This window comes from Strongylocentrotus purpuratus, unplaced genomic scaffold, assembly GCF_000002235.5.
Source record: "Strongylocentrotus purpuratus isolate Spur 01 unplaced genomic scaffold, Spur_5.0 spur5_scaffold_20, whole genome shotgun sequence".
NCBI classification, from domain to species: Eukaryota; Metazoa; Echinodermata; class Echinoidea; order Camarodonta; family Strongylocentrotidae; genus Strongylocentrotus; species Strongylocentrotus purpuratus.
Window position 1 is genome coordinate 45,596,374 of NW_022145606.1, and position 60,948 is coordinate 45,657,321.

Consider the following 60,948-nt stretch of genomic DNA (forward strand, 5'->3'; position numbering starts at 1 on the left):
TGTCTACCAAATAAATAGCGAAACTATTTTTGAGGAAAAGCATTATACTGAACTGAATAAAGAATAATAACTTTATATTGGCTCATACTCATAGGCGCCAGAAGTGGGAGGACAGGAGGGGGGGGGGGGGCAAAACGCATTTTTGTCCCCCCCAAAACGCCCCCCCCCCCCTCAAAAAAAAAAAAAAAGCAGTAAAGGAGTAAAGATGGTTTGTAATTTTAACCCAAAAGAGCATAACAATAATAAACACCTGAATTGAATGACGTATAAAATTCCATTCAAAGAAAAGGAAAGTTAACAGGAATTAAATTTCCTAAACATTTCGCATGCTACCTATATTTATCAATGGGGTTTTGTATAATAGCAATACGCACATATCGTGGACATATTGTGAGAGAATGGGAAAGCGTGTCTGTTTTTTGTTATAGGGGTGAGAAGCTCATGAGCCCCTGAACGCTGGCGTACTGATGGGGGGTGGGGTTATTTTTTATTCGATACCAGTGATTTACAAATGTTGCTGAAATGACATGACATGGGGCCCTGGATGCTCATCTGACCGTAATTAAATGCCTTAAAACCCCTGAGCTTACGGGGGCTCTGCCCCCGGACCATACCAAGGGCCTAAGGCGATCCCCTGTATGCTCATCTGACCGTTATTAAATACCTAAAAAACCCTGAGCCTCCGGGGGCTCTGCCTGGACCCCACTAAGGGCCTTCAGGCGGTCCCCTGTATGCTCATCTGACCGTTATTAAATACCTAAAAAAAAAACGAGCTTCCGGGGGCTCTGCTCCCCGGACTCTCCGCCAATTAGTGGCCTGCCAGTATCAAAAATAAGGTATCTAAATATGCCTAAAAACCCTGAGCTTTTGGGGCTCAGCCCCTTGACCCCCTGCCTGGCTCAGGCCTTCGACCCCACGCCAATTTACGCTCTACCTGATCGTAAAAATCCACTTTGAAAAACGTTCCGCGGGGGCTGCATGTAACGTCTAAGAGTGGTGGTGATGCAAATTTTTCTTCTGCCCACCCCCCTTCCAAACGTTTTTGCTCGTTACGTCACTGCCCCTGGAAGTTGAGCCCCCCTGGAATATTTGCCTGCATTATTATACAGTTATTGACTGGCAGGGGGTGTAATATAACATTATTTGGACCGCTCAAGGGAGTTATATTTCCCAAGTGGTTATATTTTCCCGAAGCGCGCAGCGCTGAGGGAAAATATGGTCACGAGGGGAAATATAACTCCCTTCAGGTCCAAAGAGTGTTATATACCCCCTGCCAGTCAATAACTGTTATATTAGATAGCCCTTTTTTGTGGGGGGGGGGGTCCAAAAAGTGTTTGCCCCAAAAAAAAATTCCCCTTTTTTTTTTTGGAAATTACAGAAAAATAATCTGTCGAGATAGTTCAAGAAAAAGAAAAAACCTTACAAAAAAAAAATTATGAAACAATTTTGGGGAAAAAAAAAAAAAAATCGAAAAAAAAAAATCTTACCCCCAAAAAAGCATTTTTCGGGAAAAAAAAAATAACCCAAAAAAGCATTTTTTTGGGGAAAAAAAAAATGTGGAAAAAATAATTTCAAGGGAAAAAAAAAAATCATGAAAAAAAATATTGAAAAAATGAAATGACCCTCGGTAATGGTGTAATGTGTATAATTGGTGACATACAGTCCTCAAGAGGGCGACATGCATTGATTAAAAATATATTCATTTCACCAGCTGGTTAATATAACACCGAAAAGTGACCGGCCAGGAAAATATAACAATTTGGATCCTCACAATTGATATCACGTGACGAGCTCTGGACCAATCACATCTCGGTATCTGTCTAAGCTATCTAATATATTCATATATGTGTGAATTGGGGCGGGTCGTCGTGACAGAGCCCCCATGTTATATATAATGTAAGATCACATTGGTTTGTGGTTAAACGACCGCCTGTATTTGGTACAGGGCTCTCTTAGGACATACTGAACGATATTAAGGAAGGAGCCCCTGGAAAAACATTCACATAAGTGTGAAGGGAGCAGGGGCGTTGTACCCCAGCCCCCATATAATCACGTTAATTTGTTTTACCTGAATAGTTTGCATACTCTGGGGGTAGACTGTTGTGAATTTCCAGTAAATAGTCCTATCCCAAATAACAACAGAACTCGGTCATACAGTAAATTAAGGTAAAGGGGGTGTAGCCTCGCGAAGTGATCTACATGGCAATGCCACTTTTTTTTACATTTTAAACATTGGAATGTAATACTAAATCAGTACCTTTTCTATTTAATATAGATTTAAGAAAAGAAGAAATAATTCATAATTCATGATGCATGCGGAAGGATTGGTTTATACAGCTATAAAAGCCCTCCTAACACACTCTTTGCACCATTTAATGTCGAACCAATCGAAGGCATGAACCCCTCATGACCCCTCGCCTGTAATTCAACAATTTGCAGCAAGAGGTTTTCATGCCAAATACAGGCCCCAAGGATGAACGATCAGCCAAGGAGTGGAGAGATCACATGCTGAAGAAGAGCCCTACTTTCAGGTTCTCGGACCAGATCATGGCATATGAAGCCCTCATATTCATCTTCATCAGAGCTCACAGAGAGAAAAACTTCCCACTGTATGTGAAGGTCCTTCGCCTTGGACCATGTGAACTATTCCAGGTGGACGCCTGTCCACATTGGAGATATGAAATCTTTACCAGCCACTGTCAAGAAGAAGTTTGATCAACACTCACACTGGGTTTTTTCCAAAACATCAAACGAGCTTTCTTCGATTCACTTTGAAAGGCACATGAGCAAGAGAACAAGATTGTGAAGGTGCAGGTGGCGCTATTGGACTCCTGGAAAACCCTGCTGCTCTCTGGACCAGAAATGGCTAGAATGCTGAAAGAGTTTGAGGAAGAATACTTCACAGAAGATGATATGGAGAATCCTAAGATCTTCCAGCACCATGAGCAAGGTCTCTTATCACAGAAATCGTTCCAGAAACAATCAATGCCCTCCTACAGGCATCAGGCAAACGGGTAGTCCATTTGCGGATGAGTTTAATGATCTGGTAACGCTTGACAATTGCAAATGCACAGACAGAGCCGTTGCTACCACAGTCCACACTCTGGAGGATACTAGAAGGAAAGAGTACCAAGAGTTTTTTAAGACTGTGCTTGATGAGCGCACCCACTCAATCCACGAGCCAATCAAGAAAAAATCACTGGCTCTCTTCAGAAATTCCCACTGCAAGATAGTTTAGAAGAAAGACAAGAAGATCAAAGTGCTTCATAACAATGTAGCATTATTTGGCCTACTCTACATCGCTCTTCTCTCTCAGACTTCAGTTCTGATCTTCATCTACCAGGTACAAAGTCTGACCTGCTGCATTGCCTTGAGCAGCCTGACCAACCAGAGCCACCATCAGCATATTGCTGTAAAGTCTTCGATGGAGCTGTCATCGTCCACTGTCTGCCTGTTATCGGCATCAGTACTTTGGTGGGTACGCCAACGAAGTCTTCCTTCCATACCTAGAGAAGCAACTGCAGACTACCAAGAGATAAGATCTTGTGGGGGACACTTAATACATTCTAGACAGTTAGAAAGTCAGAGTCTACCCATAAAAAAAGAGAGAGGAACTGGCATCCATAGGAAAGTGTCTTGATGTTGTAGTCATCCGTGTCGGCAAATTCTATGATCTCCTCAAGACTCAACCATTAACTGACATCTGGGTGGCATAAGGTATGGGGAAGAAATACAGATACTTCCACATCAACGCCATCTGTAGGAGTTTGGGAGAGCCAATGTCACAAGCACTTCCAGTGTTACACTCATATTCGGGTTGCGACACGACACCAGCATTTCATGGCATGGGAAAGAAGTTAGTCTGGCAGGCTTGAAAAGTGTACGATGATGACACAGAGACATTTTGCTTATCTAGCCAAGCATCCCTTTTAGAAGATTACCGTTGACTCTGAGCCTTTCTAGGTTCTTGAAAGACAAACCGAGTCCATCAATCTCCACCAATGAGACAAGGAGAAAGCCTCCAGTACGACGCCCCGCCCCAAAATCACACATTATATGAATATATTGTTGGAGACTCCAACCCTATAATATCCTTCAGTAATTCCTTAAAAGCAATGTACCAAATATGGCATGTGTACAACACCAAATCCATGTAATGAATTTCTTTTCAGTAGTATTCAGTATTCAGGTAGAAAAAAAATAAATGGGATTATGCACTGTTTATGATGTGGGGGTTCCGGAACAACGCCCCTGCCCCTTCACTCTTAAGTGAATGTTTTTTAGGGTCTCCTTCCTTAATGTCGTTCAGTAGGTCCTAACCTAAGAGAGCCCTTAACCAAAAACAGACGGTCGTATAAACACATACCCATGTGATCTTACATTATATATAACGTGGGGGCTCTGGCACGACGACCCGCCCCCATTCACACATATATGAATATAATGCAGGGGGCTCCTAGCCTCACATCGTTCAGAAGGTCATAAGGAATCCCTGTACCCAACATTGCATTTTTACAACAACAAATCAATGTTATTTTACTTTATTTCTTATTTGGGGGCTTTGGGACGACGCCCCCGCCCCAAATCGCACCTTTATAAATATTTTGGTGGAGCTCCAACCCTCACAATGTTCAGAAGGTCCTAAGGAAGCCCTGTACCAAAAATTGCATTCGTACAACAACAAATCAATGTTATTTTACCTTACTTCTTATTTGGGGGCTGTGGAACGACGCCCCCACCCACCACGCCCTAACATGCAATTTTTGCAGGGGGCTTCCATCCTAATATTGTTTTGTATGTCCTTAGGAAGCCCTGTACCAAAAATTACATTTGTACAAAAACAAATTAATGTTATTTCACCTTATTTCTTATTTGGGGGCTCTGGGCGACGCCCCGCCCACCACACCCCTATTTGAAATTGTTGCCGGGGGCTCCTACCCTAATATCATTCAGTAGGTCCTAAGGAAGCCCTGTACCAAAAATGGCGCTTGTATCCGGCCGGTAACGATAATTTCACTAAGCCACCTGACTAGTAGGCGGGAGGGGGGTCGCATGACCCCGAATATTTGTAGAAAAACATTTATTGAAAACATATTGAAAGCATTTCTGAACAAAAAAAGAAAAAGGCGTGCCGCCCCCCCCCCCTCCCCCCCCCCCCCCCCCCCCCCCACATCAGTCCGACCATTCGGCCTATTCTCCCTCCAGTATTTCCGTAGTAAAAGTATAACCGACAATTCTCGTCCAAGTAGTTCATAGATGGCGTAGTCTGTTTGTGGAAAGGAAGGAAGCGACAAAAAGGGGGTTGTAGGCAGGAGCGTCGCTAGAGCTTTTTCAGTGGGGGGTGTAGAGGCCACCGAGTACCGACAAAAAAAAGCCACCAATTACCGACGAATATATTAATGCCAATGTCCCAATGTGTACAAATTTATTCCTATAAATCCGGGGCCAGGAGCTAAATTATTTTCCAGCCCCCCCCCCCCCTCCCGCGCAAAGCGCGGAAGCTTTGCCGTTTCATTAAGAAGAAGATTCGTTGTACCGACTCTTAATCATTGTCTGAATTTTCAAAAATGTTTCTTTATCCGATAAAAAGTCACACTTCGTAGGGAAAAAAAAATTGCCGGCTGACCGACATAATACATCTCACCGACTTCAAACTTCTACATAAATATAGTATACGAGGATCGAGCAAGAATACCGACACAGTCACACAGCAACATATTATCTATGCGTATCTTTATTGCTTCCTCGACGTGGCGACTCCACCAAACATACCCTTTCTCTTACTCCCACCCTCTTCTCTCAGGCTCTTACCCTCTCTCTCTCTCTCTCCTTTTCTCTCTCTCTCTTTCATCCCCTGCTTTTTTTTTTTCCCTTTTCTCTTTTTTTTTCTTTTTCTGTTGCTCCTTTTCTTTCTTTTCTTTCTTTTCCTTTCTTTCCTCTCCTTCCTCTTTTTCTTTTTTCTCTTTCTTTCTCCTCTTCTCTTTCCTTTCTTTCCTTCCTTTTCCTTTCCTTTTCTTTCCCTTTCCCTTTCCCTTTTCCCTTTAGTGACGCCCCTGGCTGTAGGGAGTTAGATTATATACAATATTCAAGCTTTTCGTAAATTTACAATATTACACGATTTTTTTTTCATCTCCTCATAAGTAAGGAAGTAAGATTTTCAAGATTTTAAGTCAAATAAGATACGATTTTGCGACCGTAAGGCATTATGCAAACGGTGGCGTCCCCTATATTATGTCTTTTTAAAAGTAGGCCTATATTTTCTTTTTAGTTTTGATAATTATATAAATACATCCCCATAATCTAGCTAATATATTTCCCCCGCTCCAGTGGTGACAAAAAATGGGAAACATAACACACACATCATCCTATCGTAATTTGTCCCCTTGTGCGAAATCCCCCCCCCCCCCCCCCCCCTCAACTGATAGTCAAACTTCAGAAAATTGACAAGTCTTATGGCCCGGTCCCACTGGCCGATGGACACAAAACGTATGCATAAAGGACACAGCGGACGAGAAAAATTTCGAGGGTGGCTCCATTCGTTTTCATCCGCTCCAGAAATGGACAAAATTTGCGAAAATTTGCGAAAACAAAACGGAAAATAACGGACGTGGGTAGTATGTAGCGGGGATGTTAAAGGAATGTTCATTAGAAGCCTAGCGGATGAAAGCGGATGGAAGTGGATGACAGCTTTGAATACTTTATATAGAGATGCATACGCTTAATCCTTTCTATTTCCGTGCTACTAACGATATATAGACGTCCCATGTACGTTATCTTTCCTCCCTCTTTCCGTTTTCAGCTGCAGCGGATGTGAGTTGCGAGGATGCCCAGAGGATGCAGAGAGGATACAGCGAACGTTTAACGGATGAAAACGGACATATAACGTTTGTTGCTCGTATCCGTTCTAAAAGTTTTGTGCAGCTCAAAACTTTTTGCGCGGATGAAATCACAGTGGACGGATGCTCGATGGATAGAGCGTATGAAACACGTATGCAATGAGTACACAACGGATGCATAGCGTTTTTCCAACGGATGGCAAGATTTTTTTACGTTTTACATCCTCTTTGCATCCGTTAGTGCAGTGGGACCGGGCCTTTAGAGTCTAGTAAATACATGAAAGTTAAATAACTTACTAGACTTGTCTATTCTGGTTGAAACCGAGGCTCTAATCGACCACGATGTATTCACTGATTAAATGTCTAGATTAATCACTTCACCAATAGATTTTTTTTTTAAACGCTTTTCGCCGGAATAGCCCTGTATAACAATAGGCCATTTTCGTAATGTAACCAAATTTAAAACACAAGTCTTTGTGAAGTGCCTCAATACAAATAATTTAATTCACCTGATCAGAATAACAGTATTTCAATAGTCAGAATGCAAACTGCATATATTAAGTGTTGCTAGGTAGGGCAAGCAATAACTAATGAATGCAGTTCGGATTCTGTCTTTTGAAATACAATTATTCTCATCAGATGAATGAAATTTTTTATTGAGGCATTCACAAAGACGTATGCATTAAATTCGTTGCATTACGAAAATGGCCTATTTCTTTGTGACCCGCATTCTAACTATTGAATAGAAAAGGACATAACACGTGTATATCATTAATCATCAGCACGTTTAAAGTAGCTCCTGTAACTGTAAATAGATGAATTACTGGCATTATTCGTATTTAAGTTATTCTATTAAAAGAACGCAGATTGTGTAACACTATGAACATGACTGACAAAGAAAGCGGACAAAATATACAGTTCCTCAGGTAGACAAAGGAACATCCCTTCACTGCTATTATGTAAAAATATGTAGAACAGGTGAATATGCATGTGACACCTGTTCTACACATTTTTACATAATAGCAGTGAAGGGATGTTCCTTTGTCTACCTGAGGAACTGTATATTTTGTCCGCTTTCTTTGTCAGTCATATTCATAGTGTATAGTACTAGAGATACTGCTGTGCTGGGTCATCCTCAGTTAAGCACCGGGTTTCAAGCATTCTTTCTTGAATGTGAATGAATTATGCAAACACTCCGCTATACGCACATAAAGATGACATCACGTGGTACCACCTCGTTAGCCAATCACCGTGCGTCAAATGTCACCTGCGGCTGACACCAGCGGGTGTGTTCTTTGCAACCCATATTCATTCTAGAGATTCAACGCGGCTTAGATTGTTGGGGCTCTTGATGATCTTCAAGACTTCTGTTCGGTGAGTTTCAGGAACATGTACCGCTTTAGGATCGGTCTTCAAATAAATGTCTACTTTTAGTGTCACGCCTATATATTAAAAGAGTATCGTTAGATGTTTTGTACATGTTTGTACTCAAATTTTGAGGAAATACTTGGCAACTCGGGAAAATGTGTCATCAAGTCTTTGAATGTTATTTCTATCCCCCTTTCAGGTTAACGGTAAGCCGGCAGCTAAAAGAGCAATTCTTTGCTAAGTACCCATCATTTATCGGCTGCAGGAAAATGTTGGAATTAATTTCTTATGTATAATCTACATAGAGTTTTCTTTAATTGGTACAATGTTTCTTGAACATAATTGTGTAATATTGATTGTACTGTTTGCCAGATCACCAGTGAACTTTTGAACGTGAAAAGAACAAGAGAGAGGTTGGCTAGATAACATGGATGCCACAAGAGTTGTGAGGCGGTCGCGTGTACTTGGTAGGATCAGGGATAAACTCTCATATCCCTGATACTTGGTACAGGATATCCAAATGCGAGCAGGACAAGAAGAGCATAGGAAGACGGCCAGCTTTGAGGAAAAGCATGGTGAGCAACACATCTTGCAGCACAAGAACACTATCTACCCTACATCGCAGACAGTCGGTCGATGAGGGTCCTCGTGGGCACATCGGCCCCTGACAATACGCCCACAGATGGAGCACCGTCAGGTATGGATGGCATGATATTCAATTACAATATTGTTTAACAAGAGTACACTTCTACTGTGATGTTTTCATATGAGTTCTATACGGGGATCAACTTCTCTTTAATAACAATGAAAAATAACGCTTATGTTGAGAGATTACAGACAAGTGACCCAGTCATTTTGTAAATCAGTATAATAGTAGAAACGAATGAATGTGATTCTGTTTCTTAACTCTAGAACATGTAAAGTTTGCACATTTATCTGAGATGTAAAGGTCAAGAAATGACTTAAATGAATTTGTACTTGATTTGCGAAGAGTTAAAAAAAAATGAATGTTAAAAAATTGCGCATGGCGAGGAAGCCTGTTTCATAAGATTCTGAAGAAAGAAAAAAAACAATTGAAAAACAAATGGACAACAACATTTAGTGTGATTGCCCTTGAGGCTAAGGCAAAAGTAATTCGAGTCCTTTAAGAAATATTTCCGTCTCCCAAAGACATAAATGAAATTAAGAAATTCTGACATCAAAGTAAGGGGACGGGATGAGACTAATTATTATAGTTACATAACATAATCAAAGCTATATAAAGAAAACATACAAATATGAATCCACACTTGGTATGGATTGCAATGGCCAAACACTTCCTCTTCTGTATATTATTTAATTTTTATTAATAACACAAAATTTAATAATATCCATAAGATTTGTACTTTATACTTTTTTAGCATGTCAAATCTCCGAGGACGACATGATATTCCTGATGCGAAAGGTCAACTTCAACGATTTCTTTGACGTATCCATGGAAACTGATTCATCATTGATTTCCCGTGATGGATACCAGGGTGATATTCTGTTTTATCTAACGGTAAGAAGCACGGGGCGTAGTCGAAGTGAAGGGCGGGGGCGATGAGGCAGGTGCCCCCACAGTGCCCTCGATAACCCAATATTTTTTTCTTCAAAATAAAAATATCCGTGATGGAGGAGGGGGGGGGGTCACTTAAAATTAAAAGATTGCAATTTCGAAAAGCGTATAAAATGTTATACATGCGACGTTCAAACACTTTCATGATTAAAGAATGCAAGATTATTAAATGGGAATGATTATTTACAAATGATATGAATCGTGTTCCTAATTATTGCAACACAAAGTTCTAAGACCTGTTGAAAAATACATTCGCGTTGCATCCGTCATTATCTATTGATTTATAATGCGATAGAGTTGTGATTGGTTGGGTGTAATACTTTGTGAAATTGTTACTTTGTGAAATGGAAAGTTTTTCTCTTTTTTCCGTCTGAACCAAATATTCCAGGAAAGAGAAAGTGTTGTTGCTACGAGGAGTGCATCGATCCCACCTACTGTGGATCCATTACATCGTGAAATACTGGTCGACTGGCTTATAGATGTACAAGTAAGCATATTGCGAATGTCATTTAACTGGTGAATGTAGTTGCTGTTTTTAAAAGTTATGTTCAGGTTTTATTAGAAGATCTCGCCATGATGGCAAGTCCAGGATTTTTGTCAGTTGGAGTCCATGTTCGAGAATACCAAAGTTCATAATATTAACTTTATAATCATTATATAATATTAATATTTGTCTGATACAAGCTCCAGTATTGCTATTAACTTCATACAATAATCAGATATAATGAATATTAAATGTTACATGTGCAGGTCGGAAGAGCCGGGACATAAAAGCTTGAACTTGCTCAATTATCGAATAAGATCGAAGATAACGAGAAATAGAAACATATCAACATATTTTTGCATTGAATATTAAAGCATTTAATTATAGTAAGTAATCCATTTAAAAAAGAGATCATTTTATGGTACATGCATTCACTTTAATTTGAGGGGAACGAGAAATGGCATATGAACTATGAACTAAATGCAAAACAACATATTTCTAAGAAACATTTGCAGTATTTATGACAGTTTGACAGATACAGAAAGTTGTGATAGAGTTCTAACCGGAGATCTAAATACCATTTAATTTGTATTCTTTGTTTCAATTTCAGGTTCATCTCACCCTTCAGAAGGCGACTTTGCATTTAGCCGTCGCCATGATTGATGCTTACCTGTTGAAGCGGTCTATCTCCTCGCACTACCAGGCGCGGATCTACGGGGGGGGGGGGTTTAGGGGGTTTAAACCCCCCCCCCTTGAGCGCCCCCCCCCCCCCAACAAAAAAAAGGAAAAAAAGAAAAAAAAGAACGCACGCTGGAGAGAAACCCTTTCAAGTGCAAATATTGTGAAAAGATATTCAACTCATCTGGTAACTTAACCAAACACATGATAACTCTGGATTTAACTGTGTATTTAACTGTTACTTGATTTAAAAAGACGTTATCATGCACTGCTTTTTATGGTCTCCATTGTGTTAATAGATGCCAGGAAAACATCACTTACGGGGTTCAAATAAACACCCCAACCAAAATCGGCTCGCCGCTTCGCGGCTCGTGGATGATGCTCTGCATCGTCATTATTTTGGTCAAACCCCCCCCCCCCTTAGCAAAAAGCTAGATCCGCCCCTGACTACCTTCAGCTTTTAGGACTAACCTGTCTCTCTCTCTCGCCTCAAAGTATGAGGAGGTCTACGTTCCAAATATTAGTATTCATATCTAGGGGCGTCAAACTATTTTTGTTGGAAGGGGGGGGGGGGGGGTGGTTGGCGGGACGGCGTGCAGGACGGAATTTCCCTTGAATTTTTAACAACAGAAATAAAGGTCTCTGCTTTTATTTGCCGATAAAGGAGCTAAACAAAAAATAGTTATGAGATAAAGCAATCCTGGATAGCTCTCTTTCGGTCTTTGAACAGAAGGGCAAATTAAAATTATATTCGCTTATATATTATTACGATCATACACTAGTTTTTAAATGTAGACGAAAATATATGCATATCGATATATTATACCACACATGACTGCACAGATTTCGAGAATTTCAAAATCATCTTGTCTATCTCATGGACATCATGTTTGGATTACGTATGTTCGCACGTTTCAATGGGTGATAGACAAAGGTATTGAAATTGCTTTGGGTTGATATTTTCCCGATTTTTTTTGCGATTTGACATAATTTCCATTTACATGTATTATTTTTTCATAGTTGGATATTCTTTCTAAGCTGTGTCCCGATTGCTACAAAGAGGAAGAGTTTTTGATTATGGAATGACGGATCCTTCGTGCTCTGTTTCTCGCCCCATCTGAAGTTGAAGATGAAAGGGTAATAATCGATTAAAACTTTTGCATCACGATTTAACCTTTAATTTGGCCAGCCGCTTGACGGTTAATTCGTCTTGCTCTTTATTCGCACTCCCTTTCAGTTTTCGCGTACTTAATATTTTTCCGCTTCAATTCCATATGTTTGACAGCGATCTTCTTTTGCTTATTTGACACCTTTTGGTAATTTCTTCTTTCCTATAATTATGACGCAATAGGAATTGTTCAATCTTAAAGGTATGAAACATCGACCCAAATTGTCAGTTCACGAGAGAAAGGTGAATAGCAGTGCACGGACTCTAGTTGCCGCGGGGGGGGGGGGGGGGGGGAGGTACTCACATATTAGCACTCCAATGGGTGACTTTTTCACAAAAGGTCCCACTTTTGAAAATGGGTCCGTTTTTTCAAAATTTCCAAATATCGGTTGTTTGCAGAAACACACCCGAAAATTGTGGAAATATCTTTTTTTTAGAGAACAATGCCCCCAAATGACCCCTAATAATGGGTAGGGGTTTCGAGGCTTGAGTGGCACACCCCCGTCCAAACCAAATCTGATTCGTTGGAAGTACTCTCTTTAAAAAGAAAAGAGTGAATGTTCACTCTATTTTCACTACATTTTCACTCTCCAGAGGAGTGACGCCCGTGATTTTGAAAATTCACTCTTTTTTTACGAGAGTATGATAAACCATAATGTAGTTGTATTTGTTTGTTCAGATAAAATGAAATACAATAAGATATTCCAGTTAATAGTAAAATATCATTCATTGAACATAGCCCAAAGTTGATGTAGATGAAAACTATAAACTATAAAATGTCTTTTTTTTTCTTCTCTAATTCAGCTGGTTTTCATGTGTAACTATCTGGTTGATCTCACCCTACCAAACTCCCATTCCAAGCACTCCTGCCCGTCGATTTGGGCGGCTGCCGCCATTTTCTTGGTTCTTACAATCCGAAGATCGGAAACCCGTCACAAGTCTGACAACAACAACGATCTCCTAAAGGATCCTTTAAAGGTAAAAATTCAAAGATTGACAACACCTGTTATTGGGTAAACACCCGAACGGTGTCGAATTCCCCATAAGAGCTGACTACTGAGTGTCTTTAAACATTTTTAATTGTATGGTAAGTATTATGAATCATTGTCTAGATATCATTATTAGTTGTTACTTTGGCTTTGTCACCCCCCCCCCCCTCGGCCCCCTCCCTCAGTGTTGACAATGACCTGTCAATAGTTGAATTGACCCTTTTTCTTGGGGGGGGTGGGGGGAAGTGACGCATTTAACATTTTAAATCGTATGGTGGGTGGGTAGTATGAATGTGTGTCTAGATATTATTATGAAGTTGTTACTTTGTCATTGTCACTCCCCTTCCCCTAGTGTTGACAATGACCTGTCAATAGTTGAATTGACCCTTTTTCTGGGGGGAGGGGGAGGTGGGTGACACCATAAGCCTAAGGGTGAGAGAGAAACATAAGTTCATTTCCTGTTCATAAAGTGCGCCCTCTATTGAGAAATCTTAGTGGTTGTTTGGCCCTTTGGACGCCATATTGGATTTTGTGGTTTCCTAAACCACTGCTTAAGGTTCTAACTTATCCTAATGGATTCTATGACCCCGAAAACCGTAGCATAGACACCTCACTTATGTCTCTCGGATGGATAATAAGTGACTTATGGCCATTTTTATGTTATGGCGGCCATTTTGGACGCCATATTGCATTTTGGGGTTTCGTAGACCATCACAAAACATTCTTACTTGTCTCAATGGATTCTCTGACCCCAGAAACCATGGGATAGACACCAAAATTATGTCTCTAGGATGAATAATAAGTGATTTATGGTCATTTTAAGGTATCGGCGGCCATCTTGGACGCCATCTTGAAAAAAAACAGCTTTCTGAACCTTCGATTTTGGTCTACTTTTAGTATGTTATTCCTGAGGTCGAATTCTACTAGAAACCATTGAAAAATCCTTTGTTGCAATTTTTTTGGGGTTGGGGTGTTTTTTACCGTATATTGACCTGACTATAAGGAGTAAAAGCATAATTTGTTGATTAACGTTCTATTAGATCTACTTTGATATTGCATAAAACAAATAATGAATGTTTTTCATTCGTTCAATAGTGCAAATATTTACATTCGTTGAAAGATTAAAGGTAAAGACCAGTATTGGAAACGCCCCAATTTCAAAAAATGAAATGGAAGCTCTTATTACAAATCATGTGAAAGAATATGTTTTTACTAATACATGATGATAAAACATTTGCCGGGAAACCGCCTACTAATTGATATATATTTGGTAAATTAGTTTATCTATTGGACTGTGAGAGATAAACGCACGTGTCGCGCACGTGTGTGTAGTCCCATATACATCTTTCTGTGTACAGTGCTTGTAACTTTACGAAGACTGGGCCAAATTTCTTATCATTTTGATGATTCCAGAACCTTGCAGTACACACCAATACTTATATGCTAGATGATCAACCTTTTCTGATCGATTCCACAACGTTTCTTTCACAATGCAATCGCATGACCATAACTGGTCTTTATCTCTAACGTTAATTCTATTCAACTCGGCTGACGCCTCGTTGGATAGAACGTTAATCTTTCAACTCATGAAAATATTCGCACTATTGAACTCTTAACCATTCATTATTTGTATATCATGACATAATTATCAAGGCTCGGGGTATACGTCTAGCACAGATAAAAAGGCCCATAAACTGGGTAAGGGGGTGGGTACCGGGTTCATTCAGGGGCAATGTTTTGTTTTTGTTCATCAACAAAAAGAAGAAATGCAAATTTATTAGGGAAAAATTAGGGTAAAATACGTACGGGAAGGGATTTCACTTTCTTTTTACATTCTGATTCCCCTTTACCCCCCCCCCCCCTTTTTTTGGGGGGGGGGGGCGGGGCAATCGGATGTAACCTATTTTACATCCCACATAGAGATCACGTACAAGGCATAATGCTAAAAGATATGGTTATAGAAATGTTTCTTTGAAATACTTATAAGCATAACGTTTATTTAAACGTACTAAGAATCTATAGAGAAGCAGGCAAATGTCTGAAATTCCATTTTCCCAATCTCTTTATTTCGTATAATAACATTTTCACCGATCAAATATTATCATAATTGTTGACAAGAAAATAGTAGAAATATAGCATACAGAGTCCTTTATAATTTTGTTTATTCAATTTGGAATACCTCACTTAAATGTAATGCCCAATAATGTATATAAATCAAGTCTTAAAGTAGCCACACGAAGAATCAGAAGTGTTTTGAATTGATGCAAAACTCATATCATTGCGAAGGGGAAGCCTTGCCGATCAAATACAACAACTCTTCTCTCCAAAATATGTTTGTGAGCCCTCAGTAATCAACTCTCAAAAATGTTAGTTTTGAGATCCAGATTTTCTGCCTTCAGCGGTCCTTTGTAGAGCGTCAATATTTGTGACGTCACATACGGGACACGGCTGGCTAGCTGCATACTGCTACACGGCACTGAGCTGTTCGTCCAGTGTGTGACGTCACAATTCACAGCTCGCTACGCTTGTGTGTTTGACTTACGTTCAGGGGCGTTCGGGGGTCTAAGGAGGGTCTTGAAAAATTGCATTTTACGCCTTTCCATGATATCTATATGATTTCTCAGCAAATTGTTCGTGTTTTTCAAGAGAAAATCTTTCCATCCATATGTAATTTGTTCTAATTATGAGTTGTTAGTGAATTTTCTTTGTGTAGCTCCTTTAACAATACATTCACGTTGCGATATAATAATATATTCATCACAACAATAGACAGCTCTCTTCCCACATACCCAGAACATCCCAATTGACAGATGACAATGCTTTTCAATCATTATATCACTATGAAAAGAAAGAGGACAAAATATACAGTTCCTCATTCTACCGTCAACAATTGCCATGGTAGACAAAGGAACATCCCTTCACTGCTATTATGTAAACATGTGTAGAACAGGTGTCACATGCATATTCACCTGTTCTACACATTCTTACATAACAGCAGTGAAGGGATGTTCCTTTGTCTACCACAGCAATTGTTGAGGGTAGAATGAGGAAGTGTATATTTTGTCCTCTTTCTTTGTCCGTCATGTTCAGAGTGTATGCACCCCGCCTATTAAATCAACTGCCCCGGAACATCATCCATACAGTACACACACTAGACACCTTTACGAAGCACTTGAAGACGTATTTTTTAAACTGAGTTTTCAACCCTTAACCATATAAAGCGCTATGAGACTTATTGTGTGAGAGTGCCATATAGTTGAACATATCATTTATAATAATTATTATAAAAACAGGTAAATCAAAGTTACAACATTTTACAAAAACTATCACCAAAATTAACAGGAGAATAATTCGAAAGCAAAGATTACAAAATAAAGCCATCTCACGGATACGACAAAACATATAATAAAAACATATTTTAATGCATCTCTCAAATGATAAAGAAAAGTGAGAGACGCTGAAGGAAAATGACGTCAACAAAATGGCGTCATATGCATGTCTGCAGTCACGTGATAAACGCTTTCCTCCAATCAGAAGTGGCCTAATAGCCGATACAAAGCTCAGTATAATCCCGCCCTGGGATATGGCCTATAAAAGGAGAGAAAAAATGTAAAAATGTATTTTTACTGCATTATAATTCAAGGCATAATCATCATACATAAAGGAGTCCATGTATTCATTATTGGATATAAACTTTAGAGATTGATAATGCTAGCTTTTCTTACGTATTAGAAAAGATACTTTCTTTCGAAATGAACAAACATTATTTGTTACCTGAACATGTACCATGAAGCCCAACTTTAGGCATACACTGTGTTTCTTAAGCGTAAATAGTTGATTTGTTCCTCCTCGATCTCTAGTCCCCCCCCCCCTCCCTTTTTCTCTCTCACTCATTCTCTCCCTATCTCTCTCTCTCTCTCTCTCAGTCTCTCTCTCTCTCTCTGACTCTCCCCAACCCTTTCCATTTTCTCTTTCTGTTTCTCTTCCCCTCTTCTATCTCTCCCGACGGTCGTGACATTTTTTTCGCATCTCTTAGTTCTATCTTCTTTTTTTATAAATCTTTAAAATCTTAGTTCTATCTTACCATGCCTGTCAGAGACTGTTTTACAGATTTCATCATAGCGCCCTCTCTGGACAAGGCGATCGAACGCGTCGTTCCACCAGTTGACGAAATCGCGGTTATTGTGACGTGTCATGACAGAATTCCCTCCTTTCAGACACTTATTCTCGAAGTCTGAGGGCGTGATTCTCATCAAGGCGCTGTCGTACTGAGAGAGGGCTGAGACAAAAATGACATCGATCTACAGAAATAATGAAACAAGAAAGTAAGTAAAGGACCATTTACTTAGGCCTATATAATCATAGATTTCGAAAGTTTGGCGGCGTGATTCTTATCAAAGCGCTGGTTTACTGCGTGGGGACTGAAACAAAGATGACATATAGCCCAAGGAAATATAGAAAAAAGGAGGCCTTGTATTATTTTATCATCATTAATAATAATAACTAAATTAATAATATCAATAGTAATAACAATGATAATAATAACGATTATTATTATACTAATAAAATAATAATTCTAATAATAATAATAATAAAAAAAGTTATTTTAGATACAAAAAATAATAATGATAATAACTATATCAACAGCAATGATAATAACTTTGTTTACCCATGGAATCCTAATCCAAAAAAAATATTGAACATCGTGTCATCTTAGTAAGACTACGAGCCCTTGAGATCAGCTAGGCCCCATTTCAGGGCTTCATTTCACAAAACAAATCCACTGAAATCATTGCTTCTGATCAGCAGATTTGTCTCTATTTTTTGTCATTTGTCATTGAAAAAAGGCCTTAGGAAACGAGTCCCTGGCCGACTGGTAAATCCTTTAAAAAAAGGAACTTCTGATCAGAAGTCCGTCGACATTTCGGTCTCATTGCATCTCATACACCTTTTTAAAATGCCCGCTAGGGTGGCTAGACCGAGAGGAGTCGGTCTCGTGAGCTTTATTTGCTGTCACTGTATTATCATGTGTTAAAGAGCTACATGTACTTCAAGCTTACTTTCCAGTTCTTCTGCATTAGCCATGCCAATCAATAGTTCCCAACATTTTGTTTCATAAATTGTGTTATTCATTGTGATTTGAAAACATATTACCACTATGTACAAAATGCTCATATTGTTATACAAATAATACACATCAGTAAGGGCATTAGTAAGACAAATAATGTGTATTATTTGTTTTGTAAGATTATGTTTTATTTGTTTTATAAAATGATGTTTTCTAACATGATTTTGATAATGACCAGTCATTATCATTGGATAATGACCGGTCATCACCCGAATTACGCGCGATTACGCGTTAGGCAAAATAAATGCCTGGTCACGTGTACCCTTTCAACCAATCATTTGATTAGGATCCACGTCATCATCTTATAATACTGATTATCATTGTATGAAGAAATCATAAAACAATACATCAAATCAAATCAAATTATTCAAGTCAGCTGTAATTACAAACTGACCTCTCCAGAGTTGAGTGCTTCAATTAGTCTTTCTGTTGAGGCGAAATGTGTGATTTGGCCTTGACGCAGACTCGAACCCTGCAAAGAGAGAAACAGCCATCAGGAGCCTGTTTCATAAAACTTGTTATCTATATGCAAATGCTAAATTTCTATGACAAATTTGCTCTCAGCCAATCAGATGCCATGATTTCAGTAGCTTATAACAGTAGCTTGTAACTTGTTATTGATATCAAGTTTTATGAAACCGCCCCCAGATTTCGGATGATTTTGTATTGATTCATATCCGGAAAAGGGTAACTTAGCCTCCACTATACAGCATTTTCCTATTGGCATTACAGTTGAACTAGGTTTTTGATTTTGATTCTATTTTATTTCTGCATTTTTTCCATATAAAATATAACTGAATAACAAAGAACATACAAATGTAAGGTATAATACAACATAAACAAACAATAATTTCTTCATGTCAAAATGTTTTTTTACATAATATATTATGTACATAATAACGAAACTTAATATTGACATAACATATAATCATAAATTTAAAGTATTGTCTGAACTATTCTGTTGGAAAAGTGTAGGAGACCGCAATCATAAGCAAAGCTTGACAAGGATGGCGGCCTCAAAAAAGGTTAAGGGTATATGATTATTTTGCAAACGAGTACTCGTTTGTGCCACGTCTATTATTGCTGTGTTATATCTTTCTAAATATACTATGAAATTTTATTTTAAATGTTCTGTATAAACGTTATGCTTTTTAATGTAAATATGTTCATATTTCTTTAGGCCCACATGGGAGACCACTACTTATTGGTTAATGGGCTACCCTGGCAAAAGATTAAAAATAAATAAAATAAACAAATAAATAACAAAACGAGGGTAGGCCTACACGATAGTTATAGAACTAAAGTTTGCTCGGATATGGCGCGGCCATTCAAACCACGGCGGTTTTTATGACTACAAGGTTAAGTAATACGCAACACTTTCCAGGGCCCGGGCCAATGAAAAAAACTTTATGGTAACTATGACCATTAATGGTAACTACAAAGAAATCTTGATTCCATTGACTGTTGAGTGAGGTTGGTAAACGAGACCCTGAATAAGTATTATATTCCTCTTTTTTTTAGAAATCTAGCCATCTGATTGGTCGAAATTGTAGTCGTGATTTTAGCCATTCCCGGAAAGAAACGAACTTGTTCATGAGTGGGATTCCCTAAAGATTCCGGGTACCGGGAAAATAGTAAACTTTTGATGAGATCCCCATTGGTTTACGTATTAAAAGTTAGTTTGTGCGAGTGCGGATACCATACATTGCTTTTTGTCTGCGATTCCAAAATGATTGTAACATTCAGTCATCTTTCCAGCAAATATTAACAGACAGTGTCCCAGATTTTCTGTAATGTTTTAACCAGCCTTTACTCAAGAAAAGGCTAAGGTAAAAAATTCTTTGTAGATTTTGTGTGTGAATTCGGTATATAAAAGATATACAGACTGCTTTAATATTCGAGGCATGTTTGTTTTTACAGGCTCTCAGGGACGTTACATCCTGCCATCACCCCCTCGGCACGCCTCGAGGTGATAACAGGATGTAACGTCCCCTTGACCCTATAAAAACAACTATCCCTCATATAGCAGTCATTATATTTTATAATGCAGAGCTCAGTGAAAACTACGCACAGGACCTTTGTTGCGCCATTCATTTACAAATGAAAAAGTGCAGAGAGGGGAAGTTGGAGAAATTAGAGTGAGAGAGGGAGAGAGAGAGAGATGGGAGTGGGAGCCAAAATTATAACAACTGAATCATATCGGCAATTTGAATGAGTTAGAGTTATAGAGCAGTTCTTGGATTATCCTGACAGGATATTCATTTCAATATCATAATTTACACAAAGAGGGTGTTTTTGTGTTTGTTTCTTTGCCCCGTTCTGGCTTTCTCCTTTTTCTTCTTTCCCTTTTGCGGCCGGGCCGGGGAGGGGGCACATGCTCGTTATGCCCTATTTTCCTGGACACGCCATTGAAACCAAATCGGATCAAATCGAATCGAATCAAATCAAATCAAACCTATCGAGCGGCGTCATCTTCGCCCTGGACTTCGCTCATCTGGCCTTACTCTCCAAATGCCCATTACTCATCTCAAGGGATATGGAGACAGGGCATTTCCCTCTATTGCTCCTCGCCCGTGGAATTCCCTCCCATCATCTATTCGCGAAATTGACAACCTGGATCACTTCAAAGCTTCACTCAAACCTGACATCTTCCTTCAAACATTTAAATGCTAATTCTATTGGAGGAGCTCGCGCCTTTGAATATTTTTTTTAACAGATATATGGCGCCATACAAATGCTGTTCATCATCATCATCATCATCTATCCAAATCAAAGCAAATCAAAATCTAATTAAATTAAACAAATTTATCAAAAATAAAATAAAATAAAATCCAACTATACCGCAATATCAGTATATCTTGCAAGACAGAACTCATCGTAGGCCCACCCATCGGAGAACCCGACCTTCAGGTTTGTCAAATCACTGTATGAGAGTGTGCTGCCGCTCTTTGCATACATTCCAACTTTGTTAGCTTCCATGAAAGGTTTTGTGAAGGAGAATGTTAGCAGACGGTCAAATGATTGGACCCAACCTGAAAGGTAATACAAAGTGTTGGTATGGGGTCGTGAATTTGGTTCAAATTAACATATTGGAAGCATATGCGATTTTACAATATTCAATGATCGTTGTCGCGGTTGAAATCGAGTCAAAAGTGATGAAATTGTAAATAATAAACTCTAAATGTTGTATTGCTCCCTCTCAAGATTGAAATTACTTTAGCTTTAAAACAATATTTCTTGACTATACAATCGACAAATTGGCTGTTCACGTTTGGAAATTATATAGTAGAACTGCATATTCTGAAATGTTCATGGTCGCAGCTAGACCATGGGGTGGCCTTAGGCGCTATTCTAAATATTTTGTATTCACCGGGAACACCAGTAAATTTTTGATTATTAAATATCTCGAAAGCAGAAGTGTTCTACGGGCTTACTTTTCTGGTTCTTATAGTACATCCACAGGGGTTTCCAAATATATCAAAAACTTTAAAGAATTACTATCTATCCAATTTTCAAAGTTTCTTATAACTCTACCTTTACGATGACGGAGGAGTCAAAGGTCAAATAAATCAGGGTTTCTTCTTCAAATCGGCAACACTCATTTATCACATCATCATTATTATTATTATTGGTATGATCATGATGATCATGATTATCATTATCATTATCGTTATTATTATTATTAATATGTACACTGTGGATTGCAACCACATTGTACATTAACTGTGTGTATGTGTGTATAGCATGTAGCATTGAGTCAATGTATAAGATCACATATTACAATATCATTATTTTTATTATTATTATCACTATAATAAGCAAATAATTACCGTTGGTGAAGGTGATGGCACAAACTATCACTTCCGAGGCGATCTGGATGTAGCTATCTTTCCGAAGCGAAGCTGAGGAAAGATAGCGTATACATTCTGATCGACGAGGAAGTGATAGTTTGCCATCGCCTGAAACCAAAAGGTGATTAATTGCTTTATATTCCACATCTAAAACAATTTAACTACAACAAGAAAAGGACGTGTATGCATTTACATAAAAGACACCTAGGCCCAAATTCACACCAAAAAAGGTTTAAGTTTAACCCAACCCCTTGAGGGTACGGTGCGCGCATGTGTTTTATTTCATTGCGCTCAATGGTACTGCGCGCTTAATTACGCCTGTTTTAGTGCGCTTTTGGATAATCTTCAGTGAAAGTGCGTTGTTCTGTGTAGATAGTACCTCTATCTTGAGTGAAAGTGCGTTGAACTTTGTAGATAGTACCTCTATCTTCAGTGAAAGTGCGTTGCACTGTGTAGATAGTAGTACTATCTACACAGTGTAACAAACTTTTTGCTTCTCCCATCAAAAATGGGCGAACTATCTTTCATCACGTGATTTACTTTTGACCAATCATAGAGCAAAATTCTTAGTATGTGGAATATAATAATAATTATCATGATTATTATCATTATTATTAAAATTATCATGTTCTCTATTTTGAATATGATCAGTATCACTAACATTATCATGTCACATGATGAATAAATTAGTATAGTGCTATTAGTACCGTTAGTAGTAGTATACAGTACTTATTCAAAGTAAAAGTAGGAGTAGTAGTAGTAGTAGTAGTAGAGGTAGTAGTAGCACATGAAGAAGTACTACTATTAGTAGTAATAGTTATAATAATAATAACATAATCATAAATAGTAGTTCTGAATATAACTACTAACAGTATAGTACTAGTACCAGTACTATTAGCAGATGTAGTGTATAGTAACACTAAACCCAAGTACTTATCCTACTAGTAGCAGATGTAATAGTAGTAATAATAATAGTAATATTGATTGTGATAGTACATGTAGTTAAGTAGTATAGTACAAGAACCAGACGTGTTAGTAGTATACCACCACTCCTACTTCTAAAAGCTGATGTAATACTAGAAACAGATGTAGTAGTACTAGTATACTACCACTACTACTACTATACTAATAGAAGTAGTGGTAGCAGTAGTATTATTATTAGTAGACTAGTTTTACTGCTACTACTACTAGGCTACTACTACTAGTAGTAGTAGAAGAAGTAGTAGTAGTAGTAGAAGTATTAGCAGTAGTAGTAATGGTAGTAGTAGTAGTAGTAGTAGTAGTAGTAGTAATAGTAGTAGTAGTAGTAGTAGTAGTAGTAGTAGTAGTAGTAGAAGCAGAAGTAAACAATGTACACAATATCTACGATCCTGCACTCTTCTCTACTCGGTGCACTATTTACAGGCCTGCACATGCCAATCTAATAACAGTGGCATTCACATCCTGGCGGGAACCCATTCACAACCTGGGTGGAGAGGAGCAATTTTAGAAAAAATGCCCTTTGCAATTACGACTTTATTATGATTATATGGTATATACTCACCCGAGCAACCGTCATACCAGCCTCCCATTAGACCCTGGCCGCCCCTGGGCCGCTGGCCTGCGTTGCTGTCCCAACAATTGCCATAGACGTCGTATACCAATTTGCAGTTCTTGTTAGCGATGGAGCAAACTTGTGATATTGAAATAGAAGTAAAGAAACTGATACAGGTTATGAAACGTTGATTCACTTGCCTGTGTAAATAGTAAGAACCGTTTACAGATAAAAGGATAAAAATCAATATTTTGTGAACCTGTTCAGAAAGTTTATGTTGTGTAGGTGGATGCACTGCTTAGAACAGAGAGTTAAATCATGAACTTCTCAATACGATAGCAGATGTTCGCTCAATTAAATATATACATATAGCAATGAAGCAAAACCGCTTTAGTATTGTGTTACAAAAACGCGGTTACGTTCATTATTAGACTTATTCAAAATCTTAAAATTCTATATATATATTTTTTTTTTTCGAGGAGGGACATGGAGGGGGGGGGGCGGATGTAAGAATTTCACAATTTCACGGTTTTATGGGATCAGATTTAAAATTGTGGCAATCAAGGAAGCAAGCAAGCAAAAAGAAAGAAAGAAAAAGACAACACTTGCAGACAATTAAAGACTTAGAATTTGCCTAGAGAAAAATTGATGGTTGAGGCATTGAGGTTGGAATTCAGGCCCTCCAATTAAAAAAAAAAAAAGCCCCTCCCCCTATTTAGCGACGCTGCTAGTTGATAATGCCCAACTAAAAAACCGAGTGATGCTAAATATATTACTCATTGCAGATAATATCGCTAGTGATATTCGTTTGTCTCGCAATACCCGTATTCCGTATAGTATATAAGAGACGCTTGCTTACAATATATTTTATCACCTGACGAATTGTTGCAGCGGCGCACAAAACGTCGTGATCTATTGATCCCTTGTTGACTATACATTGCGAGACAAACGAATATCACTAGCGATATTATTTTTCAAAAAAAAACGAGTGTTTTTTTATTCTTACCCGCATCCACTATATCCGGATTAAATCCTCGGATGGTGTAAGTCTCTTCATCCCTGCGTCAAAGATCAAAGGTCAAGGTCAAGAAAGGTCAATGAGAAAGCGAAGATTACATGTTGATATAAATCTTAGGAGTGGCCGGCATATCCAGATGAGAATGCAACGTAAAACTTTAAAGCGATACTTAACTGAAATCTCTCTGCCCTAGCGTACTGTTTCTTAAACAACGCCTTACGTCAGACTTACGGCCATCTTACGCATTGTTGTTCTCGCAAGATGCTCGTACGTGAAACTGACGGCATTCTCAAGTCATTCGTAAGAAGATGTTACGATTTTTGGGACATTTGTCGGGTTGCAAAAAAGCGCAACACCTTACGAACTCTAGGAGTCGTTCGTACGAAGGCCATACGAATATCCGTCTGTAAGAGCCTTCTATGAACAACTTAAGGCGTTCTTACGATCATCGTAAGAATGTTAAGGCTTCTAGAATTGTCTCTCGACCCTACGAAATGTACAAATATCTTGCGTGGTTCTTACGATGTTATTACGACGTCCGTACGGCTGCCTTACGAAGAGAGAGAGAGTTTCGTGCGAGGTTGAAAAAATCTTGGACAAGACCATCGACAAATCTTCGAACTTACGAATGGTCTACGAACGCTTGTTTCGTACGGCCTTCTTCAGTAGATCTTACGAAATGGTCTGAAAATCGTTCGTAAGGCGTTCGTAACAGCCCGTAACGGTATTTGTGACCGAGGCTTTGAACAACGCCTTAATAGCTTCTCAGTGTCAACTTGCCAACAGTGCGTAACCCAATTCCTAATTCCCACTATATAGTTCAATACTTTCAAAGATAGGAAGCGTGCGGAATTTCGAGAGATCTTTTGAGAATCTGCATTATTTTGCTACATATGCTGCATTGGTAGACAGACGACATATAATTATACTAAAGTAGGCCTACACCGACGACTCCAATAATGTTCACTTCATACCTCCACTGCCATATAATTATTCATGCAAAGCTGCCACTCCTCAGACAGTAAACTTCCAGTGACCTTTAATGGCATGCTTCAAATAATTTCGTATACTATTCATAAATACCCTGGCCACCCGAACTTCCACAAAATAATGTGCGTTTGAATAACCCCAAAACAGCCAAGGACCCGTTTCGCAAAGATTTTTTTTCAATGACAAAAAGCAGTCACAAATTCAATTCAATTCAATTCAAGGTTTATTAAAAACATGCGTCGCAGCCCAATGGCTGAATTGGTCATGAGTACAAGTAAAAGACTCATTGTATATTTCAGACATAAAATGCAGTTACAATTATTGATCTGCTATATTGAAATATATAGTTGATATCTTAAGATTGCTTGGGCAGCAAAAAATAAGAAAACAGAAGATAACATGAAGTCGGAGAAACGGAGAGGAGAAACATGAAGTAAAGAAGTAAGAAGTAAATGAGGAAGTTGTTAAAGTACATATGTACATCAAAAAATATATATTGCATAAATGTACTTTTAAAGAGTCATTAAGAGAATATACGAATATAAAAATAGAAATGAACACATTCTTTTCATAACATTGTTGACGTTTGCTATTGCAAGTATTTGTATTATAGCTTTAATAGAAGAATATTTATTATTATTATTATTAATTGAAGAATGATATTTAAAAAAAATGCAATTAAGGCACTCTATCATTCCTTTTCCTTGAGTTATAAAGTGGTTATTGAAGGTAAAGGGAACATAATTTTGTTTTTTGGTTTGTTATTATCTTATGGAGAGTAAAAATCAGGGAACTTCAACAGTGATTTGTGAAAAGAGTATATAATACAAATAAAAATTGTATATTAATTCATCTATTTTGATTAATTGGGCTTGGCTTTATTGAAAAGATCGACAAAGTAAGGTAAGGGGCTATTTCGGAAACGATTGGTTTTGCATTTGCATTGATGATTATCTAGATGCATGGAGTAAGGAGATGGGTATGTTTTTCCGAAGAGGTAACCAGGTACTACATGTTGGTAGTTTAGCTAAAGATATAGCAAAATCCACACAAAGCTTTTCCCTTCTGGATTCAAACGTTGCCATATCACACATTTGGCAAGCATTGGTATAATGTGTGTGTCGTGGACCCAACATGATTCTACAGTACATACTCTTTTTTGAACTTGCTCCAAGCTTCTTATTTGTTTCTGCGTAAGCCCACCATTAAAACTGGGGTACAGCGCGTTCCATGACAGTACGAATATAGCCCGTATATACCAGTTTTAAATCAGCTAAAGACAGCTAGTCCATATCGTTCATGCAGAAGCCTAAACATATACAACTTTCTATTCCATTTTTGGAGGATTTCAGTGACATGTAGATCCCATTTCAGATTGGATTGCACAATGACGCCAAGAATTTTAACAGATTGGAAGTTTTGCAGGGGTGAGTCATAAATATAACAAGTTAGTTCGGCAGGAGGATTTTCGGAGAATGTCACACTAAGTGAAAAAAACACTTTGAAATCTGTTGATAACTAATCAGAAGCAAGGATTTCACTAGCTTATAACAAAAACTGTCATTCATCACTGATGACATTTTTTTTTTTACTGGGGCCCTGTCACGTAGATCGATATGACACACGTTCAAGCCCGACGAAGATAATAATTATATTCACGGGTGCATCTTTGGGCCTACATTGAACTTGGGGAAGAAGTGGGCTGTTGCGTGGGATGCGCCTGAGTACACAAAGGGGCGTATACAGCGGAAGCTATATACAACAACGTCAAAATAAATTGTAATAATAATCCTTATAATAGATTATGCTTTGTTTATCCAGGGTAGCCTCACCGGTATCAATACCATTCTTCCTGCAATCATATGATTACCCCGGCTAATATACACAATGCGTCCCAGAAAAAAAACGAAACAGAGAATCCGTTCCACTAGCTGTCTGCTAGCTGCCCTAACACCAAAGAACTTGAAGATGAAAGACTTCATGCATGGCTGATCACGGGGCTGCTCGTCAGTCGTTGTTACTACGACAGGCAGCCAGTGAAAACTAATTGGTTTAATAACATTATGGAAATGCAAACATTTCTTTAAAGAAACAGAACCTTATTATTCCTGGCTCATTTTTCCTGATTGAGGTGTCATAATTATGAAAGAGCAGAAAATGAACCTTCTGGAATAGTGTTTTTCTCTTTGAAATTCAGATACCGTGCGCCAAATGATTTTTTGGTACCCTTTCTTCAAATTATTTTTAATCACTCATGCGTAAAATATACATCACAAATATGTGTCATTTATTAATTATAATTGTGATTAAGTTCTGACAAAACATCGATAACGGGATGTTAATGCAATAAGGTATTAAGTGGGTGAGGGCATACCACTGTCTTTTGTTCATGTTTTTGTTTAATCTAGCTGACTGATGTTTTCATATAATAGCCCATTGAAACCCTTCTTTTCATGGTGTTGCTTGGGGGTTTCTGAGATAGCCACTGCTTAAAACGTAATTAGATTTTGGGCGTAGTAACTTTGCGAGTTGTACCATAATGCCCCATTTATTTTAAAGGTTAACTTAAAAGTATTCGACGTTGCAACCATAGTATGGCCTATTTATTATAAAGTTGACTTACAAGTATTCAACGTTGCTACCGTAGTGGCCAATAGCAATCATCCAGATCCTTTCGTTACTAGTAACTGGTTCAAAGAAAGACAAAAAGGACAATAAGACAAATCAATTCAATTCAGTATCCAATTCAAGTTTATTTCCCCATTTGGATACAAAACTAAGAAATACAATGAACATATGTAGGTGTGTGTGGGTGTGTGTGTGTTTGTCTGGGTTGGCAGGTATAGTTCAAATAGAATAAAGATCTGTAATACTATAATTTTCATAGTGAAGTATGTTTTATTTATGTCAAGGTCAGCAGGACAAGTACCAGCTTTAGAAAAGATGAAGAAAACTATTTTTGATTAGAGGGATGAGGAAAAGAAAATAGCCATTAGAATAGAAAAGCTGGGATTACGTTTTTTAAAGTGGGAGCAGCTTTGTATTAATTAAGATTTGTTTTCCTCTCCACCGTGAGCTTGTTAAAGTGTAACTCTATTTTGCAGCCATAACTTACTTATTTAGTATATTTTTCTTGAGTTGAGAATGTTAGCAGACATCCACTGAGGAGTATGTGTGTGTGTGTGTGTGTTTGTATGAGGGAGGGGGATCTGGGAGTACCAGTAAAATAACCTCCAGTCTTTTTAATAATATTTTTGTTGTTATTATAAGTAAATAATATGTGAAATTGACTTATAACTTATGTTTCAATTCAATTTTCAATTTATTTATTCAACCATAACAAAAATACATATACAATAATAATTCATGATAATATAAAAACATGGGGTTAGGGGCCCCTGAAGAAGTTTGAAAACAAACTTGTGATTGGGGCACCAACCATGACACATATATCGAGAAAATTAACAAAAACAACATTAACGGGAAAACAAATATATACAAGAAAATGATTATAAAGACCTACATGTATTTGAGGATAAGACATTTACAGCAAAGCACCAGCAAAGGACGCACACAGGACACGACGTCAAGAGACACTGCGTCACTATGTGCGCCCCGGCTGGTGCTTTACAGTATTACAAAACATTTATATACAAAATATAAAAAAGTGGAGCAAGTTATTCATTATTTAATTGAGCGTGTTTTTGTACTGAAAGAACATTTTATTTTTCAAGAGTTTTTTAAATTTATCAAGAGTTTTACTTAGTTTAATATCATTGTCTAGGTCATTCCATAACTTAATTCCATTACAACGTAAGGAATTTGACTAATTGTAGTTTTGGGAAGAAATTGATGAAGATCTGCGTGTTGACGGGTGAAATATGAGTGATAGGAGTCATTAGTGCTAAAAAGATCATTAAAAGTATCTGGCAAGGCATTCGTATGATAATGATACATAAAGATATAGGTATACATAAGTACAAGGTCAGAGACCTTTAATGTTTTACATTCAACAAATAAATTGCTTGTATGGTTATTAAATGGTACATTACAAACTGTTCTTATTGCTTTTTTCTGAGTAATAAAAAGTCTATTTAAGTGTGTTTTAAATGTATTCCCCCAAATCATACAACAGTAAGTGAGATGAGGCAAAATCAATGTGTTGATACTTGGGTAATAATCTTGCCATCCATAGTGACTTGTGGGATATCATTACTAGCTTTTTTATTTTTTGTTTTAAAGAGAACATATTTAGTTTTTTCAAAATTTAAATACAATTTATTGCATTGCAACCAGGTAACAACATTGTGGAGCTCCTTATTAAACAGGTGAATTAATGTGCTGATTTTTGAGTTAGAAAGAGTAATACTGGTATCATCCGCAAAAAGTATGAAATTAAGAATTGAAGAACAATTTATGAAATCATTAATATATAACAAAAATAATAACGGGCCGAGAACAGACCCTTGCGGAACTCCGTATAATACACGACTTAAATCTGATTTGACACCGTTGACCACAACATATTGCATACGATTTGATAAATAATCATGAAACCAATCAAGAGCATGACCTCTGATTCCATAATGTTCCATTTTTTAAAGAAGTATGTCATGGTCAACGGTGTCAAATGCCTTTGAGAGATCTAAAAATATACCAACAGTAAAATTACCCTTATCTATTTCTTGCATTATACGATCATACATATGAAATATATGCATGTATTTGGAATATTTTTTATGAAAACCAAATTGTTGCAAGATCAATATATTATTATAATTCAGAAAACCATATAAACGTTCAAAAACAAGTTTAACAGAGCGGATGATTTTAATCAATGAATCTTTGTATTTTTTATATTTCTCTTCTTTTTTTCTTTTAGTTTTTGATGGTCCAGAATATTTTCGAAAATCTTTATATAAATTATTTTTCTTATTAATTGACTTTATAATGCCAGAGGAGATCCAGGGTTTATGGATTCTTATTTTTTTAATAATTTTATTGCGAACGACAGGGAGACATTCATTATAGAAACGATAAAAAAATAGAGTAAAACATGTCATAAGCATGATTCACATCTTTTGAGGCATAAATAGGATTCCAGTCTACACAGCTCAATTTCTTTTTAAAATCATCAATCCTAGAATCATTTATCAATATCATGAAACTGGATTCCTTTACAGGTAAATTATGAGTGTATTTTGTTTGCAACATAAAATATTGGAAAATGATCTGAAATATCTGAGTACAATAACCCTCCATCGTGTTCAATTTGAATTGCATTTGTGAATTGCATTTGTTTATGTACTTTAAGTTTACTAACTCTGAATATTTGCTCAGTTATTTTATACTGAATATGAGTTTTTGTTTAATTATGTTTATGTATAAGCAATCAATATTGAAAACGTTTATTTTTGTAATTAAAAATTATGATTGTATTTGAAGGAATAAAACAAAATTACTGTTAAAGAAAAGTGTGTGTGTCTGTGTGTTCATATGGGCCTATATATGCCTTACATGTATAAAACAAAGATTTGAAAGAAACACTCCTCATAATGTGGCGGGAATCACAAAGGCCAGCAGGCATATCTAGGTAATTCCAAGACTAACAAAAATAACATAAAATGTTCATTTATCGTGCTTATTATAAAGGGGGGAAAATCAAGGAAAGTTACAAAATAGCTCTAAATAGATTATTTCATGAATACATAAACAAAAAATAAATACACTACACTCTACAACAATACAATGCCAGACGTATAAAACCAAACTGACCTAGATGCGGTTCGGCGCGTGACAAGAAAAGCCCTCCAAAATCTGTTCACGTAACTTGGATGGATATTGTGGAGAAAGCTTCAAAAGGAGGTCAAGTTTATGAAAAGCTTCCATCGACAAATATTTATTATTTGTGACTCTTATTGTCTGGTGTGGAATCAGCCTAGTTTGGATGACTTGCCATTTGGGCTACAACCAGGGGCGTTTCACAAAACTTGTCATCAGTGACACATGACAGTTTTTGTTATAAGCTCCTGAAATCCTTGCTTCTGATTGGTTATTAAAAGATTTGTCACTGATTTTTGTCATTTTTCATTGAAAAAAGGTTTTGTGAAACGGGTCCCAGTTCGTCTATTACCCAATTAGTCTATTCTCATATGGTCTACACCTGTCTACTATCCACATGGTCCAATCATTTGGTCGAATGGCTATTTAGGCTAATATTTATGGTCTCCGTTGTGTAAGTAGATGCTAGTAAAAAATCACTTACGGGGATTCAAAATAGCAGCAACAACAAAAATCGCCTCGCCGCTAAACGGCTCGTGAAAGATGCCCCGCATCGTCATTTTGTCACCCCTCCCCCATTAGCAAAAAAGCTAGAACCGCCCCTGTGTCTCCGTCATTTCACGAAAAGAGATAGGGAAAAGAATATCTAACTTAATGGGCAATAAATATAGTACGTGTGTGACGGTGTGTCCATACATACGTGCATCGGACGATCCAGAAGTGTATACGTTGACTGGCTGCGCCTCGCCCGGGCTCGCCCCGTTGGATTTAGTCAAGCCCACGACCCCGAGCACCAGCGCGGTGATGCTGATGATAGCCAGTAAACCAACCAATAAAACAGTTTCCCTATTCTCTCTCATGATGAAAGTACGGTACACCAAAACCTACGCAAAGACTTTACAGTTAAAACAGAGTTCGACGTGAACAGACCGACAAGCTAGTGTAGAGCTAGTTTTGAAACTGTATAGCCTAATATTATAGAGAGGAATAGAATATCGCGGTTTCAGCGATTATGATTAAACACAATACCTCATACTTCAGTGAATCACAATAAAAAACGCTTTTATGGAGAAGAGAAATCATTTCTGTATAGTTTTATTTATACAACTATAGCTCACTCCCAGATCCCAAATGATTGGTCATGCGCGGTCACGTGTGATTTATTTACTGAACCTTTTCATGGAGTTACTAGCCTATAGTAACTCCATGGCCTATTGCACGCTGTTTCATGAAAAAGCGTGCAATATTTTCCAGTCCTATTGCACGCTTTTCAGTGCGCAGTAGTGCGCCTAGAGGTTAAATCAATCCATGGTGAGCATATGAGCCTATTCTTGCCCCGCCCCCCCCCCCACTCTGGGAACGGGGGTACCGCATGCGTGTTCCCAAAATCTCCGGCTCGTAACAAAGAAAAAGATCTGCCCGTATTGACTTTATACACCAGATTTTTGCTGAAAGGGGGGGGGGGGTGCTGAAAAGGCTCGTATAACAAAGAAAAATATCTACCCGTATTGACTTTACACACCAGATTTTTGCTGAAGGGGGGGGGGGGGTTGCTGGGAACACGCATAATGCAGTCGCGTACTCAGGGGGGGGGATTTGGAGGAAATCCCCCCTTCGTTTTTGTTTTTGTTTTGTTTTTTAATTTAAAATAAAATAAAATAATGCTAATGGTGACCTAAAAAAGTTGACTTTACCCCCCCCCCCCTCACGGAACGCCCCCCCCCCCCCCCCCCCCCCGCTTCTTCAGCGGCTGGCTGAGGCGTTGCGAAATTTTCGGCCCGATTTGAAATTGTTAAAACTCTCCCTTGAAAAAATCCTGCGTACGCGCCTGGTTCTTACAACTCACGAAATACGTTGTAGTCATTAACCCACTCAAGTGTGAATTTGGCGCATCTTCCCTCATCTTCTTCAACCAAGAAATGCTTGTAGCCTGTCATTAAGGACAGGATTGGTGACATCATGGACCTATTACGGATGGACATTCAAAGTGATTCTTTCTCTGATCCAATGATAGTCGCAGCCTTCTGATTATGTGCATCTTAATGAGAACATTCAGCTGTTTTAACAATAACGACTGCGTAAGCATTTTCGGTCATTGACAAAGGAGCAGTTTCCCTCTCTTCGGTTTTGTTTGGATGGTGTGCTCTAGATCTGTAAGATTGTGTCTTAAATAAAAGCATCCCTGCAATGGGGAGCAGCAAAGTTGAAAAGCAGACGATTTTGGTGATATGAAATGTATTATTACTGATTCGCAAACTTTCGCATACACCTACGACCTTATAAAACAATTAGAAGGCCATGATCTGTATCAGCCCTGTGCGTTGTAACTCTGGAATATTATGAGGAAATAGGGGGGAACGGGATTTTCAATCACAACCCCCAAATCCAAAAATAACCTCTATCTGGTAATATCAATATGTTTCTCAAAATAAAATACATGTTCAGTACACGGAACAACAATTTCCGAAGCCAGAACTGCACATCGATTTTCATTGATTTAGGCAAGTAATTATCTTCTGCGCGTGTAGATTAACATGTGTAAAATCACTATCTTGATTCTGTCCCGGATTTTGGCGGTGACCATGATAAGATCAAAGTGAAGAAACATGAACGGAATGTTATTGAGACGACATTGACGGAGACAATCACAATGAATTCGTTAAGAAACCGATGAATGTCCATCCGTAATAGGTCCATGGGGACATAAAATCGATAAAAGAACATCATAATCAGATTATCCGACCCCGGAAACTCGGATGGCGGTCGTTTTTTATTTGGCCAATATGACCAGCATTGCAGCCCCAAGGAGACCTGCAATTGATACAAGAACATCATAATCAGATTCTCTGACCCCGAAAACCCCCTTAATATCTATAAACTTTTATCATACTAGCCCTTTTCCTTTTGGAACTACACAGAGGTGGCAGCCATTTTTGGAATTGACCAGCATGACCAGCATGACAGCCCCAAGGATCCCTCAAATCGATGAAAGAACATCTTAATCAGATTCTTTGACTCCGAAAACCCCACACCGGACTTATGCTGAAAGGGTGGGGGGGGGATGCTTGGAACACACATATGCGTACCCTAAATAACACGGGGGGGGGGGGGCTTTGGACACTTCACCAAACTATTTACATTCACCCTTTATTGTCTGATAAGATTTCTATATTGGAAGGAATCCACTTTACAAACACAAGGGCCCGAATTCTTTTGTTTCGACAAACCTCCTTCTGTTTTTTTACAAACCAAGGTTTGTAAAAACGCGTCGAAACGCGTCGTATGACGCACATAAACCTCGGTTTGTCGACAAACCTCCTTTGTGAATTCGGGCCAGTTGTTGATGAATCGGGCAAACCTCCGACAAGCGTGCGGGTCACTGTGATAAAATTGTTGCTCTAGTAAATGCATGAAAGTTGAATAACTTACTAGACTTGTCTATTCTGGTTGAAACCGAGACTCCAATCGACCACGATGTATTCACTGATTATAATTATGTCTAGATTAATCACTTCACCAATAGATATTTACAAAAAAGCTTTTCGCCGGTATAGCCCTATATAACAATAGGCCATTTTCGTAATGTAACCAAATTTAATACACAAGTCTTTGTGAAGTGCCTCAATACAAATTATTTTATTCACCTGATAAGAAAAACAGTATTTCAATAGTCAGGATGCAAACTGCATAATATGCAGTTTGCATAATATTTAAGTGTTGCTAGGTAGGGCAAGCAAATCCATGTATGCAGTTCTGATTCTGTCTTTTGAAATACAATTATTCTCATCAGGTGAATGAAATAGTTTTTATTGAGGCGCTTCACAAAGACGCATGCATTAAATTTCGTTGCATTACGAAAATGGCCTATTTCTTTGTGACCCGCATTCTAACTATTGAATAGAAAAGGACATAACACGTGTATATCATTAATCATCAGCACGATAAAAAGTAGCTCCTGTAATCGTAAATAGATGAATAACTGGCATTATTCGTATTTAGGTTATTCTATTAAAAGAACGCAGATTGTGTATCACTATGAACATGACTGACAAAGAAAGCGGACAAAATATACAGTTCTTCAGGTAGACAAAGGAACACCCCTTCACTGCTATTATGTTAAAATATGTAGAACAGGTGAATATGCATGTGACACCTGTTCTACACATTTTTACATAATAGCAGTGAAGGGATGTTCCTTTGTCTACCTGACGAACTGTATATTTTGTACGCTTTCTTTGTCAGTCATTTTCATAGTGTATGGTACTAGAGATACTGCTGTGCTGGGTCATCCTCAGTTAAGCACCGGGTTTCAAGCATTCTTTCTTGAATGTGAATGAATTATGCAAACACTCCGCTACACGCACATAAAGATGACATCACGTGATACCACCTCGCTAGCCAATCACCGTGCGTTAAATGTCACCTGCGGCTGACACCAGCGGGTGTGTTCTTTGCAACCCATATTCATTCTAGAGATTCAACGCGGCTTAGATTGTTGGGGCTCTTGATGATCTTCAAGACTTCTGTTCGGTGAGTTTCAGGAACATGTACCGCTTTAGGATCGGTCTTCAAATCAATGTCTACTTTTAGTGTCACGCCTATATATCGTTAGATGTTTTGTACATGCATGTTTGTACTCAAATTACACTTGGCAACTCGGGCAAATGTGTCATCAAGTCTTTGAATGTTATTTCTATCCCCCTTTCAGGTTAACGGTAAGCCGGCAGCTAAAAGATCAATTCTTTGCTAAGTATACCCAACCTTCAGGAAAATGTTGGAATTCATTTCTTAATGATTCATGTGTATAATCTACATAGATTTTTCTTTAATTGGTACATGCAATGTTTCCTGAACATGATTATGTAATATTAATTGTACCGTTTGCCAGATCACCAGTGAACTTCTGAACGTGAAAAGAACAAGAGAGAGGTTGGCTAGATAACATGGATGCCACAAGAGTTGTGAGGCGGTCGCGTGTACTTGGTAGGATCAGGGATAAACTCTCATATCCCTGGTACTTGGTATAGGATATCCAAATGTGAGCAGGACAAGGAGAGCAGAGGAAGACGGCCAGCTGTGAGGAAAAGCATGGTGGGCAACACATCCTGCAGCACAAGAACACTATCTACCCTACATCCAGACAGTCAGTCGATGAGGGTCCTCTTGTGCACATCGGCAGAAGAGATGGCTCGAAGATTCCCATTTTCAGACCTAGGTCAAAAGGTCGACGGCTGGCTCTCGTCGGGAAAGGACTTACGACCTCAGTGACCTCCAATCAGGGACTGCGATCTGAAGGTCGAGGTCCTCAACGATGAACTTCCCGTGAAGGTACCTACCAATACGCCCATAGATGGAGCACCGTCAGGTATGGCATGATATTCAATTACAATATTGTCTAACAAGAATACACTTCAACTGGGATGTTTTCATATGAGTTCTATATATGGGGATCAACTTCTCTTTAATCACAATGAAAAATAACGCTTATGTTGAGAGATCACAGACTAGTGACCCAGTCAATTTGTAAATCAGTATAATAGTAGAAACGAATGAATGTGATTCTGTTTCTTAACTCTAGAACATGTAAAGTCTGCACATTTATCTGAGATGTAAAGGTCAAGAAGTGACTTCAATGAATTTGTACTTGATTTGCGAAGAGTTAAAAAAATGAATGTTAAAACATTGCGCATGGCGAGGAAGCCGGTTTCATAAGATTCTGAAGAAAGAAAAAAAAAAACAATTGAAAAACAAATGGACAACAACATTTAGTGTGATTGCCCTTGAGGCTAAGGCAAAAGTAATTCGAGTCCTTTAAGAAATATTTCCGTCTCCCAAAGACATGAATGAAATTAAGAAATTCAGACATCAAAGAGGGGGACGGGATGAGACTAATTAGTATAGTTACATAATATAATCAAAGCTATATAAAGAAAACATACAAATATGAATCCACACTTTGTATGGATTGCAATGGCCAAACACTTCCTCTTTTGTATGTTTTTTATTTTATTAATAACACAAAATTTAATAATATCCATAAGATTTGTACTTTATACTTCAGCATGTCAAATCTCCGAGGACGACATGATATTCCTGATGCGAAAGGTCAACTTCAACGATTTCTTTGACGTATCCATGGAAACTGATTCATCATTGATCTCCCGTGATGGATACCAGGCCGGTGATATTCTGTTTTATCTAACGGTAAGAAACACGGGGCGTAGTCGAAGTGAAGGGCGGGGGCAATGAGGCAGGTGCCTCCACAAATATACAGTGCCCTCGATAACCCAATATTTTTTTCTTCAAAATAGAAATATCCGTGATGGGGGGGGGGGGGGGGGGGAGGGGGGGGGGGGGGGGGGGGAGGGGGGGGGTCACTTAAAATTAAAAGATTGCAATTTCGAAAAGCGTATACAATGTGATACATGCGATGTTCAAACAGTTTAATTCATGATTAAAGAATGCAAGATTATTAAATGGGAATGATTATTTACAAATTATATGAATCGTGTTCATAACTATTGCAACACAAAGTTCTAAGACCGGTTGAAAATGCATTCGTCATTATCCATTGATTTATAATGCGAGAGAGTTGTGATTGGTTGGTTGTAATACTTTGTGAAATTGTTACTTTGTGAAATGGAAAGTTTTTCTCTATTTTCCGTCTGAACCAAATATTCCAGGAAAGAGAAAGTGTTGTTGCTACGAGGAGTGCATCGATCTCACCTACTGTGGATCCATTACATGGTGAAATACTGGTCGACTGGCTTATAGATGTACAAGTAAGCATATTGCGAATGTCATTTAACTGGCTCATGTAGTTGCTATTTTTAAAAGTTATGTTCAGGTTTTTATTAGAAGATCTCGCCATGTTAGCAAGTCCAGGATTTTTGTCAGTTGGAGTCCATGTTCGAGAATACAAACGTTCATAATATTAACTTTATAAGCATTATATAATATTAATATTTGTCTGATACAAGCTCCAGTATTGCTATTAACTTCATACAATAATCAGATATAATGAATATTAAATGTTTCATGTGCAGGTCGAAAGAGCCGGGACAAAAAAGGTTGAACTTGCTCAATTATCGAATAAGATCGAAGATAACGAGAAATAGAAACATATCAACATATTTTTGCATTGAATATTAAAGCATTTAATTATAATAAGTAATCCATTTAAAAAAAGAGATCATTTTGTGGTACATGCATTCACTTTAATTTGAGGGGAACGAGAAATGGCATATGAACTGTGAACTAAATGCAAAACAACATATTTCTAAGAAACATTAATTTGCAGTATTTATGACATTTTGACAGATACAGAAAGTTGTGATAGAGTTCTAACCAGAGATCTAAATACCATTTTACTTGTATTCTTTATTTCAATTTCAGGTTCATCTCGCCCTTCAGAACGCGATTTTGCATTTAGCCGTCGCCGTGATTGATGCTTACCTGTTGAATCTCCTCGCACTGGCCTTCAGCTTTGAGGACTAACCTGTCTCTTTCTCGCCTCAAAGTATGAGGTCTATACGTTCCAAATGTTAGTATTCATATCTAGGGACGTCAAACTATTTTTGTTGGGAGGGGGGGGGGGGGGGGGGTGGTTGACGGGACGGCGTGCAAACGATTTTCAATAAAGCAGGCGCGGATCTACGGGGGGGGGTTAGGGGGTTTAAACCCCCCCCCCTTGGGCGGCCCAAAAAAAAAAAAAAAAAAAAAAAAAAAAAAAAAAAGAACGCACGCTGGAGAGAAACCCTTTCAAGTGCAAATATTGTGAGAAGATATTCAACTCATCTGGTAACTTAACCAAACACATGATAACTCTGGATATAACTGTGTATTTAACTGTTACTTGATTTAAAAAGACGTTATCATGCACTGCTTTTTATGGTCTCCATTGTGTTAATAGATGCCAGGAAAACATCACTTACGGGGTTCAAATAAACACCCCCAAAAAAATCGGCTCGCCGCTTCGCGGATCGTGGACAAATTTTGGTCAACCCCCCCCCCCCCCCCCCCCCCCTTAGCAAAAAGCTAGATTCGCCCCTGTAAAGTCTTTGGTAGATTATCTTTGCCATGACGGTATTGCTGTAAAAATCGAAACTGGTATATCTTCCTGTATGTTTTAGAGAGGGAGAGGGAGAGAGAGAGAGAGAGAGAGAGAGAGAGAGAGAGAGAGAGAAAGAATAGAGAGAGAGATGAGAGCGAGGAGAATATTAGAAGGGGGTCGACCGACGAGGGGAATGATAGGCCTAAAAGGAAGCGCCAAAGATGACCCCCTCCTTTTTTTCCCCTTCTTCGTCCAATATCCTTGCAAGAATGCATTCACCTGTTGCGTACATAATTCTCGGAGGAGTGCTGAATTATTGATTAGTCTGTAGATATGTACCCCTTTATGACAACACACCACGTCTTGATCCAAGCTTTCATTTATTTGCAATTAAAGGCATCGAAGAAGAATTGAAAGAAATTATTCATATTCTAAATTTTGATAAAGATAATGTTCGATTACTTGGTTATTTATATTGATTGACGTTAATTTTGCCAGAGGTATCTACATCAAAATTCTGTCTGCGGTCTGATCTCAAAGACTAACAATATTCAAGATGGAAGCCTCCAGTGAACAATCCGATCGTGACCAAGAAACCAAGAATCTTCGTGTTGTGGAATTTTTCAGTGGTGTTGGAGGTCTTCACTGTGCCGTGAAAGGTATTTGATCAATTTTAAGTTATTTAGTTAATGATATGGGATGGTTTCTAGTTTTTCCGGGTGAAAATAACAAGGGCATACACCAAATTTCTTTACAACGTGCCCACTTACTGCAAATTGTGTCGACTTTTTAATTGTGCCTGACTGACAATGACTGCATGCACCTGCACGTGAACTGTACATGTACGTGCTGAAATGTCCTGAATGTGTGTCTTTCTGTGACTTCTCTTTCCTTTAGGGGGGGGGGGGTGGAAGGACCATGAGTAGCAACCAAAAAATTACTTTTTTTTTTACGAGGGCTCTTTTCAGATTTTCCCTTAAAAAAATAGCCCCCTTAATTATTTTGCGGTGGCTATTTTGGAGCTCAGGGGGGCTTTTTTTTTTTAAAGGTTGTATTTTTTTTAAACACGGTTTTACCTAATTAAATTCCAAGCAAAGGCAAATATAGATACAATTGTAGCGTACATATGTCATGTAGAGTATTGCAGACATTCAGATACCCATGATTTATTCACTTTGTGTTAAACATGTGGCTTTATGATTTACATATACATGTAACTAAAACTTGTCAAAAGGAGTGTTTTGTTTAACTGTTCGTTTTTCATATCCTAAGAAAATATTATCACTGACACGCGGGCTACTTTTCCCCATTGCCTAAAAAAAACCAAGGGGCTACTTCCTTAAAGCCATATTGTAAGCTGTAACAATAAGTTGTGTTTTTCCTTAGCCATCATACTACTAGCAACCAAATTGGTAGGTAATATGTTATTTAGTCTTTTTTTCTGTCCCAAATTTAATTGTTATCATGGACAATGCAATCCCATTAAAAAAAAATGTAGACCAACTCCCTTTAAAATTGTGTTATTTAGACCATTTATAACCATTAAATGTGAGTAAATATTTTTACTGTTGTCCCACATACCGATGTAGGGTCTATTTGTTATGCCGAAACATGCAAAATCATGGCCTTATTTTTTTTTTATAGACTCTAATTCTAAAGGCCAAGCCAAAGCTAGTTTCATTTCGTAGACAGAAATTGATGTCATCATCACTCATGACAATTGGCCTGGCATCGATCGTATATAAATAATTTAATTTAATTAAACAGTTGTAAGAAAGATTCTGAGGAGTAGGAACATCCTTTATATATTTATTTACGGTTTTTTTTATAACAAAATTCAATTTCTGTGTACGAAACTTGCTTTATACCGATTTTACAGGAAAAAATCCGGCATTGATTTTGCACGTTTCGTTATTACAAATATATCAGTATGTGGGACAACAGTAAAAATATACTCGCATTTAATGGTTTTAACTTATAAATAACACAATTTTAGACGGAATAACATTTTTTTTTAATGGGATTGCATTGTCCATGATAAAAATTAGGGCCAGAAAAAGACTAAATAAACATATTACGTACCAATTTGGTCGCTAGCAGTTGAGCTCTCGTCACTCGCAAATACTTATTTGCTTCATACAAGGAGCGTGCGGGCGCGCGCTGGAGCTGAGCTAGTACGTTTCTGTGTATTGTGAACGTGTGCGAACTGCGTATGCATTCATGCTGTGCACGAAACTACATCGGGGCCGGTGGCCTGTCCGGCCGCCGGGAGCTTAGGCGCAGGCAGGCGGATACCGCTGTAGATCTAGCTACAGTAGATACGACCGCCGATCCGCTGCAACTCACAAAACTTTTAAAATGTTGATGGAAGTTTCTAGTTTTGGAGTTGGTAGTTGGAACGGAGATTTCACTCAGACACATCAATAAATTGGTTTATTAATTCATAGGGAATATCAATTTATGGCGGGGGCGATTTTTCAAGATATATTGATTTTTTTTCGCCCTCGTCTTGATTTTTACCGTGGCGATTTCAGAGGTTTAGGGGGCGAATCGCCCGTCGCCACCGTGTATTTTTTTCGTTGATGAGTAGGCTGAAGTTGGCGATTTTTAAACTTTATTATGACAATCTTAGTCAAGTTTGTTGCTTCTTTTCAATTTCATATTTCTTTTGTTTTAATATTTTTGACCATCATATTGATTTATTGTGACTTTTTTGTGTCCATCATTTTTTGAGTTTATTATAAAATTTCTTTATTCTGGATCTCTCTTGTATCCTTCCTCCACTGAATGATGCTTGTACTGTAGTAAAAGTTCACTCAGCATTTCCTGTTTTCAAAGGCAAAGCATGCACTATGAATATGACGGACAAAGAAAGCGGACAAAATATACAGTTCCTCAGGTAGACAAAGGAACATCCCTTCACTGCTATTATGTAAACATGTATAGAACAGGTGAATATGCATTTGACACCTGTTCTACACATTTTTACATAATAGCAGTGAAGGGATGTTCCTTTGTCTACCTGAGGAACTGTATATTTTGTCCGCTTCTTTGTCAGTCATGTTCATAGTGTGTATATTTTGTCCGCTTTCTTTGTCCGTCATGTTCATAGTGTCTGCACCTATTTCACTGGAGATTAAAAGAGCAAAGACATTCGTTTCTATTCAGCTCCAGTCAGCAGTCATCACTTGTTTTCTGCTATTGCTACGTCACACTATGAACATGACGGACAAAGAAAGCGGACAAAATATACAGTTCCTCATTCTACCTTCAACAATTGCTATGGTAGACAAATGAACGTCCCTTCACTGCTATTATGTAAAAATCTGTAGAACAGGTGTCACATACATATTCACCTGTTCTTACACCACTTAGTAGGAAGTTTTCAGATAGGGAACATGTTTTCTACCGAGCTCGTACCATACAGTTTAGGACATTTATCAGCATCTTCATTCCCTCGCACATTTTTTCTTCATATCAACTTTCACTGGCAAGCAGCAGATTGGACTCTTTAATTTTATCAACAGCATTCATCTTTGTTGTGGTTTTTATCGAAGATGACATACCCAGGAACTTCAGGAAGCTTTTGTTTTTGTTTTTATTTCACTGGTTCAAACAACCAATCTACTGCAGGATAAACAATCCAGAAGATATCATAGCCCATTTTTTCTCAAAATATGATTCCCATACCAGAGCTCAAGATTAGCTTTAAAGATGTTCATGCGTGGGTATATAGTCGTTTGTGAAGTAGGCAACTTGGCGATCACTTCATAACACTGAGCCAATGGGTATTACGCTCCTGTGCGTATGTCCGTCTGCTGCCCTCTATATACCCACGCTTTAGCAACTTTAAACTTTTACCGGTTAACCCAAATTTGCCATTTTCTTTCTTTATATTCCAGCCTGTGGAGTCCCGTGTACTGTGGTAGCTGCTGTGGAAATCAACACGGTAGCGAATGCTGTATACCAACACAACTTCCCTGAAGTCGACCTCATGCAGAGAAACTTGGAGGTTAGCATTTCAAGTTTTAACATTTTCAATACTGTAAGAGTTAAAATTAGACTTATTCCCTACTTGTATTTTTCACAATTCACTATGAACATGTCTGACAAAGAAAGCGGACAAAATATACAGTTCCTCAGATATACAAAGGAACATCCTTCACTGCTATTATGTAAAAATGTGTAGAACAGGTGTCACATGCACATTCACCATTTTACATAATAGCAGTGAAGGGATGTTCCTTTATCTACATGAGGAACTGTATATTTTGTCCGCTTTCTTTGTCCGTTATGTTCATAGTGATTACTCTTCGTTTCTCTAGTCTCTTCTCTCTATACATATTCATTTCACATCATTTGCATATTCATTTCCTCCATTCATCTCCTCCACATACCAACTCTTAAAACAGGTGGTAAGTTCTCTTCTCATTTACATATTTCCACCTCTTACTTATCGATGGTTCTCTTCTCCTTTTCCTTATGAATATTCAGTTTTATTCTTAAATCCTATTTTGCTATTGGTTGATAATGTATTTCATTTGAATATACTTTACATGAGGCTGCACATGGACAGCATACTACATGTACAATAAAACACATGCAGAGCTGGACTGGACTTACACTGAGTGAGTGGTATTAATTTAGGGCTCAGTTTTGATTATAAGTTGGAGACTTGGGAGAGAGGATTTGTGAGTTTGGCAGTGGTTTGAATGATTGGTGTAATACAATGGTTATTGGCAAGAGATTATTTATTAGTTTACAGTACCAAAGGCAAAATCTACCTTTAAATAAAAAACTGTCTTGTGTAAAGTTGCATTATTTGATAAAAAAGTGCATAGAACTTGGAAACAATATTGGTGAAAGAGTGTATAGAACGTTATCAATATTGGTGATGTCTGTCTCTCTCCGACTCTCTTTCTCTTTCTGTTTTTTTCTTAAATATGCCTGTCTCCATCTCTTACTGTTCTCTCCCCCCCCCCTGTCATTCTCACATTATCATTTACATTGATAATGACTGTTTCTTTTAGAGCACTTCCATTTACCTAAGTGGCTAAAGGGCTTCCTGTATATCATTATTGAAATATAGACTGAATTTAATATGATTATGTAGTTAACAGGGCACAAAGGGGTACTTTTTGTGCCCTTGCTCATTTTTGGGCGCTTTCTAACTTCAAATTCTCTTCAAATTTTGTATAATTGCAGGGATTTACCGTAGATGACTTTGCTTCGTTTGATGCTGATATGTTTGTAATGAGCCCTCCTTGTCAACCATTCACAAGGTAAGAAATGGACGCAAGGACGTAACTCCATTTTGGCCATTTTGCCGAAAAAGTGGTTTATGTGTCACTGAGCCCTAAGGACTTAAGTCTATGTTTCATTGACTTCAAAGGGTGTGGGGTGGAGTAATAAGTCGTTTTTCTGAACATTTTGATTCAAAAACTCATTTTGGCAAAATATGGAGTTACGTTGCTGGACCTTCAAAATCATCTTTTTTGAGGTGTTGTGGTACAGTGGATGCGTCTCTAGACTATGAACCACGAGGTACAGGGTTCAAATCCCTTTCACAGCACCAATGCCCTTTGGCAAGACATTAATCTACATTTGCCATACTCCACCCAGGTGAGGTAAATGGGTTTGTGGTATGAATAATTGTCCTTACAATGTTAAAGTGCTGAAATGGTAGTTAGTTGCACTAAAGCCAGGGTAATGATAATGGAGCGCCATGAGTGCTTTATAGGACTCCAACATTATTTCATAGCTGCCAACCATTCCTATTTTTTAGTCTTCAAGCTACTGTTTTGAACCATAGTTTCCTCTCTTTTTCTGAAATATTCTGTGTGAAAAGTATACAAAACAGACTGCATTCTTAATTTCCCCTTGAGAGGTTCATAACTTTTGCGGTATATTATTATTAATCTTGGTGTTACTGTGTTGGTAAACTGTACCCCCGATTATAGAGGGAAAGGAATTTAACACTTTGATTTCTTTCTTCACCTCTGTGCATGATTGCTTGTTTGCCGCATGTGCAGTTTGCCACAAAACAAAAGGCACAAATTAAAGAAAGTATTGCTTTGTGCAACACAATGGCTTTGCAAAATGTCTCAAAATTAGCTCTATGTCAACCCTTTTAACACTGGTATAGATTCATATCGCACTGGAAAAACTTAAAGACCATATCCAAACTGAACTGTTTGTTAAATGGCACTTGGCTGGAATACTCCCCAGGGAGAGGAGGAAGTGCATATAGATGTACTGTGTGCTGACAAGCCTGAATCTGATGTCTTTGGTAGTGATACATATATAAAGCACTTTGAAATATTGTTTATGTATTAAGCGCTATATGTATTTGTATTTGTATTATTATTTGTTGTTATTCATAAAAATTTAATTTCTTGAATCTCTTTTGCCAGAGTTGGATTGAAAGGAGACAAGAACGATGCCAGGACAAACGCTTTCTTCAACATAATGAGGAACCTTGCTGAGTAAGTCTATTTCTTTTAAAGGCCATCTGTACTAGTTTACCCAGAAGGGACTAGACCACACAGCGTGGTCACTGACAGGTGGCTATCTCATCAACTCAGCTCTCAATTAACATAAGAAAAAGTGGATCATGGGGGACCAACAGGCACCGATTGGGGAAGTTTTCTATATAGAGGAAGCAAGTAGATACAAGTAGTACAGTGGGGCTTTAAGTTTGTATCGTCTGTTGAGAGCCAGAAGGGTGATAACTCCATGTTTAAAACATATCAGATAATGTCCTTTTTGCTGTCTAAAAACATATATTTATTTTGATACTGCAATTTTGCTTCTCTGCAATGAAAGCAACTTCATGTATATAATGTGTAATTGTTTATTAGTAATCAACCAAGAGCCTTTTGAGGACCTTTTTCTTAAAATCTTAAGCTCACTGCACATTATGGATTGTCCTGCAATCTGTTTTAAGGAAAGTGGCAATTGTATTTAGTAGATCTCTCTCTCTTTCTCTCTCTCTCTCTCTCTCTCTCTCTCTCTCTCTCTCTCTATCCCTTCCCTTAATTCTACTCTCTTCTCATATCAGAGCTCTCCTCTTTCTTCACAAGTTCTCTTCTCTCTCCTGTTTCGAGATCTAATTCTCTCTCATTTCCTCTCCTGTCCAATATGGCTCCATTTCTTCACTTCCCTTTTCTGCTCTCTTCTCTTCTTTCATTATGGATCAGAGTGACTTTAGGCATACTCTCTTAAGTCTTCAACTGTCAAATTTATGAAAAGATGCCACAGATATCATTTTCCTGATTTAGCTTCTAAATAATAATGAGAATAGTAATTCAACAAGTAACCATTTAGATTAGTAAAATTAAAACCTTACATAATATTCCATCTTCACAGAAAAATGTCCTTATTTTTAAAGATACTATGACTTTTTATGAAAATGCATTTGATTCCTAAGAAAATGAGTCACATAGAATTTGTTTGATTGACCCGCAATTTGGAGGGGTGCAGAAAATTGTTTGCATATTTTTAAGACAGAGAGTATAGAGATCTTAGGGAAGCAGATGGCGTTGCGTAACATTTCATAATATTTGGAATGCCAGAGGGGATCTGTGCATTGAAAAGGACAGCTGTTGATGGATTTGATGGCTGGAGAGGGTTACATTTCTTGTTTTTAAGCCAAGTTAATCTTGAATATCTTTCCCTCAGAAATTCTTTTGAGACAGTATCTCCATTCATTACAGCTTCCTGCTTGTTAATTTACGCTTAGCTTTCCACTCTGTCATGCTTCAGGACACTCCTGACCTACATTCATCACCTGATGTCTGTTGAGCTCTTGGCTTATATTGTTCTGTCCCTATTCATCCTGTACCCATTCAACATTGCTTGCCATAGCACCAACACACCACACACATTCTCTTGGCTCTTCAACCCAGCTCACTATAGACACATGGCACTCTATCTTTCCTCAGGCCTTCTATTGGTTCCTTACTTCAGGTACAATCTTGTGATTGGTTGTTATTGTTTCATGGACTGCATGTCAGCCATCTTGGCAGCCATTTTGAAGATGTATTAAATATAGCAGTGCAGCTCCAGTCATCAATCATGTCAGACTAGTTTTGTCTTGTGTGAGTCTTTCACTAACAACCAGAATTTTACTGCATTGAAATCTTCTAGCCAAAATAAAAGCCACATCGATAATTAATAAGGTAGGTTTCACTAGGCATTTATATTAAGTGAATTTGAGAGTTGATAGATGTAATTTTTGATATTCTATTAAAACCCTCTTGTACTTGTGTTTTATTTTACAGAATGGCCAAGAAACCGACCTATTTACTGGTGGAAAACGTGAAAGGATTTGACACATCGGAAACAAGGTATACTACATTCAAATGGGCAACATTTCTATTATTTTAGTAGATTCAAAGGAAAATTAAAAAATTGTCATGCCATTGCATTTGAAATGTTGATTACAATAGTAAACATGAATGATTGTGTATTTAAGGTATGGGATCTTCAAAATTAGTGTATCAACTTAATTCTCTTAAAATCATAGTTAATGAAAAGCTCTGCACACATTATGGAAATATTAATTTACAGCACACATAGCTGCATTACTATCCTGGCTGTGTATTAAAACCTGTTCTATTGATTCTCAACATTTCAAACACCACTGTACAAAACTTGACTGATTTCACTCAAAATCGTTGCTTTGGTGACAATTGACAACACCTAAAATAGCAGTAAAATACAATTTTTTCAACTTACCGATGTTAGAAAGAATAATTCAAAAATTCAAATCGTGAGTCTACTGTCAAACTTGATGACAGCCACATCGTCTTTATTGTGTGCATTTGTGTGTTATTGACTATTCATGTGTCATAGTGTATTGACTTATTCATGTGTGCAATTGCTGCCTATTAACACGTAATGCAGTGCTAGAGGTCAATATGCAATAGCATCGACTCTCTGCTTTGCTGGAGTGGTTTACAGTAAGATATGGCTTTAAAAGTTGGTGTAAGTCAAATTTCTTCATTTTTTACTGTTGGATTTCTATTTCACAGATCACCAAATAAACATTGGTATTTTGATTTAAAAAAGTGTCTTTATAGACTCTAAAAAAGTCTAAGAAATTGTATTGATATGACCTGTAGCAATGTTCAATTGAGGATTCATTCAGTTTTTCAATCTTTGTCTTTGTTTCATAGAAACTTTCTTGTGGAGACTCTTCAGAAGTGCAATTACGTCTTTCAGGTAATTATTTAATAATTAAAAAAAAATAATTGGAGGTGAAAATCATTTTTCTTATTTGTGCTTTGGTGTGATGAGAATGTTGATTAACTAAATTTGCTAATTTTTAAGACAAGCCAAATGATCTATTAATCATTCAAAGTAATGAATTGTAATTTTGATTTTCATGATTCATTAAAGGTACTATGTCCCATTTGCAGGCAAAAAAAATGAAAAGGTTAAATTCCAACAGCATTTGAAAGATAATACTAATTTAGAACTTCCCTAAAACAGGGGGGCTTGAAAATGTCTTAAAGTGGGAAAATAAGGACTATTTGTTGTCAAATCAACAACAGTTATAGAGCCAGTAAGTAATGGTCTGATTTTCAGACCATTGTTTCGAATGATCGTACGTTTTTTGCTGGGCAAAGATTCAATCAGTTTAATTTTGGCCATTACAAGAAGTGGGTTATTGATGTAGACGAATGCTCATGTACCCTTTACAGCTCATTGTATGTATCTTATTACCAAAGAAGAAAAAAAGCCAGTCAGTCACTCAATAGTGTCTGACAGTGAAGTCTAGCAAGTAAACCGGTTTCCTTGCCTAATTTGAATATTAGGACACTGCTAATATTCAAGTTTTACAGATAGGACATACATGACATATTCATAATTCCTGCAAAGTTCTACAGCATTTGAGGTTGGCTGCAAAAGGGACATAGTATCTTTAATACCCATGATAAGAGTGATTACCGTAGAGGTGTCATAGTTGAGTGGTGAAACTTAGCACTTGACTTAAAAATTCAAAGGTTGTGGTTCGATCCTTACACGGCTCTATAATGTCTTTTGGCAAGGCATTAATCTACATTTGCCACTCCATACCCAAGAGAGAAATGTGGACCTCGTAGGATGATAGAAGCCTTTGTGTTAGTAATTGCCTATGCCCCCACGCCACGGAGACCATATGGAAGGAATACTCCCCGGGGAGTGGAGACGGTACACATTGTGCATGAATGAATCTGATGACTAAGTTAATGATATCATATCTGTAAAGCGCTTACAGACGGTGTATTGTATTAAACACTTTATCAAATCAGTTTATTATCATTTTACCCTGTTTCTATTAATTTATATCGGTTAGTAATTGATTTGATTGGCTGTGATCACATGTTTCATAGAGTTGCTGCAGTTATTGATAACCATTTTAAAGAAAATGGGCTTAAAATATGGTAAAAGTATGGGATATCTGCTATACCGGTACTCGCATTTATTTGCATTTAGTTAACACCCTGTGTATTTGAAGTTTCCTCTATTTATCAGAGTTTTTCTTTTTGAATGTTACAGGAATTCCTACTATCACCTATGAATATTGGCATACCCAATCAACGTGTACGCTACTTCATGCTTGCCAAACAGCGCCCTCTACAGTTCAAAGAGGAACATGGCACTCAACTAGTACAGCACAGAGTGAATATGCCTTTAATGCCAAATGAGATAAAGGAAACTAGCAGACTGGTTTGTGACAACTCTATGGTGTCCTCACAGGAGCAGACAAATATGGAATTAACAGAGTCACGTGAAAGAACAGGGCAAGATGAATCTAGTATGGTATCCCTGAATGAGCAAAGTATTGAAAGAAAAACAGATGAGCAGCATTTGAATGAGAAGGAAAGAACAGATAATGTGAAGAGTGGTAGCTGTGAAGATATGGTGTCTTCAAGTGAACAGAATGAACAGGAAACGGGTGAGGATGATGAGAGAAGGAAAATAGGCGACTACCTTCAGGCCGATTTGAGTGAAGAGTCTATGGCGGAGTACCTAATACCGGACAGGATTTTACTCAAGTATGTTAACGTGATGGACATAGTGACGGTGGAGGATACAAAGACCTGCTGCTTCACAAAGGCGTAAGTAGCTACAGTACCAGTCACTATGAACATGACGGACAAAGTTAGAGGACAAAATATACAGTTCCTCATTCTACCCTAACAATTGCTGTGGTAGACAAAGAAACATCCCTTCACTGCTATTATGTACAAATGTGTAGAACAGGTGTCGCATCCATATTCACCTGTTCTACACATTTGTACATAATAGCAGTGAAGGGATGTGCCTTTGTCTACCACAGCATTCGTTGAGGGTAGAATGAGGAACTATATATTTTGTCCTCTTTCTTTGTCCGTCATGTTCATAGTGAGTATTTATGAGGATGATGATAATAATGATATATTATTTATTCAAAATTGCTTCTGATGATTAACTCACTCTGTTCACATTGATATGATTATTATTATTCATGTCTTGTTTACCCATGCCGGGGATAGCCTCAACAGTATTACAGTTCTCCCTGAGCCCCTGCAAACATATTATTTCCCCGGCTTGAAGATGACAATGAGAATTCACATTTCACAGAATTATGTAAAAGTGCAGGCTCTGTCAATTGAAAAGCACTACATCAGTTGAATTTGATGATGATGATAATTAATGATTATAAATATCAGAGTAGAGACATTTAAGCAAGTCTCTATAGCATTTCTGTGACATTTATCCATTAGAAATTGACACAGAACAGACACATTTGATTAATTTTTTACTAACATGTACAGTATGTACAGTGTTAGTAATAATTTGTTTCTTCTTCCTGTTGCAGATAAAGGGAAATGGAGACAACAGAACAAGGAGATGGCATATCGACCTAAAACTGATCTATCTTTTAATCTCTTTTATGTCTACATGTAGGTATGCATACTATGTGGAAGGAACAGGATCCGTTCTGCGCACTGATCTCTCGGCTGATGTAAGTTTCCTTTCAGTCACCTTAGACTTTTCCAATTTTTGCCTCTTTTAACCCCAAGTCAGAAAGCCTCTCGTTTTATGAAGACAAAGTTCCACATTCTACTAATTCGGTGAAGTTCGAACCCTGTCTAAGATTGCAGTTATAGCTGCAAGCGGAAACCATTCATTGTGTTGTGCCTTGTGGTTCATGTTATTTCATATGCAAGTTAAGAGGCAAAATAAACCTAAATAAATAAACAAAATTAACTGCATCATTTAAATGTTGACATAAAATTAAAACAAAACAGTAAAAACTCAGAAATGTAAGTATCATTAATTATAACACACTAATACATTTTAATAAATTATTTAAAAATACGAAAAAGTACAATAGATATAAATATTTTAAGAAAAAAAGGATATCAAGACAAAAATTGTTATACTTTTAAGCTCAATGAATAATTCATTAGATCGCATTAGATCGCACGTCTTGCTCTGCCTCCTCGGGGTGGACAATTACTGTCATAGTCTGCACTATTCCAGACGTCGCTCTGTACGAGACTCAATTTCAAAGAGAAAATCACATTTCTAAAAAAAAAACGATATTAAGACTAAACTAGATGGAATTTTGACTGCGCGCAGTCGAAAATGATGCCTCCGCCATAGAGCAATTTAAACAAGTTTGGAGTTTAAATCTCCAGTGGTTCTTGAGATATCATGATAACAATCTCAATGTATGGAATTTCATAAGTTGACCTCTGTGACCCTTGACCTTTGACCTACGTGCTCCAAAATCTAATCAGATTGTCTTCCTATGGTGATACACACTATCATTAAGTTTGAAGTTTAAACCTCCAGTGGTTCTTGAGATATTATGATATGGTGATACATACTATCATTAAGTTTGAAGTGAAAATTCTCCAGTGGTTCTTGAGATATCGCGATAACGATCTCAATGTATGGAATTTCATAAGTTGACCTCTGTGACCCTTGACCTTTGACCTACGTGCTCCAAAATCTAATCAGATTGTCTTCCTATGGTGATACACACTATCATTAAGTTTGAAGTTTAAATCTCCAGTGGTTCTTGAGATATTATGATAACAATCTCAATGTATGGAATTTCATAAGTTGACCTCTGTGACCCTTGACCTTTGACCTACGTGCTCCAAAATCTAATCAGATCGTCTTCCTATGGTGATACATACTATCCTTAAGTTTGAAGTTTTTACATCTCCAGTGGTTCTTGAGATATCATGATAACAATCTCAATGTATGGAATTTCATAAGTTGACCTCTATGACCCTTGACCTTTGACCTACGTGCTCCAAAATCTAATCAGATTGTTTTCCTATAGTGATACACACTATCACTAAGTTTGAAGTTTAAATCTCCAGTGGTTCTTGAGATATCATGATAACAATCTCAATGTATGGAATTTCATAAGTTGACCTCTGTGACCCTTGACCTTTGACATACATGCTCCAAAATCTAAACAGATCGTCTTCCTATGGTGATACATACTATCCTTAAGTTTGAAGTTTAAATCTCAAATGGTTCTTGAGATATCGCGCTAACAAACTCAATACAAGGAATTTCATAAGTTGACCTCTGTGACCTGTGACCTTTGACCTACGTACTCCAAAATCTAATCAGATCGTCTTCCTATGGTGATAAATACTATTCCCGAGTCTTAAGTTTAAATCTTAAATGGTTCTTGAGATATTGTGATAACGGTCAAACGGGACGGACGGACGGACGGACGGACGTACGGACGTACGGACGGACGTACGGACGTACAGACGTACGGACGGACAACCCGAAAACATGATGCCTCCGGCACCACCTTCGGTGGCGGAGGCATAAAAATTATCAGGTATTACACCTCACTATGAACATGACAGACAATGAAAGCGGACAAAATATACAGTTCCTCAGGTAGACAAAGGGACATCCCTTCACTGCTATTATGTAAAAAGGTGTAGAACAGGTGAATATGCATGTGACACCTGTTCCACACATTTTTACATAATAGCAGTGAAGAGATGTCCCTTTGTCTACCTGAGGAACTGTATATTTTGTCCGCTTTCATTGTCTGTCATGTTCATAGTGCCTCTAGATCTGCCTCCTCGGCGTCGACAATTACTGTTATAGATTGGACGATGCCACTGGCGGTCGCCCTGTAGGATACTCGGAGAGGGAGCACCACCACGTAGTTGAAGGGCACTCCCTCGCCCACAAAGAGGGATTCCCCACTTTCAAGGATAACCTCGATAGGATATCTGAAAATGAACAAAACGTACATTTAAAAAAACATTATACATATTAGATATATTTAGCAATCATCATCACAAATGATAAATAAGGACCATTTCTCATACATTACAGCTACGTGAAATATTCAGTTTGGATAGCAGTGCCAGGAAATTCATGCCAATCACTAATATATATATCTGATGACACACAAATTTTGATTTATCAAAAATCATTAAAGAAGAACCCCGACAGATTTCTTCATTAAATAATATTTATATCATCAAAAAACTTAAATCCCCCAAAACAAAACGCTCTTATTATTAAGCCAAATCCAGCTTAAAGACCAACTTAAAGCTCAAATGGCTTATTGCTCAAAATGCTCATTAGTATTTAATCATAAACATTTAGTCCCAAACATGCTGTACTGCATAAGGGGAAGGTGCAATTCACAACGATTGATTCCATGTTTAATCAATCTGGTAATTTTGCAGCCTCAATGCAAACACAATTTCTACATATAGCATCATCCTTTCCAAATTACATTCAGTTTCTTCTTGACTCAATATCATTAAAAAACACAAGTTAGAACTTCAATGCTTATCAAACAAAAATGCAAAAGGTATTACAACAAAAAACAGTCCTAGTTCATGTCCAACAGACCAATTAACCTTGCTTTTATACTGTCACATTTAGTTTGACCTTTCCTCTACAGAGCATGTATTTTTTACTGAAAGAAATAAAGATTAATTATCCAAATATAGCAAAACCTACCTCTACACTAGTAGAGGGAGTCACGATAATCTCCTCTCCTCTTTAATCAAGGCAGTTATGGTAACCTTCTTGGAGATTGCATACTCCCTCACTGCCGCCTCTCCCCACAGCACCACCTCAATTCGGCTCCCATCCCCTTCTATCTGAAGAGATTGTCTCGAATACTCGTCTGTTGTCACACACCCTCCTACCTAATATATATCAAGATGAATAATAAAAACAAATTATGATGAAAATAATACTTTACCCCACATTATTTAACAACATCATTTATAACTGAATAACTCAACACTTTCATCTTTAAGCTGTACATCAAACTCCACACAAAATACGAAAAAATAAAACTTACAATAATCTACATGTACATGTAAATGACATTTTCAAAAATTATACAAAAACAAACATGTTCAGCTAAAAATCTATGTCGACATGAACAACATATTAAATACAACGAGTACTATTCAAGCTGATTTAATCGGTTATTTGTGTATATTGTAATTTGTTGTATGTTGGAGGCTTGGCGAATAAAAGTCAATCAATCTATTATTATTATACAGTAGGTTTAGCATCGGGTCCACTTACTTTTGATTTGGGAGTCAAGCGACCACTCCCAGGATATTTCAGGACTTGGGTTATGATGACCCGTTTTCCCTTTTCCATATTCAGAATGGATTCTCTAAGCTTCTCGTCCGTCACATTGGCATTAATATACAGACGGAAGAAGTGAGCTTCAACAGAGCTCTCTGGGCCTCCTCCAGCCGGCGCTGCTTTGCCTGCTTCCATCACCATCCCGTAGATTGTTGCCTCTCCCTGACGTTTTCTAACGTAGAACTTTTCCGCAACAACTATCTTTATTGTAGACGCAATAACATGCACAACCGACTTTCTCAAAGTATGATATGCGTTATGATACGTTAATCATGGACCCTACTACAGATGGACATTTCGATTTTAGGACCGACTTTCTGGAGTACAGACGGAAAAAATGTGCCCCATCGGCATCACCACGTGCAGCCGATCCGGCACTCTCTGGGCCTCCTCCAGCCCCTGATTTGGTAACTGCCTCCTTAACCATACCTGATATTTTTTTTTATTAAATAAAAAAAATTATTCAGATAAAAACATGGACAACATCGTACATAAATATTCATAACAAAGCACTTAATCACATGTTTAGATGAGATCAAATCACATTATATATCTCTATTTACTTGATAGCAGATTGTAAATCAGTAATTATCTTACTCCACTTAGTAATATTCAAATCTGTTGTCTTAGTTTTATTTTCCTCTACTTCTAGTTTATATTTCAACATAAAACACAAAAAATACTTCATATGACTTTGTCACTTTGTCGTTTTCTTACTGCACTGAACTTCTCAGCCAGTTCGCTTTCTCTTCAATGAAACATAACTTAAATGATCATAAAATTAAATTTTTATCGGAGATGTGTGGCAAATCATATGAAGAAGGGGAAGTTTGAGATGTAACAAAAGTACAAATTAAATTCCTTTTCAACCTGCTTCGATGATACCAATCACTTCCTACACCGAATCAACATTACATGCCTGTAAATTTTAGATATGCATAAAAAATAGAGACAAAATATGAGTAAAGGACATATCTTTGAAATGATAAAATAACTAAATAAATAAAAAAATAAAAAAATAAATAAAATGGAAGTGAACATGAATTAGGGGGAAAGAATTTAGTATGCCTCTTCGATAAGAGATGAATCGAACAAGTAATTGCGAAGTGCATTGAGAAATGGGGAGAGAGATCCATCCAGGCACGAATCTCTGATCTTCCTCTGTAAGGTAGTCCCAGAATAGGATGGTTCTGAGGTCACCGTCGTGCAACCATAAAATAATGCTGTCGACAGTATTCACGAACTTATGTTTTCTTGGCATCCCAAGACCATTGTCTTCCCCAACCATTGCGTGTCCGAGCCTAGCAACGATGGGGGCTTTGGATTAAATCTTGTAGTTCCTCCTGTTGGAAGTATGCACGATGTTGCCAGCATACCCGGCTTATGTGCTTTGTTTTTCTCTTACATCTTTGATCAGGTGTTGCATGAAGACACTGATGGGTCACACAGGCCCAAATTCCATCCTGTTGGAGGTTGACAAGATGTTGCCAGCATACACGGCTTGTGTGCTTTGTTTTTCTCTTACATCTTTGATCAGGTGTTGCATGAAGACACTGATGGGTCACACAGGCCCAAATTCCATCCTGTTGGAGGTTGACAAGATGTTGCCAGCATACACGGCTTGTGTGCTTTGTTTTTCTCTTACATCTTTGATCAGGTGTTGCATGAAGACACTGATGGGTCACACAGGCCCAAATTCCATCCTGTTGGAGGTTGACAAGATGTTGCCAGCATACACGGCTTGTGTGCTTTGTTTTTCTCTTACATCTTTGATCAGGTGTTGCATGAAGACACTGATGGGTCACACAGGCCCAAATTCCATCCTGTTGGAGGTTGACAAGATGTTGCCAGCATACACGGCTTATGTGCTTTGTTTTTCTCTTAAAATCTTCTTTGATCAGGTGTTGCATGAAGACACCGGTGGGTCACACAGGCCCAAAGTCCATTCTGGAGGTTGGCACTAACTCTTGTGTAGGCACGATGCTGCCAACAGACCCGGCTGTTGTGCTTTGTGTTTCTCTTTCATCAGGGTAAAGCAATTCAAGGTTAACTTTCTGGAATCTTGGTGTGTATTGATTGAGCCAAGAGGGCACTAACTCTGTGTATGCACGATGCTGCCAACAGCTGTGTTTGCTTCCTCTTACATCTCCTTCGACTGCGTGTTGCTTGAATGCACTGATGGGCTACATGGACCCAAAGTTGATGCTGGAGATTGGCATGTACAAAATCAGCCATGACAACATAACAAAATAACATTCATACATACATACATTCATACATACGTACATATTGATATTTATATAGCACCTGCCGCCTTAACATGAACATGCTCAAAGCGCTTTACATTACTAAATAAAACAGAATAATTAATTTGCTCTCCAAGCGCATACACTGTAAATTTGTTGTATAAAGCTGTGTCACCGGTAAGATATTTAGAAAGCTGTGCACCACATGAACCAATAGGCAACGATAATCAAGGTAGTAAGCCGTCTGGAATCTGGGTGCGCTTGTTTTGAGCCAGAAGGGGCATTAACTCTGTGTAAAAGTGTGCCATTTTGACTCTAAACAGACCATATCAAAATGGCCGCCCCCCCCCCTCCCAATTTTATGATATTTTGCCTCTATTAAATCTTACCAAACAATTCCCCATTTATTCCAGATGTCTTCAGCCTTCTCTTCCGGGTCGTGCAGCGATGACGAACGCCTAGAGAGGCTGAAGGCGCTCCGTCTTAGGTATTTTTCACCCAGAGAGGTTGCCAACTTGCATCACTTCCCACAAGATTTTGGTGAGTGTGTGTATGTAATTTCATTTTTACAGACATGTATCAATCAGAATATTTATGTCTGGGGACCGACCTTTGATGTCGCCATATAAGGGATAATTTTCTCAGTTTTTAAATCTAATCTTGAGCTCTGGTGTGGGAATCGTATGTAGAGAGAACATGGCTTGAACATTCAGTGAAAGATTTGTTGGATTCTGTGAGAATTGATTTTCTATCATTACAAGAACTGAACTTTATCTTTAACCGCCGTCTGGCTGAGTCATTAATAGGTGAAGATAGTCGACTTAGTCCCCCCTGAATGAGTTTCTTAGTCAGGATAGCCTTTATTTAACAAGGAAAGAGATAGCAGAGACTTGCAATAAATAAACGAAGGGCAATTTCAGTAGTACAGGCTGTCCAGTGCCCCACCTATTGCAATGTGCAAACATGACCATAATCCCAATGTGAATTCTATCAGTTATTGAAATTACACTGTACCTTGAAATGCTTTCTTGAAAAGATAATTGATTGTCATTTTCTAATCGCTCTCTCTCTCTCTCTCTCTCTCTCTCTCTCTCCCTTCCTCTCTCTCCCTTCCTCTCTCTCCTTCTCCCACCCTCTCTCTCCTTCTCCCACCCTCTCCTTCTCCCACCCTCTCTCTCCTCTCCTCTCCTCTCTTCTCTTCTCTCCTCTTCTCTCCTCTCCTCTCCTCTCCTCTCTTCTCTTCTCTCCTCTCCTCTCTCTTCTCTTCTCTTCTCTCCTCTCCTCTTCTCTCCTCTCCTCTCTTGTCTTTCCTCTTCTCTCCTCTTCTCTCTCCTCTTTTCTCTCCTTACCTCTCTCCTTACCTCTCTCCTCTCCTCTCCTCTCCTCCCCTCCCCTCCCTTCCCTCCCTTCCCTCCCTTCCCTCCCTTCCCCTCCCCTCCCTTCCCCTCCCCTCCCTTCCCCTCCCCTCCCTTCCCCTCCCCTACCCTCCCCTCACCTCCCTTCCCCTCCCCTCTCCTCTCCTCCCCTCCCCTCCTCCCCTCCCCTCCCTTCACATCCCCTCTCTTCCCCTCCCCTCCCCTCCCCTCCCCTCCCCTCCCCTCCCCTCCCCTCCCCTCCCCTCCCCTTCCTTCCCCTCTCTCCTCTCATTGAACTCTGCAGGTTTCCCAGACTGCTCCACCAAGAAACAAAAGTATAGGTTGCTAGGCAACAGTCTCAATGTGACGCTGCTCGCCCAGCTGATAAGCTACATGGTTGCATGAAAGAGAGTTTAACCCGTTGCCTGTGGGAAGCCGGTGGCTCCAGTATTAAGCGTACAGGAATGAGAGAATTCAGTAGTCATTGGGCTAAAGGAAGATGGTAGTAGAGTTCCATGTGCAGAAGGTCATGATTCACAGACACCAGACATGGTGGAAATACCATTAATGGGTGTACAAGTCTGCACACAGCAAACCCGTGGTCCCATCATAAAATACCCTCTCGTCTATCTGAGTCTTTGGGTGATGGAAATGTTAGATAATGACTTTACCATATGGGGGCAGGGGGGGGGGTGATTGTTGGAAAATGCAGAGCATTGCATAAGGCATGTTGGTCATAAGAACTGAAGGCTTATCCTGGGGATTGACAACACCAGCTATTGGGTAATGACCTGAATGGTGTCTAATTCCCAATTAGAGCCCACTACTATGCGTCTTTAAGTTTAACTGTCAAGCAAATTTTGACAGAGAAAGTAAATAATAACAGGGACAGTGGATAGATACATCTAAAAAACTAACATTTTGAAATTGTACCAGTTCTTTTTATTCCTTTGCTCATTTGTTCATTCATTTTTCCGCTTGTGGGAACGAACACTGTTATAATAATAATTATAGCTCACATTTTAATATAATGTGCCTAATACTTTGTTTCTAGGCGTAGTACATAATATTATCAGCGAAAGTGTGGGTTCCTAATATTGAAATCACCATGGATTATAATTTTCCACAATCATGGATTGCCCAAAGTTAATGAAAATATGGGGGATGGGGGGTTACTTGTTGGATTCTGCAAGAATTCAATTTTTTTTTTGTCCCAACGATAAAAACATGAATGCATAAATGTCTAAATGTAAATCAAAGACCAATATAGATGACACTCATTTGTATAGCTATGTGTGAATTATTTCATTTGAGTTTCTTACTGACTGGCCAATTTATTAGACTTATGAAGATAATACTGTCTTTTAGGAGCCAGAAGGGCATTAAAGGTACTTGTCCCTTTTGCAGCCAACCTCAAATGCTGTAGAACTTTGCAGGAATTATGAATATGTCATGTATGTCATATCTGTGAAATTTAAACGTTAGCAGTGTCCTAATATTCAAATTATGCAAGGAAACCCGTTTACTTGCTAGACTTCACTGTCAGACATTATTGAGTGACTGACTGGCTTTTTCTTCTTCTTTGGTAATAACATACATGAAAAGAGTTGTAAAGGGTACATTGAGCATTTGTCTACATCAATAACCAACTTCTTGTGATGGCCAAGATTAAACTGATTGAATATTTGCGCAGCATAAAACGTATGACCATTCGGTACAATTGTCTGAAAATCAAGACTATTACTTTTGGGCTCTATAGCCCTAAAGTCGATATGACAACTAATCGTCGTTATTTTCCCACTTGAAGACATTTTCAAGCCCCACCTTTTTTAGGGAAGTTTTAAATTAGTATTATCTTTCAAATGCAGTTGGAATTTAACTTTTTCATTTTTTTGGCCTGCAAATGGGACATAATACCTTTAACACAGAGTTAATACCCCTCTAGATCTGGACAGATGGTATCTGTTTGTGGTATTGAGAGTGAGGGTAAGAGAAAGAATGATTTGGGATTTGAGGAAGATAAAGAGAAAGAGAGAGAGAGAGAGAGAGTGGTAGAGGAGAGAACAAAAAATAGTGCGAGATGAGAGATGATATGAGAAAGAGAGAGAGAACTATATAAGGAGGAGAAAAGGAGTTCAAAGGACAGAGGGAATGTATAATTGAAAGGGAGAAAGGAGAGAGAGAACAGAGTGATATCGGTGCATGTGGAAAGAGAGAGAGA

At 38.1% G+C, this 60,948-nt stretch overlaps 2 protein-coding genes across 4 annotated transcripts; one reads left to right on the forward strand and one right to left on the reverse strand.

Annotated features, from left to right (window-relative positions):
• Window positions 1-16,117: 16,117 nt before the first annotated feature.
• Window positions 16,118-32,456, reverse strand: LOC115918889. The gene is made up of 8 exons (XM_030993478.1): window positions 32,123-32,456; window positions 28,265-28,328; window positions 24,640-24,692; window positions 23,643-23,771; window positions 21,090-21,280; window positions 18,643-18,720; window positions 17,205-17,421; window positions 16,118-16,708 (listed from the first exon to the last, which is right to left on the reverse strand). Exons 1-8 carry the CDS (start codon window positions 32,280-32,282, stop codon window positions 16,662-16,664), a joined length of 939 nt encoding a protein of 312 aa, XP_030849338.1. The 5' UTR covers window positions 32,283-32,456; the 3' UTR covers window positions 16,118-16,661.
• Window positions 32,457-35,669: 3,213 nt separating this feature from the next.
• Window positions 35,670-59,356, forward strand: LOC764431 (tRNA (cytosine(38)-C(5))-methyltransferase). Of its 3 annotated transcripts, XM_030993481.1 has the most exons (15): window positions 35,881-35,952; window positions 36,311-36,787; window positions 37,484-37,626; window positions 38,106-38,204; window positions 38,818-38,965; window positions 39,974-40,134; window positions 43,378-43,487; window positions 44,681-44,757; window positions 45,889-45,960; window positions 47,758-47,823; window positions 48,655-48,700; window positions 50,021-50,583; window positions 51,416-51,473; window positions 57,786-57,912; window positions 59,032-59,356. In XM_030993481.1, the coding sequence occupies exons 6-15, from the start codon at window positions 40,032-40,034 to the stop codon at window positions 59,130-59,132; spliced, it is 1,323 nt and encodes a 440-aa protein (XP_030849341.1). In that variant the 5' UTR covers window positions 35,881-35,952; window positions 36,311-36,787; window positions 37,484-37,626; window positions 38,106-38,204; window positions 38,818-38,965; window positions 39,974-40,031; the 3' UTR covers window positions 59,133-59,356. The 3 variants fall into 3 exon arrangements, with proteins under 3 accessions (XP_030849339.1, XP_030849340.1, XP_030849341.1); XM_030993479.1 differs by lacking the exons at window positions 57,786-57,912; window positions 59,032-59,356 and adding an exon at window positions 55,145-57,420 and having other exon boundaries at window positions 35,670-35,952; XM_030993480.1 differs by lacking the exons at window positions 57,786-57,912; window positions 59,032-59,356 and adding an exon at window positions 55,145-57,420 and having other exon boundaries at window positions 35,670-35,952; window positions 38,111-38,204.
• Window positions 59,357-60,948: the final 1,592 nt, after the last annotated feature.

Excerpts from the sequence above, each read along its gene's own strand:
- LOC115918889 (XM_030993478.1), bottom strand. The coding sequence starts at position 32,282 with ATGAGAGAGAATAGGGAAACTGTTTTATTGGTTGGTTTACTGGCTATC. Across the intron at positions 23,772-24,639 it reads TCCGGATATAGTGGATGCGG|TTTGCTCCATCGCTAACAAG; the intron begins GTAAGAATAAAA and ends CAATATCACAAG. Across the intron at positions 21,281-23,642 it reads CTGGTATGACGGTTGCTCGG|GTTGGGTCCAATCATTTGAC; the intron begins GTGAGTATATAC and ends ATTACCTTTCAG.
- LOC764431 (XM_030993479.1), top strand. The coding sequence starts at position 40,032 with ATGGAAGCCTCCAGTGAACAATCCGATCGTGACCAAGAAACCAAGAAT. Across the intron at positions 40,135-43,377 it reads TCTTCACTGTGCCGTGAAAG|CCTGTGGAGTCCCGTGTACT; the intron begins GTATTTGATCAA and ends TTTATATTCCAG. Across the intron at positions 47,824-48,654 it reads TTTGACACATCGGAAACAAG|AAACTTTCTTGTGGAGACTC; the intron begins GTATACTACATT and ends TTTGTTTCATAG.